This window comes from Centroberyx gerrardi, chromosome 19 (assembly GCF_048128805.1).
Source record: "Centroberyx gerrardi isolate f3 chromosome 19, fCenGer3.hap1.cur.20231027, whole genome shotgun sequence".
Classification (NCBI taxonomy): Eukaryota; Metazoa; Chordata; class Actinopteri; order Beryciformes; family Berycidae; genus Centroberyx; species Centroberyx gerrardi.
This window is the reverse complement of record NC_136015.1, coordinates 12,767,374-12,834,093: the sequence shown is the minus strand read 5'-3', so window position 1 is coordinate 12,834,093 and position 66,720 is coordinate 12,767,374. Positions and strand designations below refer to the sequence as shown.

Here is a 66,720-nt window from a genome sequence, read left to right as displayed (position 1 = left end):
CTGAAATGTTGTTGTGTTTTGACCCTCAGGGCCACCGTACAAAGGTACTCTACAGTTAAGACATAGACATAAAAATTTTCAATATTTTCAAATTCTTCAGCATACTATACACTGTAGTAAATAATTGGCACTTGCACAACATTTACTGTACATGGGCTTATGTGTCCTAAGTGTCTCATGACAGATCTGCATGTGAACATACCAGAGTCTATTGTCCAGTCTCAGTCAATCATCTGCAAGAGCCAAAATACTGTTGACAACTTATAGGGCAGAATTCAAATGCTCTCAGACAGTTTCTGTCAATAATGTGGACAATGATGAGATGGATCTGCGTGACAGGTTCACTATTCATGCAACACTATAATTATGACTTTAACACCTCTTACACAACCTGAAGAAAGGTGCACTAAGCTGTGTTTACAGTTTTATTGTAACCATCCTATCAATCATTAGGGGTCCCAGTGACGACAATTGTACCTCTTACTGTACATGCTGTTTACCTACCAGTGAAGACTGATTCAGCCATACTAACATGTAAAGAATGTTATTTTGCACGGTGGGCCACCAATGAGTCATACAGAATACAGTATGGCTGTGATGCTCCTTTGACAGTAAATGCACAAGAGTTTGATTGTAGCCATCTGCATGAGAAGGTGTGAGGCTGTGTGTGTGTGTGTGTGTGTGTGCCTCAGATAACCCCTCACTCAGACCCTTGAATCAGAGGAGGCGGTCACCAGACAAGGGAGTGTGTGTGATTCATTATGAACACATCAGTGAAGACAAGGAGGATGAATCACTAAACATGGCTATTAGCAATATGTTTCACAAGATCTGTAGGCGGTGGTAGCAAGTGTTGCAAGATGTGTGTAAGTGTGTATGTGTGCACATGCGATATGTACACCCACCGGCACGGCCTGGCCTACAGTGAGTCAGGCCTTAACAAGCCCTCCAGATGTTTAACTGTGACACTTTAGGGCAGCGGCAGAAAAGGGAACCAGATATCGGATCGCCATCGCTTCTGTTCGTGAGGTCAGTTCCCGAAAATAGACTGAACTGTGGGGGCCGTGGACACACATGGTAACAATAGAGCCCATACATACACTAGGAACACTCAGGGCTTGCACTCAGGGGCAAACCAACACCAACACACTAACAGACACACAAAAAAGACACACATTATATGCACATTACATACTTTAAACATGCTAAATAACAAAAAAAACTCTCCCTCCCTCACTCTTCTATCTCTATCTCTCTCTTCCTCTTTTATAATCAATTGTTTATTTGCATCAAGGACAAGAATCTGGCATTGAGATTGGAGTTAGCAGGCACATGGCGTGGGACAGACATTTATACACACACACACACAGAGAGAGTCATCCTGTGGAACAATCCCTCTCTTTCTCCCAATCCGGGACCCTTGCAGCAGAGCGATAATCCTCCCATGGTGCTGCGCAGCGAGGCCGGGAATCCCAGCTGCACCGTGTCAGGGTGGAAGTATGCTCTCCCGACCCCTGGAGGAGTGGACACGTCTTCCTCTCCATCCCTCTGGGGCGTTTTCCGGTGCCAGGAACACGCAGGATGAGCGCGGGCGATAGTAAACAAGAACGGGCGTGCCAACGGCGCACACGTGGACGGAGTGCATCGAGAAATTCTCTGAAATGTTCCAAGGGAGTTAGCAGCAGGTGTATGGAAAACAACACCCACGTGTTCGAGTTGTTGATGAGATGCACAGACATTTGGGAGACTATCAGAATTTCATTGTACTGTTTGTTCTCTCTTTATTCTGCAGCTGGAGTTACGGCACTCGACGGTTTTGTTTTCGAGAGCAGTGGATGTAGTTTTGGTTGGAGGCTCCTCACCTCGAGCAAAGATAGCCATAACACAAACAACATCACAGCTTTTTAGACGCAGAGAGTGGAACACAAGGCACGTCTAAACCTTTGTCTGCCTATACTAGTCCTCTTTCTGCCTGTAATCCTTTTGTTCAGGTCAGTTTCAGTTTCAAATTTCTTCTCATGTTGAGCAAAACAGGTCCCAGTCCTGTCTGGGGATCCACAGCTTATGTTCTATACAGCTCCAAGACAAAACACCTGTCCCCCAGTCACCATGGCAAGGACAAGGATGGGCAAAGTAAATCTTTTTACTATAATGCCTAAATGAGCATGAAAATCCATATGCCTCAGGAGTTTATAGAAGCCAAACCAAAAGTTGGACCAGGCAATAGAGAAAGAGGATGTTAGGTAAATTCCTGACTGAACCGTTGGGGCCGCTGAGACACATGGTAACAATAGAGCCCATACATGCACTAGAAACACTAGAAACACTCAGGAGTGAACACACACATACATACAAACACACAAAAGTTATTTGTATGTCCAGTTCATACACATACACATGTGTACACACTCATACGGACACTTCAAACTCTCTCTCTCTCTTGTTATACCAATAAAAGCATATCTGAATGGTCCATACAGAAACTGTAAACCTTTTACAGTTCCTGCTGATTTTATACACACTCACCCTCACAAGACGACAGAATTGTTTGCTCAGCAAGTACGGCAGAATCTAAAATCATCATAAGTCACTCTGTCTGTCACCTCTGCCACCCTCACAAGTCTGACACCTCAGATTCATATTGATTGTGAAACCACTGACTGCAGATGAATTATTGCTGACTGAAAGGTCGCCCTTTCTGAATCATCCTCACATAGGAAAAACTGAATTTGCTCGTCTTCATTTGTGTCAGCAAAATTGAATACAACTCCAGATAGATAAGATTCATGAATTACGACCTCAGTAAGAGCTAGATGCTCCGAGCGACTACAGTAAGGAGACGTACATCTACTCAAGTGGAATTCAAAATATTAAATGGATTGTTCTGGTCCTCATTTCTGACAGGCTGAGTCGCACTCCTGTAGAAAAATACTTGAAAAACACACACCTGTGAGAGCAGAACAGTTCATTTAAATATGAATGTGCTAACCAAAAAACACTCATACCAGTAATTATGTCGAGGGCTTGGAGCCAAAGGGGCGTAAGTGCGTTATAGTAGATTTGATCAAACTTGGATCAGCTGCCATTACCACATACTAAGCACAATATTTTAACTTTTTGTGTTATCAGATTGAGCATTACTATAAAAACAATACTGCTACAGTTTAAGTTGAATTATATTTGTTAACTTTTTTTAAAAATGCCAAAAGAGTGAAATACGCCTTTTTGGCACAAACATTGTCCCAATACAGCCATGCAGAATATGGGCGTATGTAAGTAAACAATTGTAAAACACATTCATTTTAATACAAATCTAGCAATTACACTTCAATCAACACTGAAATATAAAACAAGATCAGAATGAATATCTTTATCTTGAAGTAATGCTCAGCAACTTTCACCAAGGCCTTTAAAATTGTAGGCTGGAACATATCAAATTGATTGATACATTTTTTCTGTTAAAAACTTTTAATAAACCTTTTTAATAAACCTCTATAGACATAAGAAACTACTTTTGATTCTAAACTACCACTTTTTTTTTTCTTTTGCTAGTATAATAAATTTTTGTATGTGTCCCAGGACACATCACACATTCAAAGACCTGTAAAACTCCTCATAACACTGAGGGATAACTTCAGCTACCAGCAGTCTTACTACCAGAGCTCATCTTGACCAGTTCACACCTAGAATATTAATTAGGATATGAATAGGATACTAAAAATGATGTGATCATGCTGCCATGCTAGCATTACTTACGTCAGCATGCATTTTGAGTTGACCTAAGTGCTGTTAGAATCCTCTACCCACAATGCTTGTTCAGTGTCAAAAGTGGGGTTTTGCTTGGTATCAAAAGGGCATAAGTGCAGTTACACCCTTTTGGCAGCAAACAAAACCCTACTTTTACTGTTATGGCTTTCAGTTTTTGTTTAATTAAAACTTATGGGTCATGATTTCAGTTGTGTCCTTTTGGCACTGAAAAGATCTCACTGAGACCTTTCAATTGATATATAATACTCATATTCGCCCAAAATTGCCCCTTTGGCTCCAAGCCCTCGATGTGTCACTTAGCAACTGACTTGTTTAGTTACTGTTGAAAGACTATTTCGCTTGGACAAAGAATATTTTTTAATTATTATTGGGATTTTTTATTATTACTGATTAAGAATAAAAGATTTATTGAAAATGTACGCTGTCTTTTCAAAACAATGGTGTGTTACTGCTGTCTTATAAAAGCAATAAGCCAATTTGCATCCACAGCATGTCTTAGCTGTGTTAAAATCACTGTAAAGCAGAGCATGTCGCAGCTTATTGCTTAAGCACCTGCAAGCACTAACTCACAAAATAAATGTTTAAGAGTAAATGATATACCACCTCTCATCAAACACATCTCTACTCCTTCATCACTAATCAGATACCATTAAATATGCTGTGAAAACAGCTGTATGTCAACTTTCCCCATCAAAACAGTGACTATAAAGCTTTTCTAAAATTCATTGCTGGTGGCAGAGTTTTATTACTTTCAATTATACTGTGTGGTACCTTGAGTGCCAAAGATTACACATTGTGAAACAAAGGCAGAGCCTTTGGGTGTTTAATTCTTTCTAGTCGAGAAAGACCTCCTACAATTTGTACATTTTGCCCAATGTACAGTATACTTCAAGAAGTGCTGTGTGGCATGCAGGGGCTTGCTGCCATGTTGCATTGCTTCCTTTGTATTTTATTGCTGCACGTACACATACATGTGTGTGTGCAGTGGCGTGCACAGACTCTCTTTTTCTTTTTTTTTCTTTTTTCAAGATTTACTTTTGGCATTTTTATGCTTTATTCGACAGAGTTAGTGAGAGAGAGACAGGAAGGCATGGGAGAGAGAGAGGGGAGGACATGCAGCAAATGACCGCGGGTCGGATTCGAAGCCTAGTCGCTGCAGACTGAGCCTTATAGTACGCGCTCTACTCGGTGAGCCACTGGGGCGCCCCCGCGTGCACAGACTCTCTAAGGGGCAGGGGCAAAAAATGAAAAAGGGGCACCTCTTCTGCCCGCACCAACCTGAAGCCACCTGGGTGTGGGGGCATAAGTGCATGCTGATATAGCCCCCCAACTGGGTTGGAGTGAATATTAATTTAGGCTGAATTAGGTCACACACAAACACACACACATATACTCTCTCTCTCTCTCTCTCTCTTTCTCTCTCTCTCACACACACACACACACACCTTACGCAAGAGTGTGGCATGGACACTTTCTGAGAAGGCACTTTTTCATTTTTTCTTAGTGTTGTTAGGGCCGTTAGTGTTGTTCCAGTTTCTCTGCACTCCGTTTGATGAACAAACCAAACCCTCCCTCCTCTCCAGGTTAACCCTAACATGTCACATAAGCACCAGTGAATAGGTTAAAATAACTGGGATGATTAATCAAATCAAAACTTGGATACCAACCTACTCTACGATTAAGTTTTATGTTTACCCTGGTTAAATAAAGGTATATAGCTAAAATACTTCTTACAGGTTAATGCATCAATAATTTAACACTCTGAAAGGGACCGTTCTTCAAAACGAGTACTTTTACTATTATTACTTAGGTACCAGGTCGGCCCCAGGGTTTTGCTGCACCTAAACAAGAAATTTGTGGCCCCATTACACTAAAAAACAGCATGGCATGTATAGAGCTCAAACCTGGGTAATAATTCTAATTCAGTTTCTTCAGTGTCATTCAGCAACAATATCATACTTTCTATGACTGTTCATCATTGTGTTCCATATTGAATTTATTGATAACCTCTGGAGGCCTTGCTTTCCAGTACGATTTCACTGGAACAGTAGATCTATATACTCAGTAATCAAGTAAAAGGGTAATCAAGTATGTGATTCTTCTTAAGGCGATCTTATTGAGCTGTGAGTGTCTTTTACACAGCTCTGGCTCTCTCAGAGGATGAGAGACATGTAGAGTAGTGTAGCAGCTCCACTTCCATGTTTGACAATTCATACGTCAAAAACATTAAAACAGCTATAGATCCAATACAGCTAGCCTATATTTTCTCTACAACACTGTCTCTGTCCAGCTGTCTTAAATCCTCTGCATACAATGTTGACTGCAGTGCCACTTCCAATTCTCTACAGGAATAAAACAATACAGGAAGAGCATTATTTTAATTGATATTTTATTTTATAGAAGTTCGGGTATGTGTGGGGAGGGTGGGTTTAAAATGGGTGTTAGGGTGTGTGGGGGGATGGTGGGTTGTAAACAAGGGTTGGTGTGTGTGTGTGTGTGTGTGTGTGTGTGTGTGTGTGTGGGAGAGCACAGGTGTTAACATGCTCAATTTCTTGAGGTAATTCAGGAAAAGTCAAATGTTGGAGTCGTTGTGGGGGACTCCATCTTCTCCTGTTTCGTCTCCCTTCTCTTCTTCCTCTCTTTTGGGGTCAGAAGCGTTATCAATCTCTTCATTATGGAAGGCGTCCTGGATGTTTTTCCTCCAGCCTCTTTCTCATCTTTCTCCATGCAGACCTTGAGCTTCATGGCCTGCTCCCCCATTTCTTTGATGAGAACCTCCATCTCCTCCGTCTTGAGCCTGATTGAAAGCTCCTGGAAGCTCAACTCCTGTTTTTGGAGTATCTTCAGTTTCTCCATTTCTTGGAGGAGGCCCACCTTCTCTTCCTTCAGCTTGATGGTAAGCTCTGTGCTCAATGTATTCTCTGCACGGAGCCTTTTCAGCTCCTCAGTTTTTTGGTCCAGTGTCTGAAGCAGCTCCGAGCCAGTGGGCATTATGGTCTCCAGGTTGCTCAAGGCCTTTTCTGGAACATTTTCAGCTCCTCCATTTCTTTCTGGAGGTCACTATTCTCGGCCTCGCAGGCCTCAAACTTGGTGGCCTGCTCCTCCATGTCTTGGCGGAGGGCTTCCTTTTCAGCCTCACAGGCCTTGAGCTTCATGGCTAGCTCATAGAGGCTCCACAGTCCACAGTCTCCCTGGCTCGGGTAGAAGGACGTGCAGACGATCTCATTTGTGTTTTGCATTTGCTCAAATAGTTTTACTCGTGTCGCTACAATTTATTAACTATTCGGAAAATGCCTAAAATAAAATAATAAAATTATACTGGAAGGGGCATTTTGTTCAATTAAGGGAAAAGGGGGGCAGGTGCCCAAGCACCCAGAGCTCCCCCTCTGCACGTGCCTGTGTGTGTATGTATGAGCTTGTGTGTGTTACGTCACATATATTAGCGCACTTTTTGGTTGGTTAAACTGTGTTGCAATAATGACTCACCACATGGCTTATGTAGTGATAACAAATGATTAATTGAAAGAGCCATTTGGGGGAATAAAGATTCTTTGACTTCCACAGGGAGGAAATGTAACCTTGGACACTGAAGGAAACACTTGTATGAAGACCTGGCCAGATTCTGGATGTGTGTGTCCACTGGGAGACAAGGGAGGGGAAGCACCTCATGGATTCTCTCTCTCTCACTCTCTCTCTCTCTCTCTCTCTCTCTCTCTCTCTCTCTCTCTCTCTGTCTCACTCAGTCACACCCTCTCCCTAGCTGATGATGTCATCCCTTCACTTTTAGCAAAAAGACAGAGGAGGCCTCAGGTGGTCCTGTTGCTCCCCCTCTCCTCCCCCTTCTAGTCCATCCATCCATCCCTCCATCCCCACAGGGACTGACCCGACCATGGTGGACTTAACACCCTCGCTCAATACCTGTCACCCACCCCTGAACTCATCTATCCATCCATCCATTCACTAAAGCTATCCATCTCCTAATGGAGTGCAAGGCATCCATCCAGACCTGTTCTATTGACCTCTGTAAGACTATCCCTTTGGTGTGCACCTTTGTTATTTGTTCAAAAGCAAACACAGCACCATCAAGTCCGGCATTCACAAAATAGCAAACAAGAGGACAAAAGCCTTTGTGTATACTCGCTTCTGATTACTGTGCTGAATCACTGTCTAAACACACCCAGCATTTCAAAAATACTACCGCTTCTGTGATAAGCAGCACGTCTTATTACAACACACAGCTTGTTTTCCTCAAAAATACCTTTTACCCAAATAAAGGGGAGGGAGGTTCGGCCCAGAGGAAGAGTTTTATTTCAGTTGGAGCGGAGCGTCGCTCAGAGGGCCAGCGGTGAGACTCAGGGGGTGGCAGCATCAGCAGCTCCTCACCTCTCCTGTGTTTATCTTCTGTTTATCCCGTCTCAGTCTCACAAATCATACACAAGCATTCCGCTGATTTCCGTGGGGATGCAGGAAACATTTCAGTGATAGTTTAGAACAATTCGATTTCTTTGTTTATGTTTGTAAATTCAGATTTTTAAAGGACTTCTTGAGTATTATTTTGGGCCGATCTAAGACCGTCTCTGGTAACGCAATCTCTGCTTCCTCCACTGATTCCTTTCTCCCACTCCTCTCTCAGTTCAGAAAGTTGTTTACCATCCACTCTCTAGCCTCTACTGTTTGTGTTCAGACACAGCGGGATAGTTGAGGGTCTCACTGGCAACAGGATGTGTGTGCGTGTGTTTGTGTTGCATGTGTGTGTGTGTTTGTGCCTTTGCCTGTGCCTGTGCGTGTTTGTGTGAATAATATATGCATACAAACGTGTGCTGGCACATGCACGTGTGTGTGTGCATGCATGTGCGGCTGCAGACCCCTCTGTGGGTTTCAGGGGCGGTGGGCGGCGGCAGGGGCCCGGACTCTGTGAGCGAAGCCCTTGTTCTTTGGCCAGCGAGTGTCACAGGAGCAGAATTGTCCCAGTCAGAGGCTGCGGAGGGCTGGCAGGGGCCTGGGATTACATTCCTGGACGCCTGCGGAACATCCAGCGTCATGTTCCATGTCAGCGGGCTGTACACTGACCGTTGCCATGGAGACTAGGGCAGGAACGGGGGGCAAACACAAGTGTGGAGGAGCAGGATGAGGAGAGAGTGTTTGGGTATTATCAAAAGGGCGAGAGAGGCAACCGGGGGATTCGGCCGTCAGTTTACAATCTGGAGGATTATCAGTCCTAAGGAGAAAGCAGAGGCTACGAAGTTCGCACAGCATGAATACACATATTAATAGGAAGCGGCGTCAGTATATGATGCACTCCCATCAAATGCTTTTAAATGGAATAAATTAACAATCTCATATAAACAAACCCGAGCAGTAGATCATGGGAATGCACTGCCTCACTTGAACTCATCTGTCACTTAATACAATCGCACACCAGGTTGTGCTTTATCTCATTGGTCACCAGACACATTATACAACATTCTCCTTTTGAAATTCCTTTTATTCGTTTTAACTTTTCTTAATTGTGTTTTATTCCCCTATTGTTTTATTTTTCATTGCACGTTCATTTAAATTCATGTCAAGCTTCGTTTTACCATGTGTTTTATTCTTTCTACTGATTTTATTTTAGCTATTTTCCAGTTTCAGTTCCAGTTTTCAGTTTTATGTGAAGCACTTTGTAACTCTGTTTTTGATAAGTGCTATCCAAATAAACATTATTATTATCATGATTATTATTATTATTATTATTATTAATATAAGGCCTCCAGCAACTTCACACCACTTCCGCCAATTCTTGCCCAGACTCTGAGACTAAACATCTACAGAGTCTCGCCTTGTTCTTATGAGACGGAAGCTGTTGTTTTGGGAGCCAGTAAACGGTCAACATCAGCAATCGTAGAAACAGGAGTCGTAGCTTTATTCATTTTTTCAAACAGACATTTCAGATTTTTGCAATAGTTTTGTGAGTTTGTGTACCAATGCAATGTAGTCTATGCAAACCGTTGTGCCCAAGACAACAGAACAGTATCCATTTTTTTTCAAAGCCATGCATCAGACACTAAACATAATGGTCCCGACCTCTGACCCCTGTGGCTGTCAGAAGAGCCTCTGCGTCCATAACAGCATAACGCTGATCCCCTAAGTCCATCACTATCCGATGACAGAACCTGTTATCCATCAATACCTTTTAAGCAAAGTTGCTGACAGCGTTAGGTTAAGGAGGGATAGCATGGTGAGGAGACACAGAGCAGACAGTGACAGAGATATTATCTGACACACATTAAAGGAAGGCCAAGTCAATGAGGGTCTTATCTTGAGATTGCTTCTACCTGCGTCCTCCTTCCCATCCCACCTACATTTCCATCCCTCCTGCTTCCTCTCCCCCCTTTCCTCCTAATTCCTCCTCCTCCTGGCGTGTTCCTGCATGGTTTACCATCTAGGATTCCCAGGATTCCTCAGATACGCTATCGAAAGGAACAAGGGAAAATAAAAGAGCGAGCTGGGAGGAAGACATAACAAGGCTCTGATTTCTGATGTTCCCTTATGGCGCGACGGAGTGGAGAGGAGTGGAGGGTTAGTGTGGGATAACCTTCACAAGGCAGCTGCGCTTATAGTTTATGGAAAAGAGAAATGAAACTTAAAGATACAGAGAGTGTGAAAAAAGAGAGTTTCTTAGCCCCATGTTAGCATGTTATGACTCATGTTATGTGAATTTTCTTCTGCTTTTTCTAATATTTGCACATATGCAGACGCTTGTGTAATCAAGCATGTGTATCAGAGTTTGAGTCAATTTACTGTCAGTCAATTTGGAGAGTGGATTCCTGTCAAAATTCAGTCTGTATGTAAACCTTTGACGTGAAAACGTAAGCTTTATCATAAGTGAACTGAAAGGGAATTGACCTCAGCTCTGACACACAACCACAAACACAACCACGAACACACAATGACTACACTCTCTACTGAATCAACAGAGAGGATAAATCAGAGGTTAAATTTAGCACAGGTCTTAACACTATCTGTTTTTTCATGTTGGCCTGAGCCACACCGCTCTCCAGCATCACAATATGGCACCGTGACACCATGCAAACATGTCCGTGCAGCCAGGTGTGGAGTGACTGAGAATAACGACGCTCCCTCTGGGACTCACGCCCTGCACCGCCTGACCCTGAACAGAATGGAGAATTCAGTAGCAAAGTTCACAGTTGTCATGACATCATGAGGAAACGTTTCAGATACTGATTCATTCATTATCAAAATACTACAGCAGGCTTTTTCCATTCTTCTCCGAGTCTGGGCAGAGCTCTTTCCCTTTATTTCTCTTTCTCCAAAGCGCTGCCATGCAATCTTTCCACAATCTATTTTGACTCAAGCAAAAGTTCACAGGAGTCATTCCCTGAAAAATATGAGCGAGGAGAACATGACATTCTCACTTTCTATTGCTGCTTTCATCTTAGTTGATATAAAAGCAGTATTACAACAAGTTCACTGAATGTACAAAATGTTAGGGACACTTTTTCATGAAGGACACTGATGAGGTGAATCCAGGTAAAAAGCCATTATCCCTCATTGATTCTTTATTAAATCTAAACCAATTACCATGGAGGAGATGCAGATAAAGAGAAGCAGACAAGTTAGTGAAGGATTTTTGAGCTTTAACATGTGGATTGTGCAAAAGCTGCTGCAACTCAGCATCAGGAAGATTCTAATATTTTGTACATTCAGTGTATATACAGCATGTTTTCACCTTTCCGACTCTTCCAAATGAGTAAAAAACAACGACAGGAGATGAGAGGAGATAAGGGGAAGAGACCACAGCAGAAACTACAGACTGACCCCATGATAAACCATGAGGAGGATCATTTTGATGGCGACGATGACGTGGCTTTCATCCCTGTGAAATGGTTCTCCTGGAGGCATCTCCGACTGGGGATGTTGGGATTTGGAGCCTAGTCAAGCCTCCTAATTGTCTGAATGGCATTTGGGAATAGGGAACACAGCCTGTATTGACAGACTCCAGGCCAGATAATGTCATTGGGCTTGGAAACACGATCAATTGCTGGCTGCTCAGGCCTTTGTTTGGCAGGTCACATCCATTCAACAGCACTTACCAACCAGGAGACACAACTGGGGCTGAGTGCTCTCACCGCTCTGCTTTAGGCCTTCTCAACCCAACATTTATTTGACTTAAATATTGTTATAAATAGGAGTTGACGTTCTCTGTCAAGTGCCTTGAATGGATTGACCAACTTCTTTCTGTTTTTCTGTCTTTCTTTCCATCTTTGTTTGTTTGGGTCTTGCTTGCTTTCTTGTTTTATTTCTTACTTTCTTTCTTGCATTCATTCTTTCTTTCTTTCTTTCTTTCTTTCTTTTCTTTTCTTTCTTTCTCTCTCATCACAATACATGCATTACTATGTCAGACTCCTTACCTCACTGTTGTGCAAACCTGTTCTTGCCACTGCAACATGAACATCCCCAGAGGCACAGGGGAGTATGGGTAGCCATCTGGCAAATAAACTATCCTGTGGCGTTAGTCTCTTGTCCTGGTATGAATGGAATGGAGCTCAAAAGAAGAGGTTTTAGTCCAGTCACTTACCCTGGGCAACATTGCTGACATTAGCAAAATCTTAGACAGGAATTTGGAGTGAGAACGACTTCGCCTGTACCAGCGTCGGCACCTCTGCTAATGCCTCGAGGCGGCTCTTCCTCAATATCCCTTTCCTACTTGTCTCTTCCTTTATAATGCCCTTCACATGGAACAAAATATGCCGGTTTGGAAGAGTTTGGGCAATTCTACAACCAGAGTTTGTTTACAGGGAAATAGAGTACAGGGGAAAGTGATATTACACAGTGAAACAAGTGAAAGGTTAGTGCTAGTTGCAGGCGTGCCAGCTATGAGCATTTTGGCAAATTAAAATATAACAATGAAAAATAAAATAAAATCAATAATAGCTCACTATTATTCATGCTCATTAGGACTAACATACACTTAGCAAGGCCTCCTGCAGGTTGAACATTACATCCTCAACAAAGACTTAAGCCCAGTTAGAATACAGAAGTCCAACAAACAACATGCAAAACATAAATCAAACAATCTGCTGTTGTAAAATGACACGACAAACCTTATCAGGAAACCAGGGAACTTTAAATGAATCTTCTACTACCAAGTGAGACGCTTCCACAAGCAATTTGTATTGAAGGGAAATGTGAAATTGAAAAAACAATCTTTCAATGCAACACTGAACTCCCACAGGGGTTTCAGACATGCACAGCTCAACAAGGATCTAATGAAAATATTCTGAAGGACATCAGCCACATGTGGTCAGTTGAAAAATCTCTGTTATTCTTTGGAGTTTCAGATTCATGCTATTTTAAGTACAGGGCTGGTTATTGATAGAGAGTTTTATTTTAAAGGTGAATAAAATAAATCACAAGCTTTATTCCTCTGCCTACTGATCTAGTGAAGACTGCTCTCTAGAGGTCATTCTGTGTTCATACACTCAGTCATGAGAAAGCAAGAGCCATCAAAGTTATTTAAGAGTCAAACTTGAACCACCATCATGTGATTGTTATTATTTCACCGACTATTATACATCATTTAGAAAAGTTTGTATAGCTGTTGTTGAATCTGGATAAAAGGTGTGAAAAAATGTGAAAGACAGGAACACACAGAGCAATCATGATACAAGCTAATCCAAATCACTGCAGCTCTGTTTTAATTTTGTTTTTTTTATGTTCATCAGTGAGTCCTTCCTCAATAAAAGCTTATGACATCACATCATTAGCTCCACCATTCCCAGCATTCCACAGCTGTGACATCCTCACCTGCGTCTCCTTCCTGCTTCCTGCCTGCCAGGTTTTACAGTAATCTAGATCCTGATAGGCCTGTAATGACCAGGAATCAAGTGAAATTACCACATAGCAATCAAGCAGACAATCAGAGCAGCATGAGGAAAAACACTTTGATTATGTCAGCAAGAAACTCTGGACGGAATGTGTCAAAACATCCATTTGGTGTAATTTTATTTCTCTCTCTCTCTCTCTCTCTCTCTCTCTCTCTCTCTCTCTCTCTCTCTCTCTCTCTCCCTCTCTCTCGCAGCTGGATTTGAGCCCCTCATACACCTTCTGCTTTAGGCCCGTCACTGTCTGGTAAACCAGACTAAATTATCCCAGGGTCTCTGTTGTGATTATGATGATGACACAGCTCAGTGTTTCACTCCAATGTGACTGTGTGATGATCATCGCTGTGTTAAAGACAGTTTAATAGATAACTTATGACTGATAAATGTGAAATGTTATGTTTCTTGTTGAAGCTCCCCTCCCAGGTCTGTATGTTTACAGAATGTCTATTAGTCCCATGTGATAATACACTTCATGATAGTCTAAGGACAAGCTGGAGTAAGAAGTGGAAAGAGTACAAAAAAACATCCTGCTCAAGTAGAAGTATTGTGACCTTGCTGAGATTTTACTTAAGTAGAAGTAAAATTATCAATGTAAAAATCGACTTAAGTAAAAGTAAAAAGTAGCTTATTCAAAATGTACTTTTTTTCACTTTTTAGAAAAGAGAACAGTTACATATGATTTTCCGTGCAATTCTAAAAGGATGATTGGAAAAAGTAGAAATGACAAAATCAAGTGCACAAAGTAAGGCCAGATTACTCTTCTCTTCTTTGCTGACTGACCATTCACAGTGAATGGCTCCACAATTTGTCAATTTGTGGTTGTCCAGCTTCTGATGCTTATGAAGAGCCACGAAATGTGAACTCTGTAATGGATGGATGTGATACTAGTAGTAGTACTCAATAGTACTCAATACTCAAAAAAGTACAAGTACATAAAAAAGCTACTCAATTACAGTAACAAGAGTAAATGTGGTTTGTTAATTCCACCGTTGAGTAAGTTTTTATCAAGAGCCTCAAATCCAGACCTATCCAATCACAAGAACCATCATCTATCCTGCTGCTCTTACCTGTAGTTTATAACCTGGGCTCATTAGAATAGGCTGACCAGAGTTAGTGATGAAGATTTTGGAGAGGTATATCTGTCTCTAATTGCTCCCTAACTGTTTCTTGTCCTGTTCCACTAGTCACTCATGTCATGTAGTCAGTTGAGATGGGACTTTATTGTGCTTTATTGTGCTCAAGAACCACAGCATCATAATCTTAATATATGGAGATCCAGCCAAAGAGATCAGAGATATTATAAAGATATTACTTTCTTTGAAGGTGTACTCTTTTATTTATAAAGTATAATATTTTCTCTCCCAGCAGAACTGTAAAATCTGCCAACACAATGCCCCATTACACACTGTTTTTATGGGGAATGAGGCCATATTGCTCGTTAGTCTCTTACATTTTAATTGCAACTCAGTGATTTATCATTTCATTGTGACTTTATTAGTGCTCCTAGGTAGACAGTAGAAGTCAGATACTCATCATGGTTATGAATCCTGCTTGGAGTGTTTCTAAACTTCGATTCAGCCTTTAGGTCTTCTGGTTCATATATGTAATTATGAGACCATACTGGAGACCATATTATGAGTGTCCATACTGGATGTGGTGCTGTGAGAAGGGAGCATTTGGCAGCCACCCTTGGCTCCTCTCATGGGGAATACCAGGGTCCAGGGGTCCTACACTGGAATGTGCATCAAAAGGATCCCACATCCTCTCCCATCCAGGAATGTCGGGAATTAGGAAGAGCAAGAGAGTGAGAGGAGTATCTGAGTGTCTGAGCAGGGAAATGAAAAACATCAAATCAGATCAGGACTGTGTGGGAGGAGAGTTATTTTTAGGGAGTTACGGGGAGGAATAGAGTTGAATTGTAAAAAGAAAAAAATCAAACTCAGGTTGCACAAGAGTAAACACTTGATTCACAGCAGTATGTAGCCTGTAACCCAGAAGATGAAGAAGACACTGTGCTAGGGATGCCATGTCAAAAGTCAAAATTAATCTGGGGCACATAGATGGTAAGCTATAAATGTAAGCTTGATGGTAAAAGGGGCTGAAGGGTGGGTGTGATGGAGTAGGACAGGAATGATCAACCCTGCCCTTTTTGCTCTGGATGCTCAGTTGCCTGTCAGACTGAAGAAAGGAACATTTTATAATCTGAGGCAAATGTTAAGACAGGCACCGGGTCAATCAAAAGATCCATCTGGAGGGCACATCTGTGCTTTAATTCAGGGGTTCCCAAACTTTTTCATGTCAAAGACCTCCAAATTGATACATATTAGACCACAGACCCCTAATTTGACAAGGTTTTGACCTAAGGAATCCCCCAAGAGAAGTGATGTTAGGGAGCTGCCACAGTTTGGAGTAAGAAAGAGGACAAAGGGAGGGATAAGAGAACGCTAGGAGGCAGGAGTTAAAGAGAAAAGGAGGAAAAAATGAGGATTAAGAGAAGAGGGGAGGAAGAACTGAGAGCAGGAGGGAGGAATGACAGGACTAGAAGCAGAGAAGAGGCTGTGGGGTGAAGAAATAGATGATGAGAAGAGGAATTAGTAAGCCCAGAGTGAATAAAGGAGAAAAATAAATTTTAGGCATTTACAGTAGCTGACTGCCTTATGCAGAGCAAAACAATGAATAAGCAGGTAGGGGGTTAAGACACTTTGACAGGACACGCTCACCTGAAAGAGAAGGAAGGAAGAGAAAAAGGAGGTGAGGGATTAGAGAGATGATGAAGAGGCTCTAGGAATGTGTGCTGGGAAACCTTTGCAATCATTCTAAGTCATCCTGAATGAGAACATCAGCTGGAGTTATGAGTGTACCGTCTGCACAATATCAAATCCAATATGCTCCAGCAAAGGGACATGAAGGAGTTCCAAGTTTGTTGGTGGGCATGACAAGATCGCCCTCTAGTGGTCGTGAACACACACGCGCGTGCACGTGCATGTACGCCTAAGCGTTCGCGCGCACGCACTGTAGCCACTTATAAGTTTCGTTTGGCTTTGTTAACAATAGTTCTTAAAACAAAGTGCTACCAAGCAAAAGCATTGTTCCTGACCTAATGTACTAAAGTAGGCTATGACTTATTTTTAAATGCCCCAAAAATGTTTTTCTTCCTTCGCCTCCCAGGTGGACTCTCGTTGATTCTCTTCAGTAGGGTAGATTATTGTAATTAATTCATCTTCTAGTGGGTGAAATAATAGGCTAGTGAAGTTCAACTGTTCCTCATTTTGCAGGAGAACACCCTGGAACCCAGAGACCAGAGGTTAACAACTGGTTTAACTTTTCGTAAAGGTCACAGCCGAGGACACAGACTATAACAGGAAAATGAATAAAGAAATGAACTGAAGTCTTGTCTTAGATACTGGTTTGGGGGACGATACAGCTGCCCGTTGCTAGGTAACGAGTATACGAATCTGAGATTAGGAAAAACAAGACATGCCACTTCGTTTTTACTTCCTGTAACCTGAAAAGACCGACCATACCAGAAGCTCATTGGTTGTAAGTGAGCACCCCCGCACCTTATTGGCCTCTAAAGGCCTACAAAACTCGCTCTCCCTCTACGGATAAGAGCGACATCTTCACTCAAATCTCACTCTTCTTTCTGGAACAACAAACGAAGAGCAAACATGGCAGGAGAGAAATGCGCATTTGAGCAAACGTTTTCTTTCAGTCATCTTCCTTCCAAGAAATTCTCCTTTCTACAGGACAAAGACACTTTAGGGCTGTTTATGAAATGGTGACGTGACAAATTTAACCTGCTAACCTAACAAACTTTTCCAGTTATCTTCTACTCTCAGTCAAGCTGCCGTTAGCTCCAGTGTCTGTATTCTGGCGACGGTCCCAATATGAATGTGTGTGTGTTATTTCCAGGTCCATGTTGGGCAGGATTTCAGCTCAGTCTTACAGCTTTGACCAGTGCTTCTACCCTTACAACAGTCAAAATTTTGCACTGGTAAGACACATACAGTATATACGCAACCAGTCACACACACCAACAGTCAGTATGAGACATTACAGTTTAGATTAGGCCTACTATTTAGAGTATATTGTCCAAGTACTCCGTTTAAATTGTACAGGACAACCGTAGATTCACAGAGGTTTGGGAATATAACCTGTGCTTGACCATTCCCTGTCTCATTCATAATTCATGTTAAGGAGACTTAGAATTTCGGTGTTTGGTGCCTACAATTATGCTAATAAAATAGCTCAAACACACAAACTACTCTTTCAATCCTATCAAAGAGTAGTTGGTGTCTCTGAGCTCTTTATTAGTCATTTTGAGTTCAAGCACCACATCTTAATTACATTATAAAGCTCATGAAAAAGAGTTAAATTTCCCAGTTGTCTGTGTTGACAAGTTGTTTATATTCATGTGCATAATCACATTGGATCACTAATGTGACTCTATATGTGCAGAGTTTCTTCAGAGACCCTAACATCGTAGCCAGTCTGAGACAGATGGAGGCCGGAGCCTGGGTGCCTCTTGGTATGTCAGTTCCCCGGAAAGCCTTTCATCACTGATAGCAGGAAATTGATCTCATCTGCCAGCCAATATTTGCAGTCAAATCGCTAGAAGTGATTTCTTTGGAATGTTTTGGATTTCTGTGTGTGTGTGTGTGTGTGTGTGTGTGTGTGTGTGTGCGTGCGTGCTCCAGACAGCCCAGTGGTGTCTGTTGATGTGGAGGTGGTGCCGTGCAGTAAGGTCTCCATGGAGCTGTTTGACCCAATCTACTCCAGTGGGATCCTGAGGCCCTCTGGACACATTGTTAAATGCTTCCATGATGTCTGCCCCGACTATGATGAGCTCAGACAGGTGACTCTCTCTCTCTCTCTCTCTTTCTCTGTCTCTCTCTCTCTCTACCTGCCTTGACACTGACACTGTCTGAGGCTCTCTCTGTTCCTCCAGATGCTGCAGGAGGAAGACTCTGAGCACTACTATGTGGTTGGGAGAGAGGAGCGAGGAGAGTTTCTGTTCCGCCTCTTCAAGCACCTGTGTCTGGGAGGAGAGCTCTGTCAGTACGAAGACACCGTTGCTCCTTACATCAGCACCACAAAACAAATCTACAAAGATCTGATCAGGTGGGGCTTCCTGGAGGCTTGATCACAAAGCTGTGGGTCTGAATTCAGCCCATGGCCTCGCTCTCTTTGCCATCGTTCTTGTTGTTCTCTATTCCATACAATCCTGTAAAATAGCAGTAAAGTAGCTTCACCTGCATATATACACATACTGCATGCATGGGCTAATTCATGGTAGAGTAATGACAGGGCTGGTGTCTAATTTTATCCTCCATTCTTTAGTGTGCAGAAGGATCCAGAGACTAAGGAGATCAGTGTCGTCTCTACAGTGCTGAAAGTCTGTGCCTATGTAAGTGTGTGTGTGTGCCTGTGTGTGTGTGTGTGTGTGTTAGGTTGAGGATATCAGGGATGAGTGAGCAGGTCATAAATCCTATCTATCAATAAAAGTGTTTGCATGCATACCAATACATCAATTTAATTGCTACAGTGAGAATACACTGATTTTTTTTTTTTTTAAAGGGTTATGGGAACACTTAAGCTTAAATATACTGCTAGATTTCCTCCACTGTCACCTGGTCTTGCTCGCCACTTTCAGTCCAGATAGTGTCATTCCAGAAGTTTCCATTCTCTCTTTAAATATTATACAATTCATAGTTCCACTCACAGTCACATTTGAAGCCGTTGTAAAATACCTGATAAATACACACTGAGGAAAGGATAATGTTTAATGCACTAACAGAAAATCACCATTCATACTGCTAGTGCTCACAAACTATATTATTTGGTGAAAAAAATAAAATATCCATTAAATTGCAGCTTTTGTGGCTTTCATTTAAATTTGTCAATTGCCATAGCAGCTGTTTCCTTTCTGTAACACATCAATACATAAATAAATACTTACACAATGTTACATTTGTCCCCCATAGGATGAGTACGGGCGATGTTACCCTGGGAGACGAGATGAGGAGCAGACATTTGCCTACATGATAGTCGACCCCTTCAAACAACACGTGGCTCTGTTGTCCCACTGCTACGGGACGGGAAGCTTCACGCTGTGACACTGAAGACCTGGGAATATTCCTGCAGTGACGTCTGCAGACTCCCTGCTGTCTCAGTGGAAGCCGTCTGTCTCCCACTAGAAGGCATGGAGCTATGGGTGTGTCTGTATGTATGAACATAATGTTCAGACTGGGATTCCCTCAGCCTAAAGAAGTTCAGTAACTTTCTGATTTTGTCCAACGTTCCTCTCATGATCTCCCATTTCCTAGATCTGTTTTTATCCTCAGCTTCCTTCCTCCATTACTAAAAAACTGAGTATAATTAGCTAAGTGCAGAGAAAAATGCCAGAAAGCAGGTGCAGGGTAAAAATGGATGATTCCCAGTTTGAGTTACAAAGGAGAAAGAGTAATTATTTTGTTCTATTAAAGTATGGCAATAAAATATTTTGAAACAGCTTGATATAAATGAATCCATTGCAAATTCATGCTTTTCTAAAGATTTTTTTTACAAGACCATCACCATTATATTTTATTCATTTTCTCATTTCCCATGTGCTTCTCCTGACTGGAAAACTCTCCAGGTTTTCCACAACATGTGGAAACTTTCATGACAGGCTAAACCCAAACATCAAACATATAGTAGTATGTTTTAAATAGTTCAATTCAGAGCAAAAAGACACCAAAACAACATTCAGTCCAAAGAGCTTTATTGAAACAAATAAATTAATAAGTTAGTCAAGTGAGCTAATTTTATCCTTAGCAGATAAGCTTTTGTTTGTTTCTCTTTCCAAGATCAAATAGAGGTGTGTATTAGTTTAGAAAACGAGAACTTTGAAAAGCGCCATATTTCATCAAACAGAAAGTTCATCAATTGGAATCGGAAGACTTTGTGGTTATCATTTTACTTATTGCTTCAACGTGTTAATGTTTCATTTTAACAATAGTTCCAATACATAAGAGAGCAGTTAAAGGGCGAGGGGCTGGAATGTCAAATGGCAGCAAGTCAGTGAATGATGAACAATAGTTTGTTATGGAGAAGAAGGACAGAGAGAAAGAGAGAGACAGAAAGAGAGAGAACGTGCAGGAGAGTTGTATCATGCATAGCATTCATGTCAGTTAGACAATCAGTTACTGTATCTCTTAATTGGTTTCCTAGACTAGCGCCCCCTAGTGGCCTCAGAGGTAGTTGTGTGGAAGTCATTTTGATCGATGTGACATGCTTATGAAAGGACACATGCCTGGAGTTCCCTGTGATGATACAAATGTCCATGCCTCCAGCCCCACGTATGAGATCCCACACAGTTGTGAATGCAATAAGGGTGTCAATGCGCCGAGGTCCTGAAAAAGTTACAACGATGTGCTAAACATGTCCCTACTTGGTATATATATATCGTCAGAAAATATCAAAGGTTGCAGCAATCATAAAAAGAATAACACCCTAAAATTGTGTATGTATTAATAACAATTTTCATGTTTCTTTCTTTTTAGATCAAGGTTTTTGCAAAAAAGAGCATGGCTATCCTCGTGTGATATCTCTATGAAATACAGTATCTATGAAAATTTCTCCTCAAAGCAGCATTTATATTAGAGTTTGAGACAGAAGACGGACATGTCATGTAATGCAGCCACACCAAATCAGTTACAGAAGAAGGACATAGAAGGCACAGGTCATTTCCTTTCATGTCATGACTCAAGACTTTACAGGAGACACCCAAAAAGTTTTTCTAATGCCGGGGCCACCACTAACAACAACATGCAATACAGTGGTCTCACATAGGTTATCATGTAGCTCAACATTCCAGGTGACAATGAAGTGACAGCACTGTTCAGTCCAAAATAAGTAGGCATCTCTGCTAATTCAAGCCAAAAAAAAATAAAGCTATTTAGCATTTCATAATGAAATGAATGCATAACTGTATGATGCCCTACAGCAAGCTCTGAAGTCCTGTGAAAGTGCCATTATATTCCTCATGGCAACAAGAGCACCAGATCGTGCCATGCTGAAAAGACAGAGAGCTAAAGTACATTCACGGTTTAGAATCTAGGCTTGGTTTGAATGGAAAAGTGGAGCACCTGAGTCAACTGGCTTGACTGGACCCAATTAATGTGTCCAAGATCCTGGTAGGGACAGGAGAAATGCTTTTATTGGCCAAATACGGTGAACTGTGTTGAGGCTGGCAGCAATTATCTGATGACATCTACATATGAGCTCTGCAATTTGGTGTGTGTGTGTGTGTGTGTGTGTGAACCTGATCAGCTGTGTGTAGTCTCAATTGTTGCCGTCATCGATGATTCAAGTTGACAAAAATGCTACATTTATTTACCTTTTGTAAAGATCATATCTAACGAAATGAAATATATTAACTTAAATCCTACATTCACTTTTTAACAACCAAAATCATTTTTACAAAATCACAGAAATTTGATGCCATTATAGATTACCCAAAATCGAGTGGATAAACACAATTACAGTAAAGAAATCAAAACAAACAAAAGATAAAATTATACATGGCAAAATACATGTGTTACATTTATCAAGTCAAGTGCCAAAAGTATTTAAGTAAAGGAATTGCTTTCAGTGTGTGTGTGTATGTGTATGTGTGTGTGTATGTGTGTGTGTGTGTGTGTGTGTGTGTACGCACAATTGCACGTGCACTCTCCAGTTCTGTCCACTAGCACAGAATATTCGCTGTGCATGAAATGTCTCTAAGAAAGAACTGTCGGTTGGAAAAGTGAACAACCAAAGATAATAAAGTGGACTGGCAATCACAATAACAGCTGTGGGTCGAGACTGCAGCCCGACCCTGCGTACTATCTGTTTGTGGTGAAGTTGTAAAGCTGGAACCGTTTCCTAAGACACGTGCATTCATGAAAATAATGGCCTGGAAATCATGCTTTTTACCTGGACGCCTTACAGGCAATTCATCGTCCAAAACCGTACCATACTGGCCACAGAGTTTCTATAGCGGCTCCAAGGCTGCTGACTGCAAGTGCATATAGTATAAGAAGGAGCATCTGATGACTGGATGGGTGACAATGGTAAGAGTCAATATGCTTTACATGAAGTAGATTCAATTATTACCGATTTCCTGAACCAGTTGACATGGGAAAACTGACCTGAGGCCAGATGTGAGCGATGAGGAGCAATGCAGCGAATGGGACGTAACCGTCTATATACTGACCCGGGATCAGTGGGGTCTAATCTACAGGACGGGTCTGAGGAGCATGCATGTCTGAAGGGCGGGCTGCAAGACAGAGAGGACTAAAGGGTCAGTAGAAAACATAGCTTTAGGTTACTGGAATACTTGTAGATATACATTAGCCTCTGAAAGGTTAGAAATGAGTGATTTTTGACATCTAAACGTGAATTTGGGCTCTTTTTTTAAATCCATTTATAACTAAGTAGGACATTTCCTTACTTGAATGCAAAAGGGGAATAAATGTCTTGCTTTTTGTTTTTGTTTTTTTGCAAGTGGGCTTGTTGGAGACAGAACTTCTGAGGGAAGGAACTGAGACCAAAACACAATGCATCAGCAAAGGATGTCACTACACCACTGCACAGCACACACCAGTCACTCCAGAACCCACGCAGGACTTTCTTACAGCTCTATTTTCACGGGACCAAGTTGGGGCATTTAAAGCAGAATTTTCCACTTTTAGGAACTCCCTTGTTTTGGGTGGACGGCGACCTGGGAGGTTGGGTGCTTTGGCGAGGCGGCTGTCGGTCGAGTCTGCCCATCCAGGTTCCAGGGAGCAGGTTATTTCTGTGTCGATGCTCCTTCAGTGTTTGGTTGCTGATCTGGCGGTGTAGAATGTAATGGGGACACAAATTGCAGGTGGGACCTATTACATTCATCACAGCATCAAAAGGTGTGACGGCATCTGAAGCAGTGTCTGATAAGGTACTGAAAGAATGACTGTCGGGGCACTTGCAGCACTGTTCATGTCCAGACAAAGTCAACTGATTAAGCGACCTCTCAGAGTCAACAGATTTAAGCAGCCAGAGACAGACAAAGAAAACAAAATGTAGATGGGGGAAAAAATAAAACATGATTTCTCCAAACATTTACAAAACTTCAAAGCTCATAGTCTGATATCTACAGTTGCAGCTTTAAAGTAGGCATAGATATATAGTATGAGGCGGTGAGTGAGTGAAACTGGTTCAGTAGTCAAGTAGTAGTTGTGTAGTGTTCATTCGTCCTCTCTTCTTCTTGAGAGGAGTGTGCGGTGAGCAGCTTTGGCTGGGGCTCTGTTCAGGTGGAGCCATCTGGTGGCTTTTCTCTGTATGTTCACTGCAGAGCTCTGGAAAACATTCACTGGAGGAAAATGGGCGAGGATGCAGATTTGGGATGGGGAGGGGGGGCACAAATCAAATGTAGTGACGAGGGAGAAAGAGACAAACCGATACGATGCAACAGAGACGTCAAGTTTAGGGTCGGGTTGTCGGAGTGATGATTCAGCCGAAGGAAGACGTACTGTAAAGGGTTTGTGTCTGTGTTCTAACAGTGTGTGCGCCCCCAGCTTTCTCAGCCCCGTCATTCCAAATTGCTACTCTCAGAGTGGGAGATGTTGAGTGTGTTAACAGAGGGGAAGAGCTCTCTGTGGTCCGTGGGACTCTGGTAGTCTGACGTCAGGTCTGGCTCCAGGAGAGAGGACAGGGTAAAGTGGGACGAGCTTTTCTTTAGGCACTGGGAGTAGAAGTTGAGCAGGAGGTCCAGCTTGTTCTCTATGGACTGTACCTGGACAAGCACACACAGATTGGAATGTTTCAAGCTTATTTGGCTCTTAGTATTGATTCATTGCTATTTTAATGGTAAGTTATAAATTATCCTTTGGTTTCAGTTGGTTTCACTGCTTGTCCTCGACCATTTTATGGCAGCTATTTTACACCCACCCAAGTATGCATTACACATTATTCAACTGAGGACAGAAAAGAGGGTGAATGAAAGCAACCTATTAATTTTTTAATCACATGGTTATATAGGACAACTCCTGCTCTCATTTTTGCCGGACCATGGAGCGGGGCCAACCAATACTAGTATTTGTCCCTAACTGACTGATTGACTGACCCATTGATGAAACGCGCATATGCGACTTTCCCATACATAGGTTCACTGTGGCGCACCGCCACAATATCACCACGGCTGCCACAAAATCAAAAGTTAGTCAATGTATAGAAATTGATCTAAATCGAACTCTAATGCGCCTAATACACGCACATCACGTCATATTTGTTATTTGGTGATGCATAGACCAGCAGCATTGTAGACTACTCAATCTGACAGAGCTCCCAGTGTGAAAATGAAAGTGAAACTTAAAATTCCACAATTTGCTCCAAATTCACATGTGTTAGTAACGTGATTTGTAAACAGTAACACGGTTTAATCGGAGATGTGTCAAACTGCTCAGCACTCAGATAGAGTTAACATGAGTGCAGTGCAAAGACTGGCATATTGCCCTCCATCGGATGTCACCGGACACTGCTGTCACTGTAGGTAAGGACAAGTAATTAATCCTACTGAAATTAATTGCACTGAGTCTACTATATGTGTAGATTCAGAGCACTCCAATCCATTTTCTGTCACAGCAGCTGTTTTAGGCAGGGCATTGCCCAAGAGCCTGAACATGTTGACTTTTCAGCGGGGAGGAAGAATCTTCTGGAACCTACATGAAAAGAGGGTCCAGTACCATTTATGGACAGAAAGTCATGGGTCAAATGGCTGCATTCGCGGTCCAGTTAAACCAGGCTTGCCTACTTTAACACTTGGCTACAAAACTTAAGAACAAACCAAACTACCCCTACCTGTTTCTCCACCTTGACTACACGTCCCATCATGCTTAGTTCATCCAGTGGGTCCAGTTCTGGTGGCGTCTTCTCTCCCTTTTCAGGGCGTATCTTCTTATCTTGCTGGACGGCCCCTCGCCCAATGATCTGGTCCACCCTTTCACACAAACACAACAGAACACAATGATGGAGAATGTGAGGATTTCTTAAACTTGAAGTGTTCAGTTTTGAAGCAACAGAGCAGTAGTGTGTTGTGGATGCCTAGTGTACACGTGTGAAACGTACCGTGTCTGCAGGCTCTTGATGCGGCCCAGCATGTCCAGGTGTCCGGCAGAGTACTGCTCTATGACGTCCTTCACATCGTACGGACGCAACGTCTCCTTGAACTTCCTCTTGGCCACCAGAAACTTCAGGATCCTACACAAACACGCACCCACACACACACACAGATGCACACACACACACATCAGACCCACAGTAATTGTTCCTCTGGGCACCTATAAGTGCCGTACACCGCACACTATACGGACATCCAGTAAACCTTTGGAAAAATGCAGAGGCAAGACAGCTATCAAACGAAGCGGGCCTCCATGAGAATAACAAGATTAATTACAGTCAGAGTGACCTTATCATTCACAAACAGCCCCATAAAGAGAGCAGAGTAGCAGAGAGATCCAGAGGGAATCCCCCCCCTCCCTCCCACTACTAAACGCCGTGGTTACCATTGTGATGATGACAACATCTCCAGGGGACATTTGCTTATCGGCACTTAGACTGCTGTTTCAGCAATTAGCAAATAGCCACAGATACTTGTGCAGACACAGACACCTCTATCGGGAGGCTCCCCCATTTTCCCCCTCTTGTCAGTGTGACAGCCATGTTGGAGCCACCGGTCGAACGCAGCTGCTCCCTCTCCCAGCGCGCACAGCTCATCATCATCATCACCACCCACACCCTACTGCAGGAGGGGAAGCGAGGGGGATCGGGCCGAGGAATGTTGACCCAGCACTACTGTACCCAACAAAAGCATCACTGACAACTTCCTCTGCCAGAGTCGTTCCGGCTGGACGTCATACTTGAGGGAGGGTAGGATGTGCGAGAGATAATGGGAAGGGAGCGGAGGGAAGTGTAAGCATGTATGAGAGTGTGTGTGTGTGTGTGTGTGTGTGCCTGGTTTTCTGTATTGGGTGGGTCATTCAGTTCCCCTCTTATCACTTGCGCAATAGCCGGCCCAGAGATGCTGGCTCCGCAGAAGGCCCGGAAACACCAAATGTTAGCGCGACAAAACGTACACACTCAAGCTGTCATCTCACCCCGTGATGGATTGCACCACCAAGTCAAGCTGGGAGAGGAGGAGGAGGAGGAGGAGGAGGAGGAGGAGGGAGGGAGGGAGGGAGGGCAAGGAAGGAGAGATTTTTTTTTTTTATGAGGAAACCCTATCTCTCACACCCAGATGGGCTAAGTCCACTATAATACTCTCTCTTGCCTTCACAGGAGGAAGAAAGGAGCCGCATGAAAGGTCTGGAGAGCGGAAGATCAGAAATGTTCAGCTGTTCTAAGAAAACATAAACACACACAAACACACACACACACACACACACACACACACGCACACATACATAAATACATACACACATAGGCCTACATAAATACATACATACATGCAAGCATAAATACATCATACATACATATGTGTATACACAACCAAAAACGTACAAAAACACATATATAGCCGCAAATGCATACACATGTGCACCAACACACACACACATATACGCACACACACTCACACACTCACACACACAACCACACATACATGGGCTACGCTGGAGCAGGTGAAATCTGAACTTCTGAGAGGGGTCATTTTCTAAAATAACCACACCGTAACCTTTGTTGAGGTCTGCAGATCTTGCATATGTGCCGTAGCCATGTAGTGTGGAGAAACAGAGGGGAGACGGTGTGGGGAAAGGAGAAGGGGAGAGGAATGCAGGAAGAGAGGAGGAGTGGGGGTCCACAGTTGGTACCGTAGCAGCCCGTCAGCGCACTCTTCCCCCTCACGCAGCACTCTTATTTCTTGATGACTCCTGCGTTTGGGGGTATTTTTGCAGGCGGTCTTTTATTATTTTGCAGGTAGATGCAGATTTTTTTTTTGCCAGGGTGGGTCTCAGGTGTGGGTAAAAGAAAGGGTTGGGGAAACAAGAGGGAGGGGGACTTTTGATTTGGATCCTCCAAGGGTTTCTTCAGAATGCTGACTCTCTTTCTCGGTTGGTGAAATGGCTTTCATAATACATGGTCAGGCTTGAGAGTGCCCCCCTCCCCGAAAAAAAGAAAAAACGTCCAGCTACAGCGCAACAGTCACTAGCAGTGGCACAGTACAGCTGGCACAGCTCACTGAAAGACATTATATCTACTGTTCAGAAGTTGAGAAAAACACAGCATGGCAATGACTGGAGGGACAGGATGTGTCATCTGTGCCCCAAAATGCTTGGATAGCTAGTGCAAATATTTTTGCAATTCAGCAAACTTGGATTCCGTCACCATTGTTCCTGATGGTCTCCTATGGCATGGTTTTATCTATGTGACTTATAAATGACTGTTATGCTGACACATACCCTAGGTGGGCCAAGTAGGGTGTGCCATTGCAGGGGCTACACTGATTCTTCGCCAAATATGACTCTACCTGCTAAGTGAACAAAAGTGAACACAAAAGCTACGTACATTCACTCATTCTTAGTGGGAAAATATACTGTGTAAACATTATATGACTCAAAACATAACAGCTGGAAACCCTCAAAAGATGATGACAATGATTAAAGATCAAATGTTTATAAATGGTAAAAATGTCTTAACTCTGTATTCAGTAATGTAGGAGCGTCAGAACTGCAGACATGTTGTGTTTTGTGCACTATTGGATTTGTTCATGAGGAGTGCCACAGTACAGAAAGATATATCAGGCCTCTGTTTCCCCTCCTCCTCCTCCTCCTCCTCTTCCTCCTCCTCTTCCTGCTCCCTCTAGCTATCCCTCCATACATATACAGTACACTCTACACATTTGTTCAGGTAAGCAGCCAGGCACTGATAAACCACATGCATCTCTCCAAAGTGAAGTCTCAGCACTAAGGCCCGGTGCAAAAATCTACCTCTGTTTTAAAGACATCAATCATGAACCTCGGTAAAACTCTGCATGTGTATGTGTGTGTGCGTCTGTGTGTGTGGGTGTGTGTGTGTGTGTGTGTGTGTGTGTGTGTGTGTGTGTGTGTGTATGTGTGTTAGCAACTACATAGTGAAGCACCTGCTGTTTACACACCTGCACTATCTATAGGAAGTCCCTCTCTATTGTCTGCAACACAGAGCGGCTGAGGTCAGAGCTATCTGCTGAGTCAAATGCAAATCTGAGGAGAGATCATATAATACTGTATCAGTGGAATAAAGGTATCAAACAATAATATATCATGCTGCATCCCCAGACCGGAAAATGTCTACCCATCATGGCACCAGGTTCAGGGAAGTTGACTTGTTTGTTGCACACATTTATCATACTACTGCAAACAAGACACATATGCAAAAAAAGTGCTCAATCACATTGGATCATCCAATATTATTGTTGTGAAGATTATGAGGCAATGTGTCCAACATAGCATGAAAATTAACATCATTTCAAGAGCATAATAATTTACAATATACCACAAATTCCACTCAAAACACAAAAAAAGCATATAGGTACATTAGTGCTTCTGTCACAATAAAGTGTCCAACGAAGCACTACAGCCTGCACAAGAATGAAAGCTCAGACCAAAACAGATGGACATGAAACCTAAACCAAACCTACCCAAAACAAGTACACTACAGCAATAATAAAAGGACAAAGGGGAAACAGTTGTGAATCCCGCTGGGATAAGAGCAGGGCTCCATGGTGCCCCTCGTCCATTAGGAAATATAGAAAATTCAAGAGAAGTGGCTTTTTGTAACTCCAGTGGTTCATTGAAGCTTCTAAAACGTTAACATGTTAAAAGGGATTGAAAGGGCTTGGGACTGTTTAGAGTGGCCAGTTTGATTGCAGCATCCCTAATGTTGCACCATGCATATTCTATTATTTTGTTCAATTCAACCACGCACATATCCACTTCATACATAGGCTTTACACACACACACAGCATCACGCTACCATGAGAAATGTGAGTGTATAGCGCTGACACAGGGGACCAGGAAGAGAGTCTCTATAATCCGCTCACATCGAACCCCCCAGGAGACCAGCCTGGCCCCAGCACCAGATGTTTGCTGGCAATTGTAGTTTTTTCTGCCACCATCAGTGAAAAACTCAGCCGTGTAACTCTGTCTGCCTGTGTGTGTATGTGTGTATCCGTGTGCCTGCACATGTGCATTCAAGACATTATTGGTAGCCCTACGGGATATTTGCACAGTTAAACACATAGTGAAAGCCTGAGGGTTGTGTTTTTGGCACTGCACATCAAGACATTAATTAGTATATAGGTTTGCCGACTGAGCATTTCTTCTATTAAATCATATGCACAGATAATACACACACACACACACACACACACACACACAATCCTTTCATTACGAGTGAAGTTACCTAGTTTGCATAAAACCGTCCTCATGCACAATATATGTGCGTTTCAACTTTAACGTTAAAGAAGCTAAAGAATGCCTCGACTGTTCATTCCAACATGTTGGAGCCTATAGTGTAACAACATCCACCCAAACATGAATCATATCCCACAGCTTGATAATTGACATATTAGTACTACATCAAAGCTTGTAATCCATGCATGATAGGAAGAGATGGCACACTGATTGTTACCATATCAGCTATGGGCTTAATCAATTGTTATTAAGCTAATACAATTGTCCTTGTCTAAACTGTACAATATCGTTTGTCTCCGTACGGTCAGCCTGTACTGTGATCCTCCATCTGTACAGTATTTGCGTGTGTGTGTGTGTGTGTGTGTGTGTGTGTGTGTGTGTGTTTGTGTGTGTCTCCTATGTGTGTGTGTGTGTGTGTACTCTCCAATAGGCCATCCTATCACGCCACCTTACACATGACCTGACTGAATGATCTGGGCTTGCTGAGCGACAAGGTCACAACGGGGAACTAACCCTGCCTGCAGGAGGGCTCAGTTACCTCTCCTAAGTGGACATTTCTACTCAGTCAGCTGAAACTGCACACGCCACTGCCTAAATGGAGGAGCAGCATGTTCATCTAACTGTGGTCACTTAATGTAGGCTGTAAATACTGTAGGAAGTGCCTATGTTGCGGATACACATGCACGGGTATTTATTCATGCATGCGTGGCGCGCGCTGTTTGTCTGACAAAAGTGACCTTATTCTATCAGTGAGCTGCAGCTCCAGCCTGATGTGCTGCCAGGTGGAGCCAGGCTGCGACCTGTGAGCTTCCAGTGAAACCGGGACAGGGCAGGCCTCCGGGGCCGAGGGGCTGGACGCACGCTTCCCTAAGCAGAAGCTCTGAGAGATAGAGAGGCGACGCTGTGGATATGAAACGCAAGCTTTTACCACACAAAGTGCTTGGCTACGGGTTTTCGAATTGGAATCTGGGAAGAGAAGCAAGGGAGTGCACAGTGTAAAAGGTTGTACTACAGCACATCCAGATGAGTGTGTGTAGAGGGTAAAGACTCACCTGACAGCCCGTATGAGTGTCTTTACTGCTGGGATTACCTCGTCCATGGCCACATCACAATATGGTTTGTCTTCCACACTGTCCTCCCCGACCCCCTCCACTGGCCCAGGGAGAGGAAGACACGGAGAGACATTATTATACTCATTACAGACCTACGCAGAAATGATTTGCGTGAGTGTGATTGAGAAAGTGTTTGGATGAGTGTGTATTACTGCTGCCTACCATCAACAGGAGGGCGCGGTTTGAGGCGAAGGGAGGTGCGGAAGCGGGTGCGGTCGTTGAAGCTCCAGCTCTTCTGGACCTTGCCCGGGCTGGTGGCCTCCGGCACGTTCTCCTGGCTGGGAGAGCGCCGGACGCTGGACCCCGGCGGCAGCGGGGACGCCTTGCTCCGGATGGCTTGAGATGAACGGGAATTGTTCATCCTGATCCGGTCGCGAAACCCCATTTTGCTGCTGACGGCAAAGATAAAATAGTCAAACTAATGTCGGCAGAACTTTCTTTTGGGATCCTGAAGGGCGGTGTGTTTTTCCTCATTGATCATTAAGTCCATGCCATTGACCACAATGGGAAACTATACTGTGTTACCCTGGGAGCTTAGCAAAGCAGCAGAGGGGCAATCTGAGCTTGTTAGAAAAGAGTACGTTAGTAAGGGTACAGTAACACACAACATATGGCCGCTGACTTTCATGACAGTCATTGAGAATCAAAGAGACTGATCAACAAACAGACAAAAATACAGCAACTGAGGGACAAAAACAGACATCTACATTTGTCTAAATGAAGGACAGACTAGCTGACTTATCATGGAAGGAGTTTGGCCACAGAGACCACTCAATATTGCTAAAAACTGATTCTGCCCTGAGGATTTGCTTATTTTATGTGCCTATCATAGCACCTGATTCAGCAAAATCAGACTGAAACCTGATTCAAGACTTACAGTAGTGCTGGGATGGCGGAAAAATATTCCACCTACCACCAGAATAAAGACACGCTTCCTTAATTCCTTCAGTAGGGTGAATAAGCATCACAGCATTGGCTTCAAAAGACACCCGTACAAAAGGTGTCTCATTAGGTAATCTATACCACTCACCACAACCCAAGGCAAGCCACAACGTGAGGTCATCTGTTTACAAGAGGGAAGCTGTTCGGTGCTAACACTGCTGTTACAGTGGACTCCTGAGACGGCTCCTTCTCTGTGGCCACTTACATCTTACACACTGTCACGGATCCACAAGGCAGTTCAAACATCATGCACCACAGAGCAATTCGAGCCTTGCTGTTCACTCCCATGTTTTTTTATGATGATATACTCCTGGGTTGTGTGTGTTGTAGCTGGCCATTTAAATTAAAATTTAAATAGTTGAGGGACATTAGTGGAAACAGCATTTCATACGAGCAAGCTGAAATGCCCAGGTAGACTTTGAAGGAAATGGGAAGATAGAGTGCTAGACCTTCGCATGCAGTTGTGAAAGGAAATAAATGATTTGGATGCATTCAGGTCCAGGAGTTTAGCTGAATCTTTAAAAGACATGGACAGAATATTGCATGCAAAGAATACGAACAGAAATAGAAACCTATGTAGCACAACCATAATGATTTGGTGCTGACACTGGCAAAGAAAATAAATGACTAATCTAAAATAGGAATGCATGCTGAATCATTTAAACCCTCTCTCCATAAAAGAGACCATAAAAGAAGACAAATCAACTGAAAACATGAAATAATGCCAAGAGTGGGGCAATTTCTTAGACTTCAATATTCCAATTTGCGGAAAGTCATGGCTTACTTTTAGGTCAGTATCTGACGATTTCATCACAAACGTTTGATGAAACAACATGTCAGCAAGACAGAAAAGAACATGTGTACATCCATAAACCATCAAGGACTTCTGCCGTGTTTTCAACACATGGTTTATCATGACCTTCAAACCAAAGCAAGCGAAATCGGCCCTAGTTTCTCCAGTGGCTGCAGTAAAGACCAGGCTGGAGAAATCTCTCAGTAAAACAGAGCACAACATCTCTTCATTCTCTTCCATAGTAAAGGGTTCACTCAAGTATTTGTGGACCAGAGTAGAGTGCTTGTTCCAAGGATTTAATTGGTATGTACAAGCTATGGTTGATGGTTAAGATGCATATCAAGGCACCTGCCAGTACAAACCATCTCCATTTAGTTAATTCTTCTATCTCAAACTCGCTCACTGGAGCAGCTTGATGCAGTAACAATAACCCAAAACCTTTAGTCTGCCGCTGCACCGGTCCAAAAGACTTAGAGTTCGTCAGGCAAGGTGAGTAGGATATGTGTGTTGGAGGAAGGGTAGTAGTGGTGTTATTGGTGGGTGACGTTCTAGCGTGCCCCGTGCACAGGCTCGTTGCCGTGGATACCTCTGCTTGCGGCCAGCGTGAATCCGGAAGAGACCCCGCTTTTTAGAAAGGAGCTGACTGGGGAGACACACAAGGCAGAGGGAGAGAGGGTGAGGGGAAGAGACGGGTGTGGGGTGGAGGAGGGTGAGCAGCTCTGGGACCCAACCTGGGTACACAGTCAACCCGTGAGGATAAAAGGTGGCAGAGTAGAGGGAGGAACTGAGGGAAAGAAGGTGAGGTGGAGGAGTAATGAAGTGTGACATCTCAATAGTCCAAATAGCCCTTTCCTTTTGTTATCTTACTTACTATCTTACTAAAGCTGAAAATGTACTCTGAGAGGCAATTTTGGATTATGGAGACACACTCATTGAGGAGTGAAGCGTGGGGTTTGGACCATTAGGTAGGGAGGGACCGTGCAAAGGGAGTAGGTAGTGTTTCACCTGAGTATATTCATCAAGTCACCCCATTAATCACTGCAGCATGACAGCAGCTCCTCAAATCGAAGACATTTCTGACAGCAAAACTTTTATTATTCAAGGTACGCTAATGTGCTTCTCTCATCTAATGCATGCATCAGTCCAACACATACTATTTACGCAATAAGCCCTATATTCCCTTGGGAACAGGCTCTTGGTTAAGTTGTATGTTGTGAAGGTTATCGAATCTAAAGTAGCAAATCCATCCCAATACTGAATACCCTAGAGACAGCAAGCAGAGCTCATGACTTGAACAAACCTGCATGGAACTTCTGCCTTCCTGAGAACAGATGGAGGATGGATGGATGGCATGGAAAAGAGACGATGGGAACAAAAGAGAGAAACAGAGATGAGACGGAGAGGAAGAGGAAACCAATGAGCGAATGGGAGGCGGCGGAGATGGCATGAGTATGAGCTAGGCAGACAATAATGCAGACCGAGAAGCGGGAAAGCATATTGCCTGGCACGCACTGGTCTCAGATCAGCATTTAGTGACAGTGGGTTAGATACATAACACATCCATGCTGGACACAAAGACCAGGGAGCAGTCAGCCTTAAGTTTGTTGAATGTATCTACTGTTCTATAAAACCATTTTGTCTGTGGTGTGCTGTGTATTGTTCTGATCGTGTTTGGGTGTCTGTGCATGAGCATGAGTGTACGTTTGTGCACCCATGTGGATGTACTGTAAGGCTGGGAAATGTGAGAGGTGGCGGGGTGCGTACCTGTCCCCCGACAGATAGGGGGAGCTGTAGGGCCGCAGCCCAGACAGCAGCGTGTGGTAGGAGTTGTGGAGAACCTTCTTGGCGCTACGCTGTCGCTGGAGATGACTGAACAGTAGCGTCAGTTCTCTGACACCCACGTGCAAAAATAAAAAAAAACAAAACACATGACAAATGGAAAAAAAAAGCAAATGATGAAAAACTCATAAAAAAAGGAGGCCAAATTAACGATCCAAACTTTTAAAAGAAGGGGAACACTTGAGGGAAATAATGTGTGCATGATGTGTGGAAGATCAGGTTTAAGATATAATGGTAACGTGAAAGAGTCTTGACTTATGATGTAAATGAAAAGTAAAAGCAGACGTATGTTTCTATTTGTGTTTCTCACATTCCCCTCCTTTTAAGCAAACAAAATTAGTCAAATTAATACATAAATGCACAATATAATAAACCACCGGGTAGAACAAAATTCATGAAATCACAAGATAAATAGTGGTGGCATTAGATTTTGAAGGGCTGGGGCCTGAATATAATGGGGGGATTTAAAAAGAAATTGAATAGAGAGGAACCCAACACCATTCAACTTCACTGATGCCACCACTAAACAAATTAAACTGATCGGGTGATTTTTCAAGGGAAATAGGGGTAAGTGCAATGTGTGCTATGATATGTGTGTATATTGCTGTTGTAAGGTGAAACCCTTGCATCTCCAAAATGTCAACTTTTCAGGAAAAACTCATTATGTCTCATTTTCAGCTTGACTACCAGACATTTTTCAGTTTTTCCAATGGGTTTTCAAGGGCTTCCATAGACCCAAGCGTCGCAGAACTTTCTCAACCCATAGAGGACCAAGTAATCCTTCAATTTATTAAGTTAAAACATGAAAATCACCAAGACTGGAGTTACAAGGTTTCCACCCAATAACGATGATATGCATGTATGGGTGGGGGCAATGTACAAAACAAAGTATCACTAACTACTGTAGACAATTCACTATGTGCCGCCTAAGAGATTTTGCGATGCAACTCTCAAATTTCTGCTGGCCTTTATATTATAACACTTCAGACAAACTACCAAAGACAGCTCAAATGTTATGGTGCTCATGGCTGAATCCACAAGTCCGGCCAGTGCCAAACAGAGAGCACCAGGGACTGATGGGAGCGAGCACTTACCTGAAGGAAGGCAACATGCTGTCATAGAAGTACCATGTAGCTGTTAGATAGGAGTGCTGGGCGTCTGTAGAGTAGAGACGCCACGCAGCCTGGAGAAAGACACACATACACACACACACACACAGCAAATTGACAGGTGACACCCTCCGCGACTATCCATGAAGTGAGTGTGAATTTACCATAATGCAAGACAGCCTAAATTCCTCTCTGTCTCTCTCATTACCTGTATCAGGTTGGCGGCTGGCGTCCTTCTCTTCTCAAAGTGCTTCTGCCTGTGCTGTTCTTGAACCTTCAGGGCAAAGCCTGACCCCAGAATGCCCTGAGGGAGGGGTCAGAGGTCACACCAACATCATCAGTCCAAATCTGACTGGCTGAGGGAGGGAGGGGGGGGGAGACTGACAAAGGCGTGAGCGAATAGGAGAGACTTACGGCAGGCAGGGCGAAGAAGGAAACTCCCAGGAGAGCGAAGCCAGCTGCTAGGAGCCGCCCTTGCCAGGTACGAGGAGTCTTGTCACCATAGCCAATAGTGGTCAGGGTAATCTAGGTGTGAAAACAGACAGAAGAAGCACACACATCCACACACACACACACACACAATGTAATAAGTCTATTAAAATGTGGCCTGCAGTGCTGGGTAAATAATAACACAGCGGCCTACACTGGCACAGCACACTGTATGTGCCAGTATAAAAAGATCTGCGGCCTCTTGGGAATCTTCCCCTCCAAACATAGCGGCTTGTGTGTTCAGGGATTAGTTCTACAGACTCAGCACTTGTGTGTGTGTGTGTGTGTGTGTGTGTTGTGCAGTACTCACAGTCCCCCACCAGAGGGAGTCTGCATAGGTGTTGAAGTCTGAGTTGATGTCCTTCTCTGCCAGGTAGACCAGGAAGGAGGCAAAGATCAGAACGAGGAAACCTATATACCAGGCTGTGATCAGCTCCTGATAGAGGGAGGGATGGAGAGAGAGAGAGAGAGAGAGAGAGAGAGAGAGAGAGAGAGAGAGAGATCATGTATCAATCACTATTGCCAGCAGCAGTCATAAGCAGCAGCAGCAGCATCTTTACCATGATAATCCCTGCTGTCATTACCAAATCACTATCATCATTATTGGCTAAATTCCCATCATCATCATAATATTTGGCTTCCAGTTTGACTTGGCTGGGAAATTGGGACAGCTGATGTATCAATTCATCATCATCATCACTGTCCACATCATTATAATGTTTTGTAGCCGACCAGTGGGTGTCAGGTGTTTTAGTCAGCATAAATACTAATAACTAATTGCCAAAAATGAGCAACAGAAGGGGGGTTTGGTCTTTGAGGTCAGTGAATCTAATCTAGTAATTGATAGTCATCAGTTGACTCAGCACTTTCTCCATCTGTGGGTCATGAGTGAATAAGGTATTTGTCCCAGTGGTAGCCATCATGACTATCACCAGCATCAGGCTCCTTCCACCTCCTCATGTGATCCATAACGCCTAATTTGGCCACCATGCATAATTATTACAGCCAACGTATACCTGACATTTGCCTAATTTTCCATATTTGTGTAAATTACAAATTCCAACAGTCGTCACATTTAAAATCATACTTGAATATAAACCAGAGAGAGAGAGAGTTTGACGAGTACAGTCTCAGGCAGGGTCTCTTCCCCACCTTGCTGTGAGCGTAAACCACTGAGCCCAGTAGTTTCCAGGTGCCTCCTCGCCGGTCCATGCGAACCATGCGCAGGATCTGCAGGAAGCGCATGCTGCGCAGGGCCGAGGTGGCGAAGATGTTGCCCTGCGTGCCCGCCGCGATCACCGCCAGAGACGCCACAAACACTATAAAGTCTGAGGAGAAGGAGATGGAGGGAGATGGGAGAACAGGAGGAGTTATGAGGTGATAATGTCTGTAAGCAAACTCACACACACACAGTAAACACAGGCATAAAGGTTTAGTACACAAGCTATTTTACTATTCTATACTGTCTATTATATATTTTTACACATGCAAACATTCCCATGAACGCACACAGCACTTTTAAGTACATTTGGGTATATGTACTGTTCACACACATACACACACACACTAACCTATAACACAGAAGGGCTTCCTGGCGAATCGTAGCCGTCCCTGCCATCCACGGTATCGGCAGCAACAGCCAGCTGCCCAGACCCTGATGAAGTACTCCATCCCAAACACCACTATCATCACAAACTCCTACAAAACACACACACACACACACACACACACAGAGAGACATACACACACCGGTCAGTGACAGGCAGAGGTCAAAGGGCACTTCATAATGCATGACAGAATATATGTAGGGAGAATAATTTAATTTGTATATTATTTCTATATTATTTACACACCCTATGTCCCATTTAGAAGCCCTTTGCCATAACATTGAGCATTTATTTGAATTGACCTGGCTGGTAAAATAAAGGCTGAAGATGTTAATTACATACAGCACTAACATATCATATTTACTGACAAATGATGAAAGTTATCATCAGAGGATCATGGTAGTCTATTAATATATCATTCTGTGAGTCTTTCTTTGTCTCTACTCTCTACTTGGCATGGGACTGTATGGGCAGTTCCAGGTGAACTGAACCAATCGGTCATTAGAGGGAATGTTCATGTAAGTAAAGTCCACTAATGGCAGAACGCCCGCTAATGGCTGAGTGATTGATCGAACGAATGAAAGGAGGGAATGTGAAATCGTTAAAAGTCAAGAGTCTGACAATTAAATAACACGCAAGGATGAGCTGGGTGGGGAGAGAGAGAGAGAGAGAGAGAGAGGGCAGAGGAAGAGTCAGATTAACACTGAGGAAGCAAGTGTCCATTACCTTTCACTGAAGCAGCTGGAGTACACAGGAAGAGTAGAGATTATGGGATAGCTATTAGGATTAGTGGATCATGTCTGTGATTTCCTACGTTGTCAACAACACCTGAATCCTCCCGCCTGCTTACATGGCTGTTTCTGCCTCCGCCCACACAGCAACACGTGCGCAAGCGTACACACACACACTGCAGCAAGTGTGACGGACAGGAGATGGATGCAGGCCATATGCAGTAATGTAAGAGAGGTAGCGTGTGTGTGTGTATGTGTGTGTGTGTGTGTGTGTGTGTGAGAGACTGAGAGACGGACAGAGACGGACGGAGAGAGAGAGATCTTACCAGGATGAAGAGGCCTTCGTTGGCCAGCTTATGGTGGTCAGGGATGGTGGAGAACACAGACAGCACCAGACAGCTGAACACCAGCAGGAAACTGAAACACACACACACACACACACACACACACACACACAGGTCACACACACAGGTCACTACACACATCTCAAAATGCACACATAGGAATTAAGAAATCTCTTGGGATCAAATGTGCTAAAGAAAATTAAAAAAAAAAACTCATTAAAATCTGCTTTGTTCACTCTCTGAGTGATTAGCCAACAGAGAAAAAACAAATTGCGAATAAGCAGGAAAAGATTTGTTGATCCATAACATAATACTGATACCGCATGCACAGTCATAAGAAATCAGAGGCATAAGCATTGGGACAGTGGAATGAAATCTAGTTCTTTTTGGTACACTCAGGAAATGTATATTTTAATTAAAATATACAAGAAATAACAATACAGATATAGTTATTATTATCAAAGAATGTAAATGAGGCATACATACAAGTGTATCACTGGACAAGTTGTCCAGTGATTTTAACTTGTTTCCAGACCTATTCTGTGATATTTTCAGTCAAATTATCTCACTGCACTGGAAGATAATCTTGCTAGTTCCAATAAAATTCACTTGATACATGCCAATATGACTTATTTCAAGAAATCATCATTAAACAATCAAGAAAGTCTTGAAACAAGTTACATTATCCTGAAAAAAAAAAAGTAAAATTTGTTGAAACTTAAAAATTATCTGCCAGTGCAGTAAGATGATTTCACACAAAAAAAAAGCTTGATAAGTTTGGATACAAGACAAAATAACTTATTATCATGTCATCTATAGACCCATTAAGGTAATTGATTTTTATTAATTGCAAAGTTCAGTGACATTAAATGTGCAGCAAGAAAAATATTACATTATATATATATATATATATATGAGTCATATGACCTCATCCCTTTCAAAGGAATTCTTCATCACCGGCTGTACGGACAGAAAGTAGCGTCTTGTACAAGTAAGGGCCACTTCAGTTTCAGGACTGGCCCGCAATAAAACACAGCATAAATTCTGGCAAATTGTCTCTAATGTTCTAGCTGCTTTCATGTTAGTATAAACACTTCATCTCCTCCGAGGGAAGTGATGTAGAAGTGATGGTCGTGTTTCTGAAGCTCCAGCAGCAGAATAAAGTCCCACAGCTGACACAGATACAGTCTGCTCTAAAGTCTCCATCGTTAACTCTGGTCACATCAAGCAATATGTAATAATAATACTTTCTGTTTTAAAGACTGTGGAGGCATGGAAGGTCTTGATGAGAGCTTTGTCCATCCTGTCTTTACACTGGTAAGACTATTATCGTATAGAGATTTAGTTTGCAGTGGATTATCACACGCGGCTATTACATCCATGATGTAAATGCCTGTTTCAGACCTGGGAGGTCAATGTCAATATGACAATGAGACACTGAATTTGAGGCCTAAATGCTTCTCAACTGACATCAGAGAGACAGCCCCCTTTTTTCAGTTCGTCAAAATCAAGTTAAGCACTCAAACAGTGTTTTCCACAGTGAGAAGAACTGAACAGTCTTCACGTCAGAGCGATACCCTGGATTGTATTCAAACTTGTTTTCAATCATCAAAATCTACAGATTCTAGGATCATCACATTGGCTGGCAAGGCAATCAGGAGCCTGATGGAGCGGGTGGAGCTCCAGCCTCCTCAGCCTCTGGGAAGTGTTGGTGCTGGTCGTCCCCAAAGTGCTGCAGGGCTTCTCAAACCCCTCATATCATTCATGAGGTTGGAGTCACACAGCAGGCCACACAGGCTACAGCAGCCTGACGATATGTCTGTGACCACAGAATGATCATGTAAGACCACGTTAGGCAAAGGAATAAGAGCGAAGAAAGAGAGAGATAGAAGGGTTTTTTGCGAGCAGTTAAAAGTGGGTAGACACACACACACACACACACACAAAGATACACATACACAGTCACACCATGTGAATACAGTGAAGCGGGGCAGGATTAGCCAGGCAGCAGCTGCTGGCCCTACTGATCTAGATGTCACATCTCAAAGTTTGAGAACACTTGTTAGACTCTAGACCAGTTCTCCTGGCCACACACAATGGTTCTCTTTCGCTTGTATCATTAATGTGATCACCAAGTCTCTCCCCGGGGTTAATGTGTGTGAAATGAAATGCATTCCAAGCAGTCCCATTAAATAGTTGTGTGATAAATAGGTTCAAGCCAGATAACAAAGCAGTGCTGGTCAGCCATTGTACAGAGAAAAATGCAAATCTATATTCAGCACAGTATCTCTGCACAGGTGAGTTATTGATCCCCACAGTGAAATTCTCTGTTCGCTCGCCCCGCTCATTGCTACATTACAATGATGACAAGGGCAGGAAGCAACAAGGAGCAGAATAACATCACACAGAGCAAGCGGAGAGGAGATACTGGCAAGTCGCAAACAAAAGAATCCATCCATCCACAATCCAATCATTCCATTCGTGTCAACATAAACAGAAGAGGAAGAACGCAGCGATAGCAAAGGAGACATTTCCTCCCAGACTGACACACTCTAATCAGTTCAAACTGTGGGGAGAGGAAGAGCGAGGGGGTGCGATGTGGGTCAGCGGCGGTACGATAGCGCTGTGTGTCTGGCATCGGCCTCGCAGCAGACATGGCAGAGGACAGCAGGAAGGAAGGATGGGAGAGACGTCAGCGATTGTGGAGATTCCAGCCAGCGACCTCTGACTCGTCTATCTGTTACACACCCGTTATCTGGACCTGGTGTCTGAGCGGGGATAATGGCTTGCGATTGGTAATTGTAGGATATCAGGGATAAGTGGGCATCAAATTCCTGGTAGTACAAATATCCAATTAGATCCCATCTGCAGTCATTTATACTGTGAATCTGACAAACCTGGACATAAACCCCCTCATCTCCGTTCACCATCTCAAACTGCCTACAGAAAGACTTCTGTGTTTGTCACCACATGTGCGAGGAGTGAGTGAACGAGCGAGCGCCCCGACTGTTTTTGTTTTCGTCTGCCTGCCTGGCCACAGTTTCCAGATGGTGGGACACTACAAATAGAGAAGACAAAGTGGCTCTTAGACAGCGAGAAAGACACCGGGCAGCAAGAGTGAATAAACAGACACCCCCCCCCCCAAATCACTACTGTATAGTTCTCAGGCCGGCGACGCATGCATGGGGGAGAGTTTGTGCTTCAGCGTCAGCATTGGGAAAGTTACTTTGAAAAACGCACTCAGATGATTCTTGCAAACGATGCACGCTGGTCGTTCATCAACTGAGTAATGTGCTGACTAAAATGTCTGTCTTTTCCCCCTCAATTAACTCAAAGCAATATGTGTATTTCCTCAAGGAGAAGATTAGTTGGGCATCTCAGGTGGCATCTTTCATTGACTTGTGCTTTATGACGGGAAATGAGTTACGGCATGGTTTGCCCGATCGACAGCTCTGCTTTTGCAAAATGCACACACAACACTCCAGTAGAAACAACTTGTCATGAAAGCAACTCTGCATTACCCGAATAACTGATAATACCTCCCTAAGAATACTATCTGTTATATAACTGCAGTTACCGCCAGCATTGCTCCCCATATCCGTTCATGCAGCCATAGATGAATGAATAGGATGCAGCCAGCCGCACTGTGTAATCACAAAGTAGATTTCTGTTGGGTATCATATGACTCAAACCCCTCAGAGCTCGTCTCATTCAGACCACAAGCCACAGTCAGGCCTCAAATCACAATGTCTGCCATTCTGACATATGGCTGCAAAATGCCGCTTACACCATCTACGCTGAATTCTTCTAACCAGTCCTTACAGGGGATTTCACTGTCCTCCATTATTTTTTAAAAAAAGGAGTGAAATTCAAAGAAGACATTATTTCTAGGACTGAAAGAAGGGATTCTCTCTATTCTCGTTATATATCCATTTAACACGTTAGTGAACAGATTCAACAACATATCCTGCTTTTAAGACAGCAAAGCAGTCCTGGGTCTGTTGTCATTTTGGATTTCTATTCTTGGTTTTACACTAAAATTAGTATTTAAAAATAAAAGGATCCAGTCTCCCAAACAGGAAGTATGTCTCCTAAATGGTATTCCTTCGCTATCAATAAAGTTATCAATAAAAATGCTTTTCAGCAAAATTATGTTGGACCCACAGTCAGTTGAAAATCACAGTAGCGGGATCTGTTGTTGAATCTGTTTACAAACGTGTTAAATTTCAGGCTATTTTCGGCCTCATTCAAATGAATGGGAAGTAAAAATCTGAACGCCACAAACTCGTCCAGCTGCATCAGATCTTGCTGAGTGGTTTATATTCTGGTTTGCGTGGCGGTCAAGTGCTAAATAACTCCCACGTTAAAACTAAGTGGAATACTGTTTTAAACTGATAATATCATCTAAAACATTAGAGGGAGTACAGGGTCAATTTTTTGGCTGGTTCATTTATCATTTAGGAGGATCCTATTTGATCGGCTCTGTCCTCTGTGTTCAGCTACAGCTCCTCATACGGAGTAAAGTGACCGGAGATCATAATACCAGGTATGAAGCCGACACACAGCAACTCCCACCCAGCCGCCAGGAGGACACCTCGACTCCAATCTGCTTTGCTGTCGCAAAAAAAAACAACAAAGGGTCAGAAAACAGATGAGGAGGGTAAAGAGATATTTAGGCCATGCGTGATGCATGTGGAGAGAGAGTCACATTTCTGCTGAGGGCACACTTTCAGCCACAGCCCCCCCTACCTCCACCCACCCACCCAACACCACCAGCCACTATCCCTTCCCTTCCCCCTGTTCAGGGAAATGTCAATTAAGAGCGACGCATCAGTGGAAATCCACCAAATCAGCAGGGTTTGTCTCGGGGGAAGTCAAAAGAAAATCTGCTCGGTCCTGAGTGCTTTACTGTTCAGTCTCAACAAAGTATCTTCATACTGAAATATATCAATAAAGATGTCTGGAGGGGGACAGGATTCATGCTTGAGGACTGAGAGAGGGGAGAAACGGTATTGATGACTATGTAATTGCACAAAAACAACCCAGTTGAAATGTACTATGTAAGCACTTTGACGGAGCCTATATAATGTGAAGGAAGGAAATGTAAATATCAGAATTAATAATGCTCTCTCATGGCCAGGACAATCATAAAAAAAATCATTAAATATCTCTTTAGGGGTAAACATCACAATGTCGCTGCTTTCTAGCCTGTTAAAGTCAGTGAGTCTAAAGCAGATTAAATGCAACGAGAGTCCCTTTAAAGTCCTCTGCCTACACATCCTCTCCCGGTCTCACTCAGTCCTGCACCCTTCCTCTTCTGTATTTCAAAGTCACGTCCACTCCCTCGGCCTACACCTCTCTCCACCTCCCTTGCTCTGTTCTGAACCTCTCCGGGTCGTCCCTGCCCTCCAGCGACTCCGGTCTGAAACCGCTGTGGTTCCTGGCAGCGATCGTCCCGCTGACCTCAGACCGGCCGTCTCATCTGTCCCTCTGCGGCCCGTGGCTCTCCGGTGCCAGAGCGCCTGGCGAACGCTGGCACAGAGGACGGGCGAGGGGCCGCTGGAGGTCTGGTGTGTGTGAAGACACCACATCCACCACAGGATTTTCCAGACTGTGTCACCTCGTCTACAATAACAAACCCAGCCAGCCCGCGCATGTGACCCATCCAGGGGCGAAGGGAGGAGAAAGTGAAGGGAGCGCATGACTCAGCTCAAGCATTATAAATGGGTATGCTAATGTATAGGCGCACTATGTGTCCTGTACTGAGTCAAAAAGACCATGATGATATAAAAGATAAATTATGATACGCGAAAGTCAACCACTCAAGAGGTTTACTGTAAGCCTGTCTGCATTAATAATTGCTCCAGAACTTTTAGAAAGAATAATGCATGCTCTGCTATATACACAGAATATCTGACTTTTCTCCGAAACCCAACCGAGTGCAATTTGTCTCGTGGACACTGTGGAGAAACAAGAAAAATGCAAGCGCAGTAAGAAAGAAAAGAAGGAATGAAAAGACAGAAAGAAAGAAAGAAAGAAAGAAAGAAAGAGAGAAAGTGAGAGAAAGAGCAGTGAGGAAAAATAAGACTGTGAATGTTTGAAGTGTTCTCGTTCGTTCAGATCCCAGGTAACTCTGCCTCCAAACTCTAACTGTTACACACCACAACCTTCCGCGTGTAAGTGCAATTGTGGTAAGTGCAAAAAAGGTACAATTTGGCTCACGGCCTGTAAAACTCCAGAGGGCCATTGTGCTGCTGGTGGGGCAGGCAGCAAATAAATGTACAGCAGCCTACAGGGCAAACAGATTGCTTTTAATGGAAGCTAGGCCGGCCGGGGGCTTTTACTGCTGTTTTCCTGTAAGCATACATAAGTGAAAAGGAAGATCTCACATTACTCTACCTGGACTGTGAAAATAACATTTTAGCGTGATAAGGAGGCAGCGAGAGTGGTAATAAATGTATATGACGTGGTGTGTTACTATGTGTGTGTGTGTGTGTGTGTGTGTGTGTGTGTATTCAGTACTCTCTGCCATGCCAGTCAGTGTGCATGGCAGGGAGAGTTGGAGCTGTACTGTGGGAGAATGCACCTCTGATTCAATCAACACTGGATGATAAAGCAGCTATCAGTTACACACAACAGGGGAGGCGGGAAGGGAGGGAGGGAGGGAGGGAGAGAGAGGGAGAGGGAGGGAGGGAAGGAGAGAGAGAGAGAGAGAGAGAGAGAGAGGGAGGGAGGGAGGGAGAGAGGGGGATCAGGATGTGGCAATGAAGAAGATTGAGAGGGAAGAAGCAGAAAAGTGGAAGCTGAGGCAGAAAGATAGAAATAAGGGAGAAAGATGAGAAGACAGATGGTTGATGATGGAAAGGAAAGAGAGAGTAGCCTGCAGCGATGCCGGGAAAAGGAGGGAAAGGAGAGAAAAACAGGAGAAAAGAGAGAGAGAGGTGGGGGATGAACTTAGACGTGAACTGAAAGGGCCCTGGGGTCATGTCATTCTCAGAGCCTACTCTGTGTGCGTGTGAGTGTGTGCGCGTGTGCGAGCATATGTGTGTGTGTGTGTGTGTGTGTGTGTGTGTGTGCGGCGCCAGCACTGATCGATGATCCTCTGAATGAAGACTTTCAGGCATTGACCCACAAGCCGTGCACGAGCGGCAGGTGTACAAACACACAAACACACGCACGCAGCCCAATTATTGAACACACACACACACACACACACACACACACAGATGCCCTCCGAAAGGACATGCACAGGTAAACATATAGACCTGCTCAAACAAACGGACCAAAAAAGCTCACTCACAACATGATAATTATTTATAGCAGAGGCTGATAGACATGTATCGTAAACTGAAAGAAGTGTCACCTTGGAAAACCCTTCACACCTTCACCATGTATACAGCCTGTACACAACACTGTAGCTACACACACCCAGCGCTGACACACACACACACACACACACACACACACTCATTCAGCAGCTAACAACTACCAAATGAGCACCAAAGAGAGGGAGGAGAGAGGAGAGAGGAGAGGAGAGTGAAGAGCGAGAGTGTCGTAAGCACAGAGAGAGAGAAGGGAGGGAGACGGGGGAGAGGAGAAAGAGAGGAGAAAGGTGGAAACAGTAGAAAGAGTTATTAATAGCGTTTCTCTCTCCTTAAATAGCGACTGCAGGCAAAATGTGCGCAGGTAGGCTGTAGAGCACAGCATAGCTCAGAACAGGCCAGCCTCCAGGCCTGTTAGCTACCCCCCATACAACCCCCTCGTCTTTGGGGACCGCAAACTTTTCAAGGCAGGAACAAAAAAAAACAACAAAAAAAAACCCAACACACAAACAAATAAGGAATGAGAAATGCTTTTTCACGGGGGAAAGGAGCTGACTGAGCGATTTAGAGGCTCTAGCAGCGGCGCATGCTCCGGGAAGAGAGGAAGGGAAAAAAGAACTGACATAAGAGCACTGTGTAAAAATGAGAGGATTGGGCTTGTTTTTTTTTCTGAATGCCGCAACCTTCAAGAATATTATGTGACTAAATGAATTATTTACATAACTGAAAAACAGAGTTGTGTAATGAGTGCTGGTCACACTGGTCAGACTTTACTCAAGTACTGTACTATTACAATTTTGAGGTACTGGCACTTTACTTTATAATGGAATATTTCCATTTTGTGAGGCTTTATACTTTTCCTCCACCACATTTCAGAGGGAAATATTGTACTTTTTCGGCTGTAGTTACTAGTTACTTTGCAGAATAAGGTTTTACATGCAAAACATATGATAAAGCTCAAAAAAAGTGATGCAACTCCCCAACAGTATATGGAGCAGTTAGACCTACAACATTAAAATACTTCTTACAGGTTAACGCATCAATAATTTAACACTCTGAAAGGGACTGTTCTTCAGAATGAGTACTTTTACTTTTGATACTTAAGTACATTTTACTGCCAATACTTCTATACTTCTACTTAAGTAAAAATTTGGATGCAGGACTTTTACTTTTACTGGAGTATTTTTCCATTAAGGTATTGCTACTTTTACTCAAGTAAAGGGTTTGAGTACTTTTTCCACCACTGTCTACCGGACACCTCCACACAAATAATTTGGTTTACTACGCACACAGACCCTACACACACGAAAGCGTCATACACTCCCACACACTCATGGTCACTCTCCCAAACACACACACACCTACCGTACAGCCCGGACACATTCACACGCCTCTCCATGAGCCATCATGCGACTGTAAATTATCCCCCTCCACCACTCGTCTGCCACACTGTTCCATTGTCTGTCCGCAGATGATGCATTTCAAACAGAGTGCCAATTAGATTGATACATTTTCCTTTGCTGGAAAATGTCACACCCAGTCACAGCAGCCTTGAGAGTATCAAACCATGCTCACACACATACACACAAACACAGGGCCTGGGCTCTCACTCAGCCAATGTTACATCACGATATCTGAGCCCCTTGTTTCCTGCATTTGATTCATTGCCACCGTTCCTTTAGTATGAATAAAAACTGCGTAAACAGAAGACTTTTTCCCGTTACTGAATGTGTGTTCCCAGCCGTCTCAAACAACCTGGCACTTACACCTCTGACACCGGCTTACAGTCATATGCAACAATATCTGTATATATCACACTGAAATGGATGACTTGGCTTAAGGATGGAGTGATTCTTCTCACCAGGTGTGGAGACTCATTTCAGAGATATATCAACATCCTCAACCAATACAAAGAAACTGTTCAGCTGTTGTTTTCCAGAAAATGAGTCAGAAAAACTTCATGAACTCCCCATGACATTTCCAGAAAAGTATAATATTTTAATGGTTTCCTTTGGATCCAATCTGGTCCAGGATTTTTCAGTTCCGAGACAAAATTCCACGTGCAATCAGTTTGGAATAATTAGACCACTAACAGGAGAGAAAACACCCACTAAATCAAATGAGCAGGCCTGAGCTCCCATATTAAATGTCCTATTCCTATGGTTACACTGCAAAAACATGTCTAGTATTGAGTCTTAAAATCTTGTTTTCCCCAAAACAAGTGAAAACATCTTAATCAATAATTGAACATAATTGTACTTGTTTCCTGTGCAGTTTCACATTTAGAGGAATGTGACAGTATCTTGGAAGACAGTCCGTCACTCCACAAGTACCAAGAAAAAGTCACTTGATTCATGAACATTCTTGAAATAAGTTAATTTGCATTGCAAATAAGTGAAATTATCTCACCGCATTGGTAGATATTTCTCACTTGCTTTAAGAAAAAAAGGTTTTGAGACTAGCTGACTTGTTAAAATGGATTCTTTGCAGTGACTGTGTGTACACTTCATCCTTTATATCTGCCTCAAGCCCTCTTCTCACCATCGGACTTGATTCATTAAATGAATTGCTTTATGCATCATAACTCAGCAGCATTTCAATACATTTCTTGATGCACTTTACACTCCCATTTCATACCCATTAAATTCCCATACAAAGTAAGTACTGTATGTTATGAAGTAGGTTTAAATATGAGCTGTGAAGATGGTTTATCCATAGAATTTGACTTTTTTTTTTGACTATCATGCACTACACACAAGTGATACGACAAATCTAGAAATTTCAAGATTTATGTAGCATATTTCTGATATATTCAGTTTTATATTGAATAATGTGTTAGTGAGTATTGTAGTGAACTTGGCACTGGTTGTTTGTTGTGGCTCAGTGACATCAATGTGTGGTTTGGATGGTTAGAGAAAGAGGAATTATGGGCAATATGGTCTATATGGGCAATATATCTGACCAGTAAATGGGGCTAAATGAAATTCTGTAACCACAGAGGAAGGTTTCATGAGGGCTGTACACAAGTGTACGTACGTGTGTGTGCATGTGTGTGTGTGTGTGTGTGTGTGTGTGTGTGTGTGTGTGTGTGTGTGTTTGTGCTGTGTGTCCAAACCTGGGTAAAATAGTAATTGCAAATAATTCTGGGTGCTTGTTTTGACCTGGTTGGAATACCAGACCAGGACAATTCAGTGTGAAATTATAGAATTATAAAAAAGTATACTACACTTTCCTACTGATGGAAAAGGAAGCTGGGAAAATGAAACTGTATGATTATCATCCACAATATTGACATCACTTGTCCACTAAGCTGGAAAAATTGGTGGCCCTTTTAAAGATTGGAATGAGCGAACAATCAGACGTAAGCATGCACACACACACACACACACACACACACACACACACACACACACACACACCAAACCTCCCATCCCACCCCAACGCACACCTAACCAGAAGAGCGGCTCTCCTTATCAAGGCCCATTGTGTGTGTGGCTTTGTCTGACGCCGCTCGCCTGTTATTATAAAAGCTCTGTGCTGCTTGCTGACTTGGCGTCAGGGCAGAGTGCTGTACAGCGGCTAGATGCTAACGGGGTGGAGGCGAGGTGCTGAGAGAGCTCTGACATTTAGCCGTGGTATTGTTAGCACCACCTAGCTAATTAGCGCAGAGTCTACAAACCCTTCAGTAGGTGGGCTGCCACTTCACACGCCACTCAGCCGTGCGCTTGTATAACGCTGACATTTCACCGCTCATTGCACCGGTGGGCTAGCTCCACCCTAACAAAGCCACCCAGGACGCAGAAACAAGCGGCCATGACGCACCCATACCGTTTGGATCAGCAGGGGAAAGGTCTTTGTTGACAGTAAGGGGGAGGCAGAGAAGATTCTGGGCTTTGCTTCTGAAGCTTACAGTAATAGCAGGACCAGACCATGCTCCACTCCGAGCCAATCAAGTGACTTGCCATGATGTACAGAGGTTCACTATATGTTCCTCAACCCCCCCCCCCCCCCCCCCCCCCCCCCCACCACTACCACCACCACCACCACCACCACCATCACCTTTGCCGAGGGCTACTAGTGGATTTCGGGCCAATCATCATTACTCTGTGACAGGTCTAATCTGGTTACCATGGCAGCAGGGATCTCCAGTGATGGATTACAGTGGGTCAGGGGCAGCTCTCGAGGATTGAGAAAGAACCAAAAGAAAGCAGTTAGCTGTAACATTTGAACTGGGGGTAATGGGATTGGCCCCAGCGGTTTGAAGTGCGGAGTGTGAGAAAGTGAGCCGGGGTCACACACAACCTTGGTGGTCAGCGGATCTCGGGGAGGAGCTGACAGGAATTACAGGGGCTGACCTGAGCCTTCCCCATCGCAGCTATATACCTAACCTCAACCATTAACACTTAATCTTTTTCCATTGTGGTGACTGGCAAAAATGTCCCAAGAAGTAATTTTTAATGACTTGTGAGGACGTCTGGCCCTCCAACAACAATTTAACTAACTTCTTCATGTGCACATAAAGACAAACAAATCAGGAGCACTAAAAAGCTTTATTTGTCCCAGATATAATGTTCTGAAATCAATACCAAGCAAGTAGCAGTAAAGTCAAGACAGCTACCCTATTAAAACCCTGGAAAACAGAACACACCATCTCCGCAGCACCACCTCTGTGTTGGCAGTTGGTTGCCATGGCAGCGACCCCGTGACCCCAAGGCTGTAGTTCCCTCTTTGATGATGATCCCTCTGTTGGCATGAAACAGATGTGCGGTGGCTGCGGGGTGGTAAGGTCTGCGCTGAGGGCCCCATATCTGTCCGCTAACGTTATCTCCACAGTGCTCTTATAGCAGACCAGTAACTCAAAAACACTGGTACCAAGTTCACATCACACGGAGGGCTGCACTGTTTTACTCCTCCTCAGTCCAGTGGCAGCGCTGCTATCCCTCCCTGTCAGAATAAATGTTTGTGTGTGTGTGTGTCTCTGTGTCTTTGTGTAACTGTCAGTGTCTTTATGTATGTATAATTTCAAGACAGAGTCCAGAGCCGTGTGCATGGGCTTACATCACCATCCACTGAACCCCCACAGCCACCACCAGCTTCCACACACACACACACACACACACACACATACCACACGCTCATACTGTACCTATGACTTGTAAACAGATTCAGCCTCGAATAAGACTTGTTGACGGATACGGAGAACTTAGTTTTGGGGAGTGATGTCAACACAGTCCCAGACGGGTTAGTAGGCAAAAGAGCGCTGCTAGCGTAAGAGCGGGTCAAAGGTCACTACTCCTCATGCACTGTCGCATCCTCTTACAGTAAACGTGTCGTAATGTTTTCCTCAAATGAACTGCGCGGCTGTATCACCCTGGAAGGACTGTTTATCCCCGTCGGCCTACTGAATATAGCACAGGATGTATGTTTTCAACGCCTTGACCTTCCGTCACTCCATTCTGGGTCATAAATATCTCATCCATGTTCGGTGTTGTGTTTTCCCCCTTGCTCACATCCCCTCGCGAGCTAGCAAAACATCAAGCAGGATAAAGAGCATTCATTAAGTTTGCACATTCTGTCGACATTCCAAGCCGCTCCTTCGCGTTACTGAACTGCCTCCCACGAGAGAGGCGGGCACGGACCGGAACGCTGACATTTCCATTCAGGCTTTTTCGAAGATATTAATATAGCAATGAATGGACTGATTATTTGAGGTTATGACGTTATCGCCGAACATCGCCTACAATGTGTACCCACTTCATCCTCGAACCCGCTCCTCCCCTCTCCCAGTCCTTTTCACATTGCCCCTTCTCCTTTCTCCTCCTCCTGCTCACCCTAACTTTCCCTCCCTCCTCTCCTCCTTCCCTCTCCTCCTCCTCCTCCTCTCCGGAGCGTAGCTGAAGCGGAGCCAGGACCGGGAGTGGACCACTCGCAGGCCTCTCAGCCACTCTCTCCGCTCCCCTCTTTACCTCATTACAACCAATTAGGTGACAGGCCAATGGAGGGGAAGGGCGGATGAGAGCGGAGAGATAATACTCCTCTGAATTATTCATCCCCCTCCTGAATCTCACCCTACCTCCATCCCGCTCCTGCTCTCTCACTGTCTAGACCTCTTAGTTCCTCTCTCTCCCTCTACAATACCAAGTCTCTCTCTCTCTCTCTCTCTCTACTCCATCTTCAATCTCTCCCCCTGTCCCTCTTTACCATTTTCTGTGCTGAATACCAGCTTGAGATTGAGACGTAGTCCATGGGAGGGGGATTAGAGGTGCCTGATCACACTGTTGTATACTCAGGTATTCCTACTACTACATTAAGTTTTACTGGTCTCGTCTGAAGTGCACTCTGGGACACGGGACACTGCTCAGATGTCACAGGACACCACCACTGGACGGGGTCTGGCAGCCAGGGGCCAAAACAATCGATCGAGAGAGAGAGAGCACTAAGGAGAGACAGAGAGAGAGAGAGAGAGAGAGGAGGTATAGAGAAAGTAGTGTCATGATAGAAATAGAAGAGGGGGGGAATGGAGAAGGGCAGAAGGGAGAACAAAAGTTGCGAGGGGGAAAAGTAGAAATGACCACAGAGAGCGCGCACCAGTCGGAAAGAGAGAGATAGATAATGAGGAAAATGTAGAGACAGAAAGAGGTGGCTGAATAATGGATTGGATAGACGGAGGGACAGCGAGAGGAGGAGAGCCAGAGTGGAAAAGAGAGAAAGGAAGAGAGAGCGAGAGGGAGATGAGGTATCGTCTGTGAGGTCTCATCACACACCTGCTGACACTGCTTTAATCTCAGGGCCAAGAGAAGACCAGAGGGCCCACTGACACATGCATCTCACACACACACACACACACACACACACACACACACACAGCGAACATGGTTGCCGGCATGTAGGGACAGATTTACTGAGTGTTTACACCAGCAGCTGTTTTTGCAAAGGGAGTAACACAAAAAAGTCACACAAGACTCCTGCATGACATCATGAAGTATAAAGATGAGGACAGTTTCATGTGGCAGGTTTATATTTCTGTTTGTGTTTCACACTTGGTGATACTTACCACTTTCTACACCAAAACATGTTTTGGCATCAGTTGAAACCTTTTAGTCTATGAAATAATCGTCAATAATCCTTCATTACAGTCAACCTCTCTTGTGAAAGAGAAAAAAAAGGGGAGTGAATTAGTGTGCAGCCACAGAGGCAGCAGACGTAACGGTCTTGACAGACAGGGGCAGGATGACCTTTGGGCAAAGTGTCTCTCCCTCCTCCTCCCCTTATAATGAAGACTGTTAACTAGGAATTACTGCAGTGTCGGGCAATCAGGATAGAGAGTGAAAGAGAGAGAGAGAGAGAGAGAGGGGGGGGGGTGAAGGTATGAGATGGGCATAGAGGGAGAAGCAGTCCAGCAGAAAGACAAACAGATGCAGCTAAGAGAAAGAGATAGGGATAGAGTTCTGATGGAAATGGACCAAGATAAGAGAGGGAAGAGGAAGATTACAGCAACAGGAACTGAGAAAGTAACTATCGCACAAGAATAGAGGAAATGAGATTGAGTAATACAGAGATCGAGTGGAGCAACTGTCAAAATAAGTTATTTTAGGCCAAGGGGGGACAGAATGCAGGCAAAAACAATCTAACACGAGTGGCAGGCCGCCTGTGTCATTAAGGCTCCATCGTTAACATTTGATTATTGTTTATGCTTTGCCCACAATGCCACTGGGCAGGCATTTACACACACACACACACACACACGCTCCTCTCCATAAACTTACACATGCATGATTGCACACACATTTTGCAAATGTGCATATGCCAATCAAGACCTTTTCTGACAGCACACACACTTGGCCACATGAGCAATGACACACACCGACCGAAAACATACACACACATATACACACATCGCACAGCTCTCTGTGCAGGCAAGGCAGGCCTTATAAATACTGTGCTACATTGTGATTTTGTTTGAGCTCTGTCTCCATGGTGCGGCTTCCTCACATGTTTATAGTGACTGCCGTTATAAATTAAAATGGTCTCAACAACACTTAAGCCAGGCCCTCCATGCGGGCGCAGCCAGACAGGGACAACAGGAGAAAGACACAGCGACCTGGGGTATCCCAGGATAGAGAAAGAGAGAGACAAGAGACAGAGACAGAGAGCAGGCAGAGAGGGAGGGTGAGAGAGAGAGAGAGAGAGAGAGCAAGAAGAAAGTCAAAAGGAAAGGGAAAGAGAGAACACATTTCACTCTAAAAGTTAAATGTAAAGCAGCCCTTGACAAATGTGTAATGAAACCCTGAGCAAGTTTGAGTGATGGACTGTGTGTGTGTGTGTGTGTGTGTGTGTGTGTGTGTGTGTGTGTGTCTGAAACCATAACCATACAGCCATGCACCCTCCTCACCCTGAACACTATCTAGCACCATTTACAACATCAAACCGGACCAGGCCAGACATCCACACCCCTCTCTGACACCCGCAGGGCACGTGATGGGCTGAAGTTTCAAACACGTGAACAGAGAACATAATCGAATACCAGACAATAACCAGCCAGAGATACGCAGGTCGGGTCAGTGACTGCCTGGGACACACAGGCTTTTTTGGGGTGGGACCTAAACAGATCAATGAGAGGGAAGTAGATGATCTGTCAGTCAAATTTAGCTTAATGGGTTTTTTTAGTTATTCAGACAAGAATAATGTAAACGCTGATGCAGACCTTTTTCATATAACTTTTATACAACTTCCATGTATGCAATGCATAATATGAATCTGCACCCTAAGGATTTACATCTAAAAAGGAGGACAAACTCAGTTGGATTCACTCTTCACTACCTCCTCCTTGCAGACGAGGCAATAAATTACTGAAGAGCTAATAAATAACAAACCCTTAACAAGACAATAAATTATTAGGGTTACATTAGAACTCACTAATAATCAATCTCTGGAGCCTTCTTTGAAGTATTTAGCTCTTGAGTAAACTTAAATCTCTATCTTAGGACCGCACCAGTGGCTAGACTTTATCCTGTTGAATCTTTCTTTCTGACAGAATGCCTCAGAGTGGCTGTCATGTCGACCCGTCAATGAGATAAGAAAGACTTGACCTTCCTAGACTTTTATAAACTAGCATGTGAATTCCTTATCAGCGGTTAGTTACAGAGTTAGTTTCCACATTATTCAGCATCCAGTGATAATCAGCGGTGTGCAGCTACAGACCCCCATTAGGGTCAGGCCTTAAGTGTGTTGTCGAGAGATAATGGCAAGGTAAAGCTATTGATTTATTTCCAGCCTGCCCCGTGGTCTTTACAGCCGCTGACGACACGCAGATCCTGCTGGCTAAGTACTCCTCAACACCTTAACTCACACTGAACACCTTTATTAACACCTGGGTTACATTCACTGCACGAGAAATCCTGGATAATGTTGGTTGTCGTTGAACAGAAAAGTGAAAAGCGGATGGGATCACTGATGCTCAGTCTTCAAGAACTGATAGTGGAGACTGGAGAAATTCTTCCTAACCTTGACATTTTATTTCAACACATGCGCACGCACACACACACACACACACACGCTACACTGCCAAGGATGGTTACTGTACAGACGGTGACAGTGTGCCCATGGTGAGGACAGTTCTCTGCCTTTGTATATAAACAGGATTTAATAGTGGCGTATTAAATGGCGCAGCAGCTGTGAAACTTTAACACTTGGTGACGTTACAGAACTGCGCTCCCATGGCTCCCGGCGCACTGCATTTCCAGTCAAACCAGTGTCAGGCTTTACTGGCAGGGCCGTCTGTTTGCGCCACCCACCTAATCGTCTTGCTTCACCTAGCCGCTGGGTTGCCAGGTTTGACGGCCCCGAGCAACATGGATGTAAAGCAGGAGAGGGCGAGAACCAAAGCGGTGGCAGCAGATCAGAGTGCTTCAAGAGAAATCTCCCAGAACAGGCGAGGGGAAAGGTGTGAGCTGAAGCAGCGCAGTGAAACAGTGAAGCTGATGGTGAAGTGGCGAAGAAGAAAACAGGACTGAATGAGTTCGGTGAAAGCCTGCTCTTTGTCTGAAGATGTCTGTGATTTCTTTATGGGCTCTTTACACTCAGTGGTGTGTGTGTGTGTGTGTGTGTGTGTGTGTGTGTGTGTGTGTGTGTGTGTGTGTGTGTGTGTGTGCATCCGTCTGTTGGTGTGTGTGCAAGTCTGCCTTCAACCCTTTTCACACATGCATCCTGTTCTGTAAAATATTTCTAGTTAGGCATTGTGTGAATTAGAGCCAAACTTCTAGAAAAGTGGCTCTGTTGTGTCGAGACTTTGCTCCATATAGATAAATCACACATCAAAGCCACTGCAGGAGTGGATCAAGCAGACACAGTAACCATGCAATGTCTAGTATTAGTTGTCAAATTGGACACCTTTAAATTGATGATGCTGAAATATGAAACTCCTCTGCATCGAAGTATGAGAGGAAATTTGTCAGCAGCTGCCAGGAACAGTTAAACATGCAGTTTTGACAAAAATATTGCCTCTTTAGAGCACAAGGGATACATTGGCAAAAATCCCAGATAATTAGCAAATCCCTCACCTAAAAATAAATGACTGCCACAACAAAATGATACAACAATTTGGCAGTATTTCCAACTCTTCTAGTATGTCTGATTGAGCAGTCATTGGTTGTTCCAACAACCCAGACCCACCACCTTTGCTGGGAAAATTGGCAATGTTATACTATGTTCCATGTGAGAAAGAGGCTTGTGTTTAACAGAGAGATAGAAAGATAGAGAGATGAAGAATAGTGAGACAGACGGAGAGAGAGCCATGAGACTGCGGCTGGATTTTTCTGTGAGGTAGTCCCGCTTTGCAGTGATGGCCTGGCAGAGAAAGCTGCTCCCGAGTGTTTAGAGGGTCTCGACTAGTCAAAATAAACTCCTGGCATTGCCCTCCGACCCTCCTGTCCAAAAGCTACAGTATTTCTGGCCCGCTTGGGCGACAATAACATTACATAAACACAGATTACTGCAGATTAGGGGATGTCAACACCCCTACTGATCACCTTACACTCTGCAAGGGAAGGACATAGGACCACTCTCTGTGGTTCAAGGTCTCTACTAAGTGTGTGTGTGTGTGTGTGTGTGTGTGTGTGTGCGCACGCATGTGTGAGTGCATGTGTATACAGAATTTCACCTTCAGCCATTGCATGTATTCTGTACTGTCAAGTAAGTAAACAACAACAGTGTGCTTTCCCTCCTGCTGTGTGTGTGTGCGTGTGTGCGTGTGTGCGTGTGTGTGTGTGTGTGTGTGTGTGTGTGTGTGCGTGTGCATGTCCTGTTCCTGGGTGAAAGTGAGCAGAGAGAGCTGGGCTGGAGATGAGGCTGTCAGTATTGGGGGAAACCTGATTCCTGGACGGCCATCCCAGGACAGACAGTCCACTCCCAAGGGAGACTCATTCTGCTCCGAAAGGAGAAATTAATACAGCAACTAACCTCAACCCCCCCCCTCCCCTCCTTACCCCCCAGTACCCCCCACCCCTACTCACCCGTTCTCCTCTCCCTGCCTCTCCCTCCCCACACACACGCACGCACACTCGTCCTATTATAAGCCCTTCCCTCCTTTGAAGGACGACCGGGCTACAAACGCCGCTCTCTTTCTCAATCCCTCCAAAACTGGGATGGTTTCTTCACACCTCTGTGACGTCCTTCTCTCTTCCCATCTGTCCTTTTCTGACGCCTCCGCTTTTTATCTGCCCTCTCGGTCCATATGTAATACACTTCCCACCACATCCTCCCATCTCTCTCCCTCTCCCTATTCGGTTGGCTGGGAGGCCTGGTGTTTAGAAAGACCGCCTTTCAGTCGGAGTCAATGTCGGCAAACAGCTGCCCTGCTGAAGTGTCCTTGAGCCAGACACTGAATCCCTACCAGCTGCAGGAGCGCTGTTCTGTACTTGACCTCTGACCTCCCTGGCGGGGGACAAGCGGAAAGAGAATTTTCCTACGGGGATCAATAAAGTATCACATTATTATTATTGTTTAGTCCCTGCCGCCGAATCCAACTCTCGCTCCCCCCCTCCCTCCTCCTCCTCCTCTCCTGTGTCACACCCCGGTGTTAGCAGGTAGCGAGTGTCTCTCCGGAAAAATAAAGCTGCGGCTCTGGGCGGACAAGGAGGTTAAAACACTTGCTGCAGAATGTGACGGGCCACCGAAAGAGACGTCAGGACACATGACAAGAGACCTTCAGCCGGGCCGTGACACACACAGGCCAGGTGCAAAGAGGGGGGGAGAGGGAGGGAAGTGTGTGGGGACTGTTTCAAATTAAGGAAAGAGCTTAAGATTCCGACAAGGCTGAGAGAACAGCTAGATCCAACAAGAGCAGAAATCTGTGGCTTGAAGGATATCACTTAATTACAGCGGTTTGACGTAGAGCTACTGTAATTGAACTTAAATATTTCCCCAGGCGCAGCAGGGTGGCCTAGAGGTTATAGAGACCATCCTTCAACTGGAGGATCCGGATTCAAGCGCCTGTGTCAGAAAGCTGGATTATTAATTCCTTCCTTGTTCCTTCCTTAATTCCTTCCTTGTCCAAAGACTAATTTCTGAGTCTAAAACAAACTGAAATCTGTGAACAATAGTTTTATCTGTCCGAATCTAACTATTGCCGTCAAGAGGAAGCATGGCCGCACCTGGTCAAGAAGTCCTCCTGACACTAAGCCTGTCTCCCAAATCACATCTTCACAATCTGAAGAACACAAACCCAAACGCAATCCCACAGAATCGTCTGCTCCGAGTTCCCATCCAATCCAGTTACTCTGGCCTTAATCTCATTAGTAGCTCAACCGAATGTTAGTTCCTCCTTCACTCAAAGTATAGGAAATGCCAAAGATTTTCTATTGAAGAAGCATGACTGGAGCTGAACTGTTGGCGTGTCTTCACAGCAGACTCTGAACGCTTGTTAATGAAGATATTAAAGGCTTCCGGCTAAACCACAGAGCTTTTGATGCACAGTATCTTTAAACCTCATTGCTCGTCTGTGATAAGCTCTGCCAGTTAAAGGCAGTCCAAACGCAGACTCCTCAAAATCGGACGGCCTACATTTATTCCAGGTGTTCAAAGATTGTCTGTAGGATAGGATAACAGGAGGGGTCAAACAATGTGGAAACCACTTGTTCAAAACTAAAGTCTTTATTTGAGACTATTGTGTAACTTATGTTTATATGTGTGCAAGATTTGTATCTATTCTCCACATAGTTCACAAGTTAGCTGATCCCTGATGCTCTCTTTCACCAGTTTACCTCACTGAGAGAGAGAGAGAGAGAGAGAGAGAGAGAGAGACCTTTTAAGAAAAGAGATGACAAACCAATCAGGACTGAGTGGAAGAGAAGGGGAGAGAGGTAGTTAGAGGGAGGAAGTCAGTCAATTAGACAGGGTAGTTTAGCAAATGAGAGATGATATTCCCACTCAGGAGGAAAAGGAGGGAGGGAGCGATGGAGGGAGAGAGAGGGGAGGGAGAGAAAAGGCAGCTGGGCTATAAAGGATTCTTAATGGAGCAGAATTTACACAACCTGCTGAGGTGAACAGATAAAAAAAAACAGCAGCGGTAAATGAACAACAAGCATCCAATCTGCAGCCATGAGCAGGTTAAAAACCCACACAAAGTGCCGAGTGGCTTTCTCCCTCCACCGCTTTATGGTGCCGCTTTCTCTCTCTCCCCCCTCTTTCTCTCTTACTTAGTCATCAATAAAACCTTATTCATATGCTGACTAAAAAGGCAAACATCAAAACAAAAAGCTATTTTCTGACGTTATTCAGCGCATTAATAATAAAAAAAGAAAAAAAAGAAAAAAAAAAAAGGTCTGCCACCAAAAGCGTCAGGGCTTTTTTAGAGGATGTTGGAGTGGGAGATTTTAGTGGATTTTGTGCCGCGTGGTTGAAAACCTGTGAAGGCAGCTGATGAACCAAACTGTTTCCACGACCAAGGTGAGACAGTAAACTAGCTGCTGCTTTAATAGACGGACACAACTCAACCTGGGGATAGAGGGATGGAAGAAGGCGAGGAGAGAAGGATAGAGAGCAAGCCACTCCATCAGCAACCTGTCTGATTTCAAAACTATGGGCTTATGAATGTCAGATAGGCAATTCACCATTAACGAAAGGCCTAGAAAAACCGCACTACATGCACAGAATTGGTTAAAGAAGATGTGTAAAGAATTAACTCTAACCGTAGTAATTTCAATCCCTTCTTGGCCCAAAAAATCCTCAGACATGCAACTGCGTCCGTGAGGGAATGCTGTGAGGAGGCTGTGGAAAGGTTAGGAGTTAGGAGTCCTGTGGTGGGTATCTTCCTCCGCATCTATAAATAATGTGACTTTAGGCTCAAGCTTTCATAAACAGACACCATCACTGGTGCCTGTGCCATAAAAGGTTAAAGTGAGGGGATTCCCACAGACCGGGGTCTCATGAACATGGAGACTGAAAGGTGTGGGGAGTAGAATGAGCACACATGATTTATCTTGCATGAGAAATGAATTTTGCGAAACTAGTGTTTTAAATCAGAGAGAGGGAGAGGGAGAAAGAAGGGGGAGTGGGGTGTCCACATCCCTGTCAGACTAATGATTACTGTGTAATTTCTTTAAAAGCATAAACAATGCATTATTAAAGCAGTAACAGCTTTGCGAGCACTAAAGCATTCTCTCACACATTAATGCGGGTCTATGTGTGAGTGAGTGTATTTGTGCATGTTTACACCCGTATGTGCAGTTCGCAAGGAAGCAGCTATTTTGCTGCTTGTTTAGGAAACAGAGGAACAGAAGTGTATTAACTTAAACAGAGCTACAGAACAGAGAGCTACATAGTATTCTTCAGAAACAATTCACTAAGCTCTCAATTAGCCTGTCTGGTGGGTTAACATAGAGCTCTATTCTCTCTCTCTCTCTCTCTCTCTCTCTCTCTCGCTCTCTCTCTCTCTCTCTCTTATCCACCCACCGATACTGTACTATCTCAAATCTAAAAACTCCAAGTTATTCCCATTTATAATTTTCCTCCCCATCTCTGTTCCTCCTTTCTAAGACATCAATAATACATGGCCGGTGTATTTTCACCTTCCACAGAACCGATCAATCACTCTGGCTGGTCAGTGCTCGGTCTCGACTGCTTTTCCTGTCCGTCTACACTACATTACGGCCAGGCTGGGGTCCAGCGGAATACCCAGCCAGACTCTAAGATGGAGAACGGCAGCCCCCGAGCCAAGATCAAGACATAGCTCGGCTGCTTGGATTTCCTCAGCTGTGGTACTGGTTGGCACCGGGTGGCATGGCCTGATCGGGGACTAGTAACCCGCTTTTAGACCGGAGTTCCGCGGCCCCAAGGGACCCCTGGTGGGCTGAGTTACCGGGGCAGAGCAGGCGGCCTCATGTGATGGTCTATATGTGGCACTGTCTATAGTGGAAATGGGTTGGGGTCAAAGGTGAGGGGCAACAGCGAACCCGATCCATCTGTCTGTCATCTGCCAAGTTTGTATGGCACACACACTCAAAGTTTACCCACGGCTCTTTGCACACAAAGACACTCCAAGCATGCACACACACACACACTCAGAAAAACACAGAGAAACAGAGAGGACACACATACTACAGACACACACTCACTGTTTACCCATCATTCTCTCTCAATCACACACATGAATGTACACAGATTTTCTTACAGTGTACACTACCAGTTAAAAGTTTGGACACACCACATTTTACTTTAGTTTTACTATTTTCTACATTTTAGAATAATAGTAAAGACATCAAAACAATGAAATAACACAAATGGAATTATGCAGTGAGCAAAAAAGTGTTAAACAAATTAAAACTTAAAGATTCTTTAAAGTAGCCGCCCTTTGCCTTGATGAAAGAAATTCATACATAGGCATCAACTTCACTATTTATATTTGTCTAAGAAACAAATTTCAAGCATTTAAGCATAAGCCTTTCGATCAAAATGGCTTTAAGATAATGAAAAACATAGTACATTCAATCAGGTGTGTCCAAACTTATGACTGGTAGTGTTTATGTCTCATTCACACAGATTCCTTGAGATCACAACGCACACTTGCAGCGACATTGGAGTTTCTAGAGACTTAAAAGACTCAGATTGCCTGAGTTAGAATTAACCAACTCAGACAAGCAGGCGAAACCCTCCCACTGACATCGTGGGTTTATTGCAGGTGAAACAGAGAGACGGGATTCAAAGGTGACAAAGAGGTCTCGAGCTTTTACTGTGAGCAAGTGAAGGGGCCATTACAAGACAAGAGGCACTTAACATTTTAAACGGTCCACGCACCATTTAAAACAGAGCCACAGCGAGCACAAGAATCGGCCGTGTGTCCAAGCAACCGATTAGGTCGGTGAGCAGAGGAATTCTTCACCGCCGACCGTTTTTCACAGAGAGACGCGGAAGTTTCCAGGAAGGCTATTGTCTCTTTTAATGAGGCTCTGCGTTCTCACCCCTCCCCATTTTCTTGGCAGTGTAGAAACAAAGCTTTTAGTTGAGTCTGGTCACTTCTCACCTAACTAATGCCAGGTCTCCAGTCAAAACATCAGGAGGTGAGAGGGAGAGGAGAGGGAGAGCAGAGGGAGAGGAGAGGAGAGGAGAGGAGAGGAGAGGAGAGGAGAGGAGAGGAGAGGAGAGGAGAGGAGAGGAGAAGAGAGGGAGAGGAGAGGAGAGGAGAGGAGGAAAATGCCATCTCAGAGTTAGCATGCAGCTGTTCTGCTTGCAGAAGAGTGTTTTGAAGAAGCCGGTCATCCACAGGAGAAAGAGTGATTCCTGGAGTGGGAGCTGCCCCTACATACAGATGTGAACCAGTTTCCAGGATTGTAATCTGAACCGTTTAGGAGGGGGGACGCTAAAGTGACACAAGATCTAGGGGGAAATGTCTCTGCCAGAAAGCATCTTATGTGCAGCTGTTACAGTGACGGCGGGTTTTTTGAGAAGGGAAGTGGGACTGAAGTGGGTGCCCATGGAGAAACATTACAGTGGAGAGCTACTTCACCTCTTTTCCATACACACACACTCACACGCACCTGCAAAGAGAGGCTCTCTAGAAGCAAGGCATCTGCTCCAGCTTCCCCCATCACAGTGCAGGACTAATTAAAGGATCAAGGGAAGTCAGCGCAGCGCCCTACACAGCAGCGTATGGCTCGATTCAATTACAATAGATCAACCCCGCTTTAATTGAGCCTCCTCATACAATGAAATTTCTTCACACAAGGTGCAGCTCTCAGCATGCTGAATGCCTCACATGTAATTAATCAAAACAAATGCACAGCTCAGGGTGATACAGTATCAGGGGAATAATGCACTCAGGTAGGCATATGTGTACCCGACATATTTCATGTCAAAGTGCAGGGATTTTGCAAACGAAAAAACCTAGCGTGCACAAGCACTTCTGTGTGTGCAACTGAAGTCTCAGATACACCTTACCATGGTCGTCAGGCCGTCATTTGGGGCGGCTCACTTCACAAACCCAGTCCAGTCCGGTGTTTGAGGCTGTGGCATATGAAACATGAGCCAGGCACCTCGGAGCGCCTGCCCTGCCTCCCTGACAGAGAAATAACAGCAACGGCAGAACTGCCAGCCACTCCGACACCCAGTAATGTCAGGGAGAATGTCACCGGCAACAACCCGGCAAAGGCCATTGCTCTTAATAAGAAACATACAGGATAGCGATGGTGGTACATATGTAGCTCTGTCTGAGCCATGAGGATGGGTGTGCGGTCTCAGGTGTGAGTAAAAACCAAAGAAAGAAAGAGAATAGAGGTGAAAGACAGACAAAGTGAGACCAGAGCTTGTACACACTAAAGTGAATGTGCCAGCAGCCTATGTACGTATGATGAGAGCAGATATGTGAGCTGCGGCTCTGCAATGGGGTTTCCCTCTGTTATAAACACATGATGGCACTGGCAGTTAAACAGCTGTGCTTGTCTAAACAACGACACAGAAAGCACGGGGCCGGTCCAAGGAGCTCCCACACACACATAATGCTCCGTCCTCCGTGTGCCAGACAGAGACACAGCTGGGAGGCCGCTGCTGTCAGAGACCTGAACCGTGCTTCACTTAAAATGAGACTGAAATATAGTAAGACAACTGAGACGACAGTTGTAGACGCTCCTAAAAACGTAAGGAGCATCAGCTATTGAGTGAAGTCTGAGCCATTCACACTGTAAGACATATCAGCTATCCTGCACAGAGAAAAGATCATTGTTGAGCTAAAAAAATTTATTCGAAGAGAAGGTGCTTTTTAAGGATTTACCCACCATCCAACCGCGCTTTCTAAAATTTTCCAGCAAAGTTACCAAAGAGGCTTAAAGGAAATCAGATTTACAAAATGCAATCAGTTGTTTCACTTACAAACAGGTTCACTTTCGGGCAACTGGAAGTTCAAGGAGGCTTTTGTTGTGGTGAGAGTCTGGTTTGTGTCCTGCTGAGATGAGCGGCAGGCTGGTCCTGTGTGGTTTATATGTTAGTCTGTCAGAAGGGAGCAGCCTCAGACATTTCCACTGTTTATATGTTGCACATGTGTGTGTAGCCTATAGGTACATCCAAGCCATGACTCCCTTTAGCTTGAGTTATCTCTCTGGTACTGTTCTGTTAAATGGACAGATTTTGCATCATCTGTTTAAATTGTCATTTAGGCAAAAAAAAAAAAAAAAAAAAAAAAGTTCATTTTGGTGTCAGAGTGGGTTTCTGTAGTTTTAACAGATGCATCATTTACTTCAACTGTCACATAAATGCTGCAGCAACCAAATACGCTCAGAGGGAAGTTTTCTTCACACAACACCGTCACCCTCCCTCACATGTCAACACCGGGGTTCAGTCTTAATTTTCTGTCATTTTCCCCAAGGGATTACGTTACAAAGTGTTTGGGACCTCTCCACTTAAACTCATTAGTCAAACAGGCCAATTTACAGCAAAACAGAAACTTTATCGTAAAAAAAAAAACAACAGTTAGCAACTGACTATCAGCAGGTATCAAAATGTTTACATGGGGTCTTTGATAAAAATGCCAATTACCCCCTGTGATTTGGGACAAATTAAATTTAATAACCGAGGTCCTCGTTGTGATTTAATCAGATGGAGACTAGGGGAAATTGAGCAGGAGACCCCGTGTTGAGATGATGTATGGCATATGTAATGTCTAATTGCCGAATAAGCAACTCCACCTGCTTAATTGGAAAATTCATCAAATGAATGCTGTTGTGTATCGATCAAAACACTTGATTTGAAAACGTCTGTAGGGCTAATGCATCGCACACTTTGACTTCAGTTTCTAACTCTCTAAAAGACTTAAACAGAAAGAAAGAAAGAAAAAGAAAGAAAGAAAAAAAGAAAGAAAGAAAAAACAAGACAGAAAATAGCCAAATGTGCAGCGGTAACAGCCTAACAGCCTAACAATAATGATGATAATGATAAACTTACATGAAAGCATGGTAGATGAATGCCCATCCTCGCGGTCTTTCCAGCACGTTGTACAAGTAGTTTTGTAACTTTCGGTACCGTTTGCTTGAAGCGGACGTGTTGGCCCGGGGTCCGGGCGGTCCGGGCAGCGGGGTGCCCAGCAGCCCTGTGCGGTGAGACGGGTGTCCGCGCTCCGGGGTGGACGGCTCGCTCCGCTCCGTGTGGACAGCGGTGAGAGCCACGAACTCTACCCGCCGGTCGTCGTTCGGAGCCGGGGGCACCAGCATTCTGATGCCGCCGTTGTTTGACGGACTTCCTAACATCTTCAGACTGATACGAACTGGGCAATTAAACTACATATGATATGATACTTTTACTGGATCATCCGCAAGATCACAGAGCAAAGTTTTGACCGAGTCATAGTCCCGTTTTTTCTTGGTTGTAAACTGAACTAAACTAGTCTACCTTCACCAGTCAAGCCGCAGGAGTAAATGTCATCCCTGCTCTTTTTCAGTATCTCTTTGATTTCTTCTGATGAAAAAGTTATCTGTAAATCAAACCACGATCGCAAAAGAAAACATGCACAATACAGTAAGTGCGACGCGCTAAAACGTGACCTTCACAGATCATTGTTGAGATTCAGATGTGAGAAGTAATCAGCGGGGTGCACACGAGTAATTACACGGCAGCAACTCCAAGAAACAGTGAACTTTGAACGCGAGGTGCTGACGAATTCCCATTACTTCGCAGCAATGTTCCCACAAAACAGGCCTAATTCTGTCAAATCAAATATAGCAAATCCAATCCATTGCCCTAAGTAGACTTTTAACACGCAGTTATCAAACACTACACAAGGATGTAAAGTAAACGGCAAACGAGCCCAGTGATCACCTGCAGCCTAAATTATTCTCCCAGTAAGCATTCTTTCAG

The 66,720-nt window shown here is 44.1% G+C and overlaps 2 protein-coding genes across 3 annotated transcripts; one reads left to right on the top strand and one right to left on the bottom strand.

Annotated features, from left to right (window-relative positions):
- Positions 1-17,320: 17,320 nt before the first annotated feature.
- Positions 17,321-19,768, top strand: cfap300 (cilia and flagella associated protein 300). Its single transcript, XM_071904633.2, has 7 exons — positions 17,321-17,430; positions 17,565-17,646; positions 18,111-18,184; positions 18,354-18,507; positions 18,601-18,773; positions 18,993-19,059; positions 19,637-19,768. The coding sequence occupies exons 1-7, from the start codon at positions 17,321-17,323 to the stop codon at positions 19,766-19,768; spliced, it is 792 nt and encodes a 263-aa protein (XP_071760734.2).
- A 4,475-nt stretch (positions 19,769-24,243) lies between these two features.
- kcnq4 (potassium voltage-gated channel subfamily Q member 4) lies at positions 24,244-66,113 on the bottom strand. 2 transcript variants are annotated; one of them, XM_071904600.2, is made up of 16 exons: positions 65,812-66,113; positions 39,047-39,137; positions 37,954-38,080; positions 37,535-37,710; positions 36,693-36,818; positions 36,308-36,418; positions 36,102-36,197; positions 35,879-35,967; positions 34,710-34,835; positions 34,246-34,266; positions 33,532-33,588; positions 31,373-31,602; positions 31,151-31,250; positions 25,779-25,910; positions 25,512-25,650; positions 24,244-24,447 (listed from the first exon to the last, which is right to left on the bottom strand). In XM_071904600.2, the coding sequence occupies exons 1-16, from the start codon at positions 66,111-66,113 to the stop codon at positions 24,244-24,246; spliced, it is 2,127 nt and encodes a 708-aa protein (XP_071760701.2). The 2 variants fall into 2 exon arrangements, with proteins under 2 accessions (XP_071760701.2, XP_071760702.2); XM_071904601.2 differs by lacking the exons at positions 33,532-33,588; positions 34,246-34,266.
- Between the last annotated feature and the right edge of the window lie 607 nt (positions 66,114-66,720).

Excerpts from the sequence above, each read along its gene's own strand:
- cfap300 (XM_071904633.2), top strand. The coding sequence starts at position 17,321 with ATGGCAGGAGAGAAATGCGCATTTGAGCAAACGTTTTCTTTCAGTCAT. Across the intron at positions 18,185-18,353 it reads GCCTGGGTGCCTCTTGGTAT|CCCAGTGGTGTCTGTTGATG; the intron begins GTCAGTTCCCCG and ends TGCTCCAGACAG. Across the intron at positions 18,774-18,992 it reads ATCTACAAAGATCTGATCAG|TGTGCAGAAGGATCCAGAGA; the intron begins GTGGGGCTTCCT and ends TCCATTCTTTAG.
- kcnq4 (XM_071904600.2), bottom strand. The coding sequence starts at position 66,113 with ATGTTAGGAAGTCCGTCAAACAACGGCGGCATCAGAATGCTGGTGCCC. Across the intron at positions 25,911-31,150 it reads ACACTCATACGGGCTGTCAG|GATCCTGAAGTTTCTGGTGG; the intron begins GTGAGTCTTTAC and ends GTGTTTGTGTAG. Across the intron at positions 25,651-25,778 it reads ATCAAGAGCCTGCAGACACG|GGTGGACCAGATCATTGGGC; the intron begins GTACGTTTCACA and ends TTTGTGTGAAAG.